General features: G+C 31.9%; 5 protein-coding genes, 1 non-coding gene and 1 pseudogene across 12 annotated transcripts; 6 read left to right on the top strand and 1 right to left on the bottom strand.

Moving 5' to 3' along the window:
* The first annotated feature begins 16067 nt into the window (after window positions 1-16067).
* Window positions 16068-27367, top strand: LOC111402440. 6 transcript variants are annotated; one of them, XR_002704253.1, is made up of 10 exons: window positions 16068-16206; window positions 16296-16443; window positions 16530-16648; window positions 16783-16856; window positions 17442-17934; window positions 18690-18842; window positions 18908-19012; window positions 19215-21144; window positions 21229-21321; window positions 21507-21996. XR_002704253.1 is itself a non-coding variant. In XM_023030735.1 (8 exons), exons 6-8 carry the CDS (start codon window positions 18765-18767, stop codon window positions 27329-27331), a joined length of 459 nt encoding a protein of 152 aa, XP_022886503.1. In that variant the 5' UTR covers window positions 16068-16206; window positions 16296-16443; window positions 16530-16648; window positions 16783-16856; window positions 17442-17934; window positions 18690-18764; the 3' UTR covers window positions 27332-27367. The 6 variants fall into 6 exon arrangements, 2 of the variants coding, with proteins under 2 accessions (XP_022886503.1, XP_022886504.1); XR_002704256.1 differs by lacking the exon at window positions 18908-19012 and having other exon boundaries at window positions 21130-21144; XR_002704254.1 differs by lacking the exon at window positions 18908-19012 and having other exon boundaries at window positions 20852-21144.
* A 25456-nt stretch (window positions 27368-52823) lies between these two features.
* LOC111402437 lies at window positions 52824-54611 on the top strand (annotated as a pseudogene).
* A 177-nt stretch (window positions 54612-54788) lies between these two features.
* LOC111402438 (probable xyloglucan endotransglucosylase/hydrolase protein 8) lies at window positions 54789-56695 on the bottom strand. Its single transcript, XM_023030732.1, has 4 exons — window positions 56192-56695; window positions 56009-56109; window positions 55730-55932; window positions 54789-55383 (listed from the first exon to the last, which is right to left on the bottom strand). Exons 1-4 carry the CDS (start codon window positions 56379-56381, stop codon window positions 54981-54983), a joined length of 897 nt encoding a protein of 298 aa, XP_022886500.1. The 5' UTR covers window positions 56382-56695; the 3' UTR covers window positions 54789-54980.
* A 1025-nt stretch (window positions 56696-57720) lies between these two features.
* Window positions 57721-57800, top strand: TRNAL-UAG. Its single transcript has one exon. It is a non-coding gene; the product is annotated as a tRNA-Leu (tRNA).
* Window positions 57801-59081: 1281 nt separating this feature from the next.
* LOC111402439 lies at window positions 59082-61959 on the top strand. 2 transcript variants are annotated; one of them, XM_023030734.1, is made up of 5 exons: window positions 59082-59420; window positions 60087-60216; window positions 60308-60436; window positions 60523-60610; window positions 61620-61959. In XM_023030734.1, exons 1-5 carry the CDS (start codon window positions 59338-59340, stop codon window positions 61787-61789), a joined length of 600 nt encoding a protein of 199 aa, XP_022886502.1. In that variant the 5' UTR covers window positions 59082-59337; the 3' UTR covers window positions 61790-61959. The 2 variants fall into 2 exon arrangements, with proteins under 2 accessions (XP_022886502.1, XP_022886501.1); XM_023030733.1 differs by having other exon boundaries at window positions 60520-60610.
* Window positions 61960-62589: 630 nt separating this feature from the next.
* Window positions 62590-65287, top strand: LOC111402436 (pentatricopeptide repeat-containing protein At4g21170). The gene is made up of 2 exons (XM_023030731.1): window positions 62590-64563; window positions 64707-65287. Exon 1 carries the CDS (start codon window positions 62651-62653, stop codon window positions 64391-64393), a length of 1743 nt encoding a protein of 580 aa, XP_022886499.1. The 5' UTR covers window positions 62590-62650; the 3' UTR covers window positions 64394-64563; window positions 64707-65287.
* A 2865-nt stretch (window positions 65288-68152) lies between these two features.
* Window positions 68153-70791, top strand: LOC111402435 (CRIB domain-containing protein RIC10-like). Its single transcript, XM_023030729.1, has 5 exons — window positions 68153-68443; window positions 68733-68866; window positions 69029-69126; window positions 69248-69332; window positions 70440-70791. Exons 2-5 carry the CDS (start codon window positions 68806-68808, stop codon window positions 70655-70657), a joined length of 462 nt encoding a protein of 153 aa, XP_022886497.1. The 5' UTR covers window positions 68153-68443; window positions 68733-68805; the 3' UTR covers window positions 70658-70791.
* The last annotated feature ends 1298 nt before the right edge of the window (window positions 70792-72089 follow it).

Genomic DNA, 72089 nt, shown 5'->3' with positions numbered 1-72089 from the left:
ACGAAAAGTTTTTAAGGGTTGAGAAGAGAAAATAAAGGTAAGGAAAAACAAATATTGTTTTCGTCATAAAAAAAGCCGTCATTTAGAAGCTTATCCAAAGGACAAGTACAACATAATTAAAGATTGGATATTGCATAATCTGTTAGGGTTATAAAATTTAACTCTACTGCATTAGCTTAAATACTTTTTTTATTCAGTGGATAATAAATTATATTATCTAATATTAATTTATATATTTTTATATAGTACGTTTTGGAAGGACATCGACAATTACATTGGAAGGAACATGTTGAAAATTTTGTTGGATGTAGGAAAAAAATGTAACTACCACGGTGAGTGAAGTTTAGTAATTACAATTAATTTAATTTTATGTTTGATATTAATAAATTAAATTTACATGTATTTACTCTATTGGTGTATTGAGCTGGAATTGAAGTTACTAAGGTGACTTATTAGGGATGATTCTACCCTAATTTCTAAAGACTATGCAATAATGAATTTAAAATTTGAAGACAAGTGTTCTAGCATTTTCAATTGGCTAATAGAAGAGAAAAACAAAACCACTAAGGGAGAAGTGGACTTCACTCCGTTAAAAGAATATGCAAATAGTGTTTCGCCTATAAATGGTCGTAAATGGATGGCATGTAAGCATCTACTAATTTCATACTCATTTCCTAACAATTGTTGGTATCTTTTTGTAGTGAATATTCTTGAATGAAAATTCCAAATATATGACTGTAGCAATGGTATACTTATACCAGATCAAGTCATGATACATGCAAAAGGAACACATGGTACAATCCAAGCATTCATTCTGAATTATGAGCTTTCTACCAGAACGGATATAAGGAAACATAGAAGTAAAACAATGCAAGTGGAGATGATACCTTATCTATCATGTGCAGGCAATGGGTGAGCATTTAAATAACTATTTATTTATTATAATATTTAATTTTTTTCTTTATATTAATGTAGTCTAACGTAAAATTGTTTCTTCTACAAGCCAAACCGTGAAATGTTCATACTAAAATATATAGAATCTTTGTCCTAGAGCAGCCAATAGAATTAGTTTAACGTGATAGGATGTCAATTTATAGATGGAAAATGGTAGTGGATATTTGTAAAAATGAATATTTTCTTCATCCTTGTCCTTAGTTATCTAGTCAGAACAAAGTTCGTAACAATGAATATTTTCTTCATCCTTCTCCTTAGTTATTTGGTCATGTAATGAGAATAAATGCTATGTAATAAGTTTTTTTGTGTTTTTTTTTCGTTTTCTATTTTGTCATATTGTTGGTATATATATAGAAAAAAATTTAAACTGTGGTGAAATCGTGATAAACCTAAACAAATTGACAATGTTTTAGTTTCAGTATGAATCAACATTATAATATCACAATTTTACATGGTTTCTTTCCTCGTAAATTTTTTGATTGTTAAATATTCATATTTATCCTTTAAATAAGAAAGACGATGAAAAAAAATTAAGCATGTTAGCAAACAAAAGATAATTATAATTAAAAAGACAAATGAAAATAACTAACCTTATATATTCTTCTGTTGAAACATGATGTATAAATCTTCACTTTGGCAACAATTGAATGATAAATTAATTGTTGGACAATTTAGAATTCTAGACTTGTTAAATAGAATGTATTAAATTCAAAATTTTCAAATACACCACATTTTTTATGCAACAAATATGTGATTTATTTTCATCTGCTGGCTTAATCAAAATTTTTATATTTTGTCTTGTTTTTGCTTTAGACAACGCAATGTATAGCTGATCGTGTGAAAATATAGGTTCAGGAAGATATAAATCTACAAAATCTAATGTTTAACCTTGGTCTTGTTAATAGTCATAGCAAAACAAGGACGAACGGGAAATTAAGTTCCTTTAAAGGGTACTGAATGTTTATTTCCATCAAATGGAATTATAGTTAAAAATACTTGTTTTCCACGATATTCACCAAATCCAATTTCAGTTAAAATAATATTTTGTTTAAATTCACGACAAATAAGTCTAGTTCCATTGCACAAACCTTCTGAAAGATTAATATTTCTGAGCAACATAACAAGACAATTTTTTTTAGAGCAAGTTCATGTGAAAGTATACCATTTGGAGTTAAACTATTCAAAAAACCTTCATGAATAAATCCTTCCGTTTTTTCAATCACTTCATCAAAACTGAAATATGTAAATGTATCTTCTGAAATTTGTTTAACTAACATATTGTTTATCATATCTATATATTCATTTTTTGGAGTTAAAATAATTATATTCATCATAATATTTAAATTGTCACTATAAATGCGAAAATTTGGAAACATGATGCTAATCAACTTTTTCAATGATTTATTTTCATCTTCAAAATCTATGACAATATCTTAAGGAAGTTTAATCATGCGACATATATGCTTGTTTTCAATTCTATTTCCAATTTTGATTAAATATTCACAACAGGAAGGATCCAATCTAGTTCTCATACTTTAAGTTATTGGTAGTTGTCTAAAGTATTGCCTCAAATATGAAAATACTATACTTACTTTCATAATATCATCTTTTGTTCCTCTCAGTACCACTGACAAAACTTAACGAAAATCTTCTCCACACACAATGATATTTCCACCAGATGACAATTCACATTCAATAATATCTTTTAATATTTTATCCAAAGTTTCAAAAGCATATTTATTAACCATTGGTGTTTCATCCCACACAATTAGTTTCGTCATTTTTAAAAGTTGACCAAGTGCAAATTGTTTACTTACCGAACATCGCATATCAGGACTTGTTTGAAGAGGAATTTTAAAACGCAAATGACTAGTTTTTCCACAGGTAATAAAGAAGCAGCTACTCCAGATGATGTTATTGTCAATACAATGAGTTATCTATATCGTACTGTAGTAAGTAATGTTTTACACAAATAAGTTTTACCAGTACCTCTTGAACCATCAATAAAAAAAAAGTTCATTTCTATAGATGAAAACACAATCTAAAATAGTATCATAAGCAAATTGTTGTTCTTTATTTAAACTCTTTGTAAAATACATGTCAGACTCAACACTAACATTTGCACTTTCTTCTAAAATCATATTTGCTAACATGTCGGCGTCATTTATAGTAATATCGAAATCTGTGAAGCAAAAATCATTTACATTTTTACCAACAACTTCTAAGAATGAATTTATACACCGTAGAGCTCTAATCTTATCATCATACTTCGTTTGACTTGTATGTAAAAAATCTTCTATTATGTAAGCTTTAAATTTAATTCATAAATTTCTAGGATTTGTAGGGGCACAAAAAATCGCACATTAGCAAAAGTCGACGGAGTGATATAGGCATTTGATAAGAAAATGCCTCAGTTAAACACATGCCACAATAATTATTTCCACTTATTAGACCATGTAAGAATGCAACCTAGCGATAGGTAGGTGCTACAACAATATTAACTATTTTTAAATTTTCAAAAGATTTTGATCATTTAATATGATTTAGTAACACTCTTAAAAAATATCTCTCACCCTCAGATGGATTAGCAGTAACTATTCTACCAATAACATTTTGCTTTTTTCTAGTATTTTAAACTCGCAAATATGTATTCCATAAAAAGTATGTAGAAAAATCTTTATAAAGTAAAGTCCGAGCATTTTCATCAGAAATATTCATCCGAAAAAATTCAGTTAACATTGTTCGTTGGATAAAGTCTTTATTTATAACTTCTGATAAATCATCAGTTTCATTGTAGGTAACTAATTGAGAATTTTCAACATGTAACTGCAAAGAAATTACAGAAGGAGATATGTCAAATAAATCAAAACTAAAAATTCTCCAAACAGCTTTAGGCGCAGATATCTATTTAGCAATTTGGTAATTTGAAATTTCATCAATATAATATTTATTAGTTTCTTTATTCACAACAAAATTAACACGATCATGTCATTTGTATACATATTTATATAAATATTTCACAGCTTTAACAGAAGAATATATTTCTACATTAATATGACAATCATAGTTAGTTAAAATATACGGATTGTATGGTACAACTCATCTATTGTCTAGTATGCATCCTCTGACTCTAACAGTGACACCATCGTTACGACATCTGTAAAGCGGGTAAGAATCATTACTTAATGAAGTATATAAAATATATTATTTTGGATATTTATTTTTACAAGTATGATTGTTTTTCATGCAAACATTTGTAGGATTTAATTGTCTACAAGGATCATGTGTCATATGTTTGATCACAGTAGCATGTATGTAAGGATTTTTCTTTTCATCTAGTATTTCACACGAAACAATTTCATCAACTTGCATAGAATTAATACTCTTAAAATTTGGTTTAACTATAAGAAGAAAATGAACGTGGGGCAGAATTCAATCACATAAACATAAGCAATTACAGACCCTAGAATTTTCCTCTTTAATAAATCTATTTTTAGTTTCTCAAGTTTAGTTCGAAATATTCGCGTTGACAAGTCTGGCCTATTTTGTATTTTATCATTATGTCTCAATTATTGTTTAATTTCATGCCAATTTGGATTGCATGTCATTGTTAAAAATATATTGGATTTTCCATATCTTTGAACTAAAGACATTGCGTCCATATATCTTTTAGTTCACACCTAAGCACAATATGACATGAACCAAAATTAGAAACTTCACTTAATGATCGAAAAAAATGACAATATGGATTCATCTTTAAGACATCTATCAATTTTCTCAAGCCGTTTCACATAAATTGTCAGAATTTTTTAGTCTATTAGTAATTTTATTATCAGTATCATAGAAGTATAACTATAAATATAGGATTCCCATCGGTTGGTAACAATGGATTTATAAAATGGTACACTTGTCCTTGAACTTTAAATGTATATATACCTTTATTATTTCTACACAAATTTTTATCATATTTAACACCAAAAGAAGTGAAAGCAAAATGATTGTTATAACTACAAACAACTTTTTTAAAAGCATTAGCCTCGCATGAAGTAGAAGTAAATAGCTCAAACACTTCAGGATGAACACTATTTAACTGTAATCTAACTTTTCCATCACAACAACAAAAGTCCTTACTTTTTTTATGAAATTTTTTTTGCAGCACAAGATTTACAAATTGTACATGATGGAAGAATATAAGGTTTAGCCGGAATATCTCATAGATTTATTCGTTTGGAATCAACTCTTTTAGAATCAGGTAAAATAGTAGGAATCTCTGATGTTTCATTTTCATTTTCAAAGTCTTTTTCAAAACAAATACTTTCATCCTTGTATTACTCAATACAATCAGCAATACAACTTAAAAACATAAAAATAAGATTGATGAAAGATAACATAAACCATTCTAAAAAAAAAGAGGGAAAAACACAAGTAAACGAACATAAAAAAAAATCCAAATATGTTTCAAAGTCATGACATCTAATTCACCTTTCTGGTGCATAACTTGTAGTAACTTTAGAATACCAAATATGTATATTGAAATTATGTAGAAAAGGGAATGAAAAAATCAACAAAAAATCATATTTCAACAAATAATTATACCTAAAACCCTTTTACGTAATTTGTCTTTTTCTACCATTGGCTGAAGTTGAGAATCTTGTATTTGTGTGGATGGCGTTCTTGAATAAGCACGTTTATTTTTAAACCAATTATAAACATTCTAATCACAAATTTGACCATATAACGATAACTCAGAGACTATCTGTGCAATTTTCAATTTTTTTGGAGTTGTGTTGCCTAGATGAAATATAGATTCAAGAATTTGGAGTTGGGGAAATGTAGGTGTCCATCTACCCATTATGACTATAAAAGCAAGTAAGTTATGGCAGTAAGCAAGTCAACTACGAGATATGCAAAGTCTAAAACTTAAAACAGAAAAATTAATAAAATATGCTATACTGACGAGGAAAATAAATAAATAAAATTATTATTATTATGCTAACTCCGAGAAATATAGACTATCCATAGCTATGTATAGATAAGCAATCATGCTTCAAATATTTATCAAAGTGTGTATAGACATCATATTTCAATTATTTATTTAAACTAACATGCCTAATGAATAAACATAAATATAATAGGGGAAAATCTAAACAAAATTTGGGAGGAAGAGTTACATTATGTGTTTTTTTCACGTTATATAACATGTATATATTAGCAAGAAATCATCTAAATTTTTTTGACGAGATTAGGTAATTTGAGATAGATGTTTTAGTTTTATTTGATTAGTTGAGGTTTATGCATGAATTTGATAACTAGATTCTTGTTCTTGCACTATGTTCTCTCAAATTAATAATTGATTAGTGGGAAGTATTGCTTTGTTATCAGAATTGAAACAATCTCAAAACTCAGATTACTTTTGCTTGGCTACTTAGACCTTTATCTTTTTATTATTTCCAAAAACACGTTAAAAGGAAAAAAATGCAGCCTCCGTGCATGGGGGTAATATCCTCCAGAGCCCTAGACCTCCGTGCATGGAGGCGACATTTTTATTAAAATATTTTTGGGAATAATAAGAAAGTATTTTCAGTAAAAATTTGTCTATTCTAACAACTGTGAATCTCTTGTCAAATCTAATTCAAAAGGCACAGTACACTTTTTTTTAACTTAACTACCTCTATTTTTCACCATATTTTTTTCATTCAACTCATCCATACTTCTAATATTCCACATAACAAACAATAAATTTCTCGTAAAATGGATGTCTCATGTAGTTTCTTCAGAATGATCACCCCTTTCCTTAATCACAATATTCGGCTGGTTGGTGTTTCTTTGACATTTTAATATATATTTTATCACCAGATTATGTTTTTATTATTTTTATATGTATATTTAATATAGATGCTTCCTACATCTTTCATCAGTGAATGGAGGCAACAACTTAGTGATACAATACAAGTCACTGCATATGATGGCATAATTATCACCATCAAATTAGAAAGAGTCAATGGAAAAATATACCGAGCAGATGGATGGGAACAATTTTTCAACCATCATAATTTACAGGATGATTATGTTCTTGTATTCGAATATAACGGTAATTCCACACTACTATATATATATATATATGACCATTTTACATAATTTTTGAGTTGAAATTTTTTCATCACTGTAGTATATACCAGGAAATTTTGCCCAACAGCACTTTCCAAGATTTGTGCGCAACATTCAGATCCATGATTCTCTGCATCACAATTGGGACATTACCACAAATTTAAGACCAAGCGGCGTAATAAGATGTCTCACAATAGGTTGGGCTGATTTTGTTATGGTAAAACAACTACAAATGGACGATAGATGCGTCTTTCAACTAATTAACAACGAAAGACCAATGTTTATGGTCTACAAAAAAGGCCACACTGGAAGTTTGACACATCTATAAAACTTTTAACTTGTTGTAACTTTTGCTTCTGCTAATCTACTTTACGTTGACATGCATTATATATATCCACGACAATTAATATAAAATCAATTCTATCAATTTCAAAGTTGGAAACTTCCAAACCTCAACAAATTCATCAACAATCTACGCGTAGAAAAAATACACAAATAATAAAAGCATGAGAAAAAATACGAGTGAATTTATACACAAACAAAAAGAACAAAATGGGTAATAAAAAAAGAAGAATAACACGTTAAACTCCACATATAAAAATAAAAAGAGATATGAAAAGAGAAAATTGAAGAAGAAACATTTTTGTGAAAATATATAATAAAAACAATATAAGAGAAAGTTATGAAAATTAAATAAAGAATAGTGTATATAAATACAATCTAGTTAAGAATGGAAACAAAATCTACATCTCCAAGAAGGCAAAGAGCTTATATATTTTTTTCCCTCCGTTTTTTTTAAGCTAATATTTAAGTAAGCACAACAATTTATTCATATAACTTTTTTTTCCTCTTTATCTTATTATTATTATTATATAGTAGGCAGGCAAATATAAAATGAAACCAAAAACAATTATTATAAAGTTTTTAAATTAAATTGAAATAATTAAAAATAAAAATAAATATTATTTAATTAAAATTGAAAAAATCGCGTTTAAAATGAAAAAAATAAAAAAATTTAAATCGAAAAAATAAATTTTCAAACAATTTTCAAACAAAATTTAATAAAAACGAAATAAAAGAAAGTTATGAAAATTAAATAAAAAATATATAAATATTATTTAGTTAAAATTGAAAAAGTAAGTTTTAAATTTTAGATTAAAAAAATTAAAAATTAAAAAGACAAAGTCTCCGTGCACGCAGACTTTGAGTCTTCGTGCACGAAGAGTTAGAGAGAAAATAATTTTTTTAAATTTTTTTAAAGCTAATATATTTTTTTTAATTTTTACATATAATAACTAACTACAGTCATTATTATTTTTTTTTAACTTAAAAACTTTAAACAAATTTTTAGTTATAACTATCTGTTTACATTTTAGATATATATTGAGCTAATATTTTTTTATTTAGGACGGAGTGAAGAAATAAGATTGATGGCATGAAAAGTTGCGTGTCGCAGTAAATTTGGAGGTATTGTATAATAAAATATATACTAAAACAACCGACATTGTTTTTGCTCACCCACTTAAAAAAAAATTAAAAATGCTACAGTTGTTGTAAATGGAAAGTCCATTAAAGTTTATTGGTGAATGACACTTGTACCCATGTAACCCTAGAAATTATTACCATTGTATCCCCGATTCTTACCTATAGATATAGGACTTTGATTTTCAATAATACACACAAAACACTTATTGAGTTTTCTCTATTCTCTTTTCCTCTCATTTTATAACACGTTATCAGCACGAAACTTTTAGAAGGTAATAATTTTTTTTTCATAATCATCTATCACGTATATTAAAATTAATTTGATAATACGTGAATTTTACATATACATATGTTGAATCTGCAATACGTGATCTCATCTTTCTCGATCATTATGTTTTCTTTGTACCTCTCTTTGAATTAATTAATATTTTTTTTCCTTTACATCAATCCACGTGCATTTTTATGGAAATATATTTATGTTAAATTAATTGATATGCATTAATTCATGTTCCTATACCCTCCTTATATTTAGATTAGCCCTTTACGTTCTACAAATGCTTATAATTTTTTTTTTGTTTAATTGATCAATGTTCTTTGTAAGCAAGTTTCAATTCCAGATCTCTATTTTGGCTGATTTCATATATATATATAATATACAATTAACAAATAACTGTACCCAACTCATCTTTTCTCTCAAATTCATTGGTTTCTGCAAATTTCATACCTTAATTGGTTAATACTAATTCAATTCTTTTAATTGCACATAATTAAAATTTCGTGCCATAATATGTGAATAGGTTTCTACATGTCACCAATTTTTTTTTGTGTTTCACTCGACTCACGTTATTAATTTAAAATAATATTTTACATGTATTTGTATATTAATTAATGGTGAGCAATTGGATGTATTATCATTTTTTTATGTTTAGTTATGAAATATTACATTAAATTTATTTTTAATTGTTGAAGCTCCTGAAGTAGCACAACATTATAATTAATATTTCAGAAGAATATTAATCATAGATCTATTCATTGTTGCTCCAGAAGTAGCACAACATTATAAGAATATTATTTGCTCCTGAAGAGTATAAATTATAACTCTCAATATTCTAGAAGAATATTGACATATTGCACTTGAAGAAATAATAGCAAAATATAATGTGCTCCAGAAGTAGCATATGTTTCGAAGAATATATTATTTCAAATTAGTGTTTATCCCTAGAGGAAAACACGTAACTTAAAGTCATGTTGATATTGACTATTTGATTAACATGTGATGATTAATCATATTTTTCGAAACTAATTGTATTTTTTTATTGTGTAGTTAAACAAATGGCAAATATTACGAAACTTGAGTTTGCTGCACTTGACGTATCTGGTTAAAATTATCTGTCATGGATACTGGATGCTGATATCTATCTCGTCTCAAACGGTCTGGGAGAGACAATAAAAGAAGGAAACAATGAATCCCTGCAGGATCGTGCAAAAACACTCATTTTCCTCCGTCACCATCTTCACGATGGATTAAAAATTGAATATCTCACCGAGAAAGATCCACAAGTTTTTTGGAAAAAGTTAACTGAAAGATTTGATCATCAGAGGACTATAATCCTCCCCAAAGCCCATTTTGAATGGATGCACCTTCGTTTACAAGACTTTAAAACGGTTAGTGAGTACAATTCTGAATTGTTCAAAATATGTTCAAAGTTGATTTTGTGTGGAGAAAAAATCACTGATGAAGATATGTTGGGAAAAACTTTCTCCAACTTTCATGCCTCGAATGTGCTCCTGCAACAGCAATATCGTGAGCGTAGCTTCAAAAAGTACTCAAAACTTATATCTTGCCTACTAGTTGATGAACAAAATAATGAATCGTTGATAAAAAATCATGAATTACGTCCAACTGGTTCTGTACCATTACCTGAAGCAAATGGTACTACATTGTTTGAAGCAAATACAATATCAAGACAAGGACATGGACATGGACGCGGACGTCGACGTCGACGTGGACACGGACACGGATGTGTACGTGGAATAAATCATGGAAGAAATAATCAATAAAGTTATCAATAACAAGGCAATAAATTCAAAAGGCACAAAGCAAACGAGAGTGGCAAATCTAAAAAGGAGTATGAAGAAAGTTGCTTCAGATGTGGAATGAAAGGGCATTGGGCACGTACGTGTCGTACCTTAAAACATCTTGTGGATCTCTACCAGAGATCAATCAAGGAAAAAGAAAAATTGAAGACTAATTTTACTGATTATGATGGTCCAATTGATGTGATTCATTTGGATGTCTCCGATTTCTTTACTGATCCAAATAGAAATATTGACCATTTAATTGGGGGTGGTGTGATAGAAGATATAGATTAATTTACTAGTATTTCTTTCGTTTTAAAAATTCAGTCTGAAATATGTTTTTACTTTTTCGCACAAAAATAAAAAAAAATAAGACTCTATTTTTCACCGTTCATTTCATGATATTAAGTAATGTTTACTTCTTTAAATCTAAATTCAAGTTTTTTTTAAAAGAATTTTGTTTATTTTGTTATATTTATATATTCATGATGGATAATCAAGATAGCTGCTTAATTGATAGTGCAATTACACATACTATTCTTCAAGACAAAAAATACTTTTTGGACTTAATATTAGTTGAAAATAATGTTAACATGATATCGGGTGCGTTGAATATCGTTAAAGGCTCCGAAAGAGCTTGTATTATTTTACTAAATAATACAAAATTATATATTGACGATACACTTTATTCTAACAAATCCAGAAGAAATTTGCTTAGTTTTAAAGATATTCGCTGCAATGAATATCACATTGAGACGATGCAAGAAAATAATGTTGAATATCTTTGCATCACTTCTTTTGTATCTGGCAAGAAGCAGATAAAAGAAAAATTTCATGCACTCCCGTCTAGTATGTATTTTATATTTATAAAAATGGTCGAATCAAAAAATGTTACGAACTAGAAGTTCGTTGATTCAAAAAGTTTTATACTTTGGCATGATCGACTTGGATATCCAGGAGCCATAATGATGCGTCGAATAATAAACAATTCACATGGACATCCTTTAAAGAATTAGAAGATTCTTTTATCTAATGATTATTCATGTGTAGCTTGTTCGCAAGGCAAATTAGTTATTAGACCTTCAACTACAAAGGTCCATATTGAATCTCCAACTTTCTAGAAAAGAATACATGGAGATATATATGGGCCAATACACCCACCATGTGGACTATTTCGTTACTTTATGGTATTAATTGATTCTTCTACAAGATGGTCACATGTTTGCCTACTTTCAACTAGGAATGTAGCATTTGCTAGACTACTTGCTTAAATCATAAAATCACAATTCCCCGATTACTCAATCAAGACTATTTGTTTTGACAATGCTGGTGAATTTAGATCACAAGCATTTGATGATTATTATATGTCAATTAGGATTGAAATTGAACATTCAGTTGCACATGTTTCATATACAAAATGGTTTAGTGGAATCGTTTATTAAACGTCTACAACTTATTGTTAGACCATTACTTATGAAAACAAAACTCCCAACTTCTATTTGGGGTCATGCCATATTACATGCTGCATCATTGGTTCGTATAAGACCAACTGCCTATCTCAATATTCACCTTTGCAACTTGCATTTGGTCATGAACCTGATATTTCTCACCTACGGATTTTTGGTTGTGCTGTCCAAGTTCCTATTTCACCCCCACGATGTACTAAAATGGGTCCCCAACGAAAACTTGAGATTTATGTGGATTTTGATTCACCATCTATTATTAGATATCTTGAACCTTTAACGGGTGACTTATTTACTGTACATTTTGCAGATCGTCATTTTGATGAAATGACTTTCTCAACTTTGGGAGGAGAAAAATTACATCCTGAAAAACAAGATAGAATTTCTTGGAATGAGACAACTCTATCTCACTTTGATCCCCGCAGCAATCAATGTGAACAAGAGGTTGAAAAAATCATTCATTTGCAAAGAGTTGCAATTCAACTACCTGATGTATTTGTTGACACGAGAAAAGTGACAAAGTCATATATTCCAACAAAAATTAATGTCCCTATAGGATAATCTGTTGTGGCAAATGAATCTCAAATACGCCAGAAGCGTGGTCGACTAGTTGGTTCAAAAGACTCTGTACCTCGAAAAAGAAGAGCATGGGAGAAAGACCAACCAAAAACTTCAGAAGAAATCACATTAGAAAAGATTGATCAATCAAATATTGAATGTACGATTCCTGAAGAACCAGAAGTGCCCGAAAACAATGGGATCTCAATAAATTATATGATATCTCATAAATTATGGAAACGAAATAATATTGTTATAGACAATATTTTCGCCTTTAACATGGCTTTTGATATTATGCAAAATGAGGATCCTGAACCACAGTCTGTTAATGACTGTCGAAATAGAAATGCTTGACCAAAATGGAAAGAAGCCATACAGGCAGAATTGAATTTTTTGGAGAAACGAAAAGTGTTTGGACTAGTAGTTCGAACACCTGAAATGTAACCCCTGTTGGATACAAATGAGTTTTTGTACGAAAGAGAAATGAGAATAATGAAATTACAAGATACAAAGCCCGACTAGTGGCTCAAGGTTTCTCCCAAAGACCGGGAATTGATTATGAGGAAACATATTCCCCCGTAATGGATACCATCACTTTTAGGCTCTTAATTAGTTTGACCGCGTCACAAGGGCTCGATATGCGCCTTATGAATGTAGTAACTGCTTACCTATATGGTTCACTTGACAGTGACATATATATATGAAAGTCCCTGAAGGATTTAAGGCGCCAGGAATAAATGATACATGTCCAACAACTATGTTCTCAATTAAATTGCAAAAATTATTATATGGATTGAAACAATCCGGACGCATGTGGTATAATCGCCTTAGCGAATATTTGTTGAAAGAGGGTTATAAAAATGACGATATCTGCCTATATGTTTTCATAAAGAAAACAAATATTGGATTTGTAATTGTGACAGTTTATGTTGATGATTTAAATTTAATTGGAACTCCTGAAGAGCTCAACAAAACTGCAGATTATCTGAGAAATGAATTTGAGATGAAAGATTTGGGGAAAACCAAATTTTGTCTTGAATTACAAATTGAACATTTTCCGGAGGAATTATTTGTTCATCAATCTACTTATACAGAAAAAGTTTTGAAACGCTTTTTTATAGATAATGCACATCCATTGTCATCACTTATGGTTGTTCGACACTTGACGTGAAAAAAGATCCATTTCGTCCACTTGAAGATGGAGAAAAGATTCTTGGTCCTGAAGTACCATACCTTGGTACAATTGGAGCATTATCTTATCTTGCAAATTGCACTCGACCTGACATAACTTTTTCTCTAAACCTCCTTGCAAGATATAGCTCTACACCAACTCAAAGGCATTAGAATGGTGTTAAACATATTTTTCGTTACCTAAAAGGTACTATTGATATGGGACTGTTTTATTCTCAAAAGTTAGAATTTGCTTTAGTAGGATATGCAGATGCAGGTTATCTCTCCGATCCACATAAAGCTAAATCACAAACGGGATATGTGTTTACACGTGGAGGAACAGCTATATCATGGAGATCTGTGAAGCAATCCTTAACAGCAACATCCTCAAATCATTCTGAGATTATTGCAATCCATGAAGTAGGGCAAGAATGTGTATGGTTGAGAAATATGACCCATCATATCCAATCATCATGTGGATTGACTTCAACAAAAGATAGTCCAACAATTTTGTTTGAAGATAATGCAGCTTGTATTGCACAACTCAAGGGATGCTATATCAAAGGCGACAGGACGAAGCATATTTCTCCAAAATTCTTTCATACACATGAATTTCAGAAGAATGGTGACATTGATATTCAACAAATTCGCTCAAGTGACAATGTGGCTGATATATTCACAAAAGTGCTGTCAACATCTACATTCAAGAAATTAGTTCATGAAATTGGAATGCGTCGACTCAAAGATTTTCAGTGATCAACATCAGGGAGAGTAGCTGTACTATTTTTCCTTCGCTTAGGTTTTGCCCCATTGAGTTTTCCTAGCAAGGTTTTAATGAGGCAACATTTAATTTTAATACTCCAAAATAACTGTACTCTTTTTCCTTCGTTTGATTTTTTTTCCATTAGGTTTTTATCAAACAAGATTTTAGCGAGACATATATTTTGTAATATATCATTCAAGGGGGAGTGTTGTAAATGGAAAGTCCATTAAAGTTTATTGGTGAATGACATTTGTACCCCTGTAACCCTAAAAATTATTACCATTGTATCCCTGATTCTTACCTATAAATATAGGGCTTTAGTTTTCAATAATACACACAAAAGTTTATTGAGTTTTCTCTATTTTCTTTTCCTCTCATTTTATAACAACAGTAACACAAAATAGATTAAGTCACTGATCATTTCTACAGTAACTTCACATTCTCCTTTTTATATGTAGGGAAATGAGCTTTATATGTGGAAATCGCACTGATTGTTGTGAATGATTTAATTTCAATTCAACTCCTTAATTTGTTTTAATAATTTTTTTTTTCAAATTGTTGTTTCTTGATGGTAATCTTCCTCTACAAATACAGCAATGATCTTTTCGACAAAATTATCTTGAATTTTGATGCGGTTGTTTATGGTTTTCTCCTTGCTTTTAATAACAGGCTGTGACCTCAGGTGGCTCCATCCCTGCTGCAGACCCAACAACAATTAGATTTGGAATTCCGTCATTTGATAATTTTTCTGGCGTGGGCCGTGTGGCAATTGTGATCCATCCATTCCATTGGCAGAGCACGTATGTTTTGAAAATTAGGCTGGAGCGGCCAGTTCTACTAGAAAAATCAAGAATCGGCCTCAAATCCAATCCGATACTAATTAATTAATAGGAAATGAAAAAATTGGTACATAACCGATCGAACCGGCCATTTTAGCTGAAAATCGGAAAGCTGATCACGGTTTTTACCGATTTTTTTAAAAATATTAATAAAATTATAATTTATTACTTTGATAAATGGGCTAAAGTATTGGCAAGTCTAATTTTACCCTCCTTCCAATACAAATGTTGTTTTTAAAAGGGAAGAGACATGCAATGTTTTCCTCAACTTTCAATGTAGGATAAGTTGTAAAATCCTTTGCAATTTGTATATTTAATAATTGTTCACTTTTTTCTTTTTATTAAACAAATTTTGGCCCCAAAAATACAAATAATTTTAATTTTAACAAAGCAAATTATTTTAGATATAAAAATTGTTAGTCTTTGATGTTTTAAAATAAATTATAGGATAATAAATTATTAAATTTAATTGACAAATATTATTTATATTTACTTTAAATTAGTAATACTACAATTTAAAAATTTGTTATTGTTATAATATTTTAGGGTCTGTAGGAGTATTTATTTATTTAATTTTGATACGAGTAGACACTGATTCGACCATTTGACCTTTGAGGGTTTTTTTTTTTTTTTTTTTTTTTTGGGGTCGATGATGGAGTCGGTTTTTAAAACATTGCTTTCTGCACCTCTTACTCTCTCTGTCTCTCTACAGGCAGCCATGGTGTCGCAATACGGAATCAAACTCGCCGCCTATTTGATTTCATCTTCCTATAGCGACTTTTGCTCTGTAATACTCATTTTATGCAATCTATGACTAATTATATCACCACTCTTTTCTCTGTATATTTATTTACTTATGTTTTTTTTGTGTTGCAGAAAGTATGTGAGTGTTTGCTCAGCTCAGGAACCCTAACTCTCGTTCAAATAATTCGTTTCACAGAGCTCAGCAGAGAAAATGTCATAAACTGATTACGCGTTTTGATTCACCAAAATTGTGTCCAAGCCTTCTCCATTCGGCAAGAAGGTATGTCATTGGCCTCAGAATTTGATTCGGTGGGATTTGTTGTTTGAACGCTGGTTAATTTTTAGTTTTTGTGACTTGAAATTTAGTTGCATTTGGCGAGGCGTCAAAAATTGTTACGAAGTATACGGCGCTATTTGACAACATGATTCACAAAATGAGGTTCCCAAAATTCATGCAAATTGTTTCTGAAGAGCTTGGGGAAGATGTGAGGTTTTTGTTCTTAGTTTATTGGTTACTTAATCGTGTTTGTGATACTTGCAGTTGAAATTGATTTTGATATATTTGTCGGTAATGTTTTTATTGGGCTATTCTTGATGAAGTATGAATTGGTACATGCAGTGCCTAGGATTTTTGAGGGATTGCTTCAACATGGAAGGCTTTCACTTAATCAGATAGGAATAAGCAGACACCAGGTCGAGATACTTCTCTTATCATACTTTGTTGTGCTTGAGCATAATATTGTTTAGTTTCATTGGTTTTTGGCATAGAAGTTTTTTTCATATTATTTTGTATTTATGCTTCGCAAAATGTAAAATTAAGCCTCTTGACCTCTTTATTGCAAGCTGTTCATGAGTATCTGGATAATAAGTTGAAGAGCTAGTAATAGTATATAAAATTTCAATTTTGAATAGATGTTTAACAAATCATAGTTTTGAGTCCTAATTTCGTAGTGGCAGATACTACCATACTTTCTTGCTAAAAAAATAGTTCCTGTGGATGACATCAGTTTCTTGTGTTAATGCCTAAAGTAATAGTCAGTCTTTCAACTCAACAATTTCATTCCTTTTTCTCCTGAGGCCATATCAAAAGCTATATATCTTCGACTGAAGAGAAGAAATCAAGTCCTTTCTTCTGGTCTTTATGATATCCACAGAACTTGTTTGCATTGGCATTTTCAATTTGATTACATATATATGCATGCATTTGTTAACTTTTCAGTTCGAAGTTCTTCATTGATGTGATAAGGTGACTGAGATGGAATTTATCTTTTGTTGCAGCTGGCACCTTAAAAAAAAACCTTCTCAGCCCATATATTTCCTTTACCATCTATGTTCTCCTCTGCCACCCCTCCCCACCCAAAAATAAATAAAAAAAATAGAAGAGAAGATTCCTTTTGCATCATGAAACTGCCTCATCTTTTGTGCTGTAAAGCATTCTTAATCTTAATGACATGATTTTCTAGAGTTAAAATATATTTTCTTTCTCCTCTCATTATCTTGGAACTGCCTCATCTCTTTGCCATGTTATTCTTCGACGGAGTGGGTATATGGAGGTCGGGGGAATTGGATCGCTCTGATATGCATTAAACAACTTTATTACACTGAAGGTTCAAATTATTTGCAAAGATAATTCTGATGTACATGCTGTGCGAGAAAGCTTTAGTAGACTTCTGAACACCCGTTTTGTTGAACGCTGTCCTGCCTCTGAGCCATTTCTTGTGCCTCATGAAGAAGAAACTCCAACAAAGAAAGGGGAACCAAATCGGCTAAGGTAGTTGCTTTTGGAATGAGCGTACGGTACTGTTGTTTACTATGGTTTCTGTACTGAAAAGAAATTTTTTTTTACCATGTAAAGTAGATATATGCACTGTCAATCTGTAATTGTTGTGATAATTTTATTTTATTTTCTCACTTATCCATAATTTCAAACTGTAATGCGATGAACTTCCTTAGACTTGTGGGATTTAACTGGTCTTATTACCCTGTGAAAATTCTTTCATCAATACTTCCTGTATGAATGTGTTGGTCATATGTGTCTTTATGCTTTTCTTAGCCTATGTTTGGCTTGTGTTTATAAAAGCTCAAGCCACTTTTTATCCACACGTTTCAAGGGATCCACAAGTACTACGTACTTCCCCACTACTCATTTTTATCTATTAATATTTTAAATTGTTTATACACACTTCCAAACATGCTCTCACTGACTATTGAGAAATTTCATGTAGGATGAGGCATAATTTTTCAGTAGCTACATTCATATCTAGATGCTTTCATTGAGAACGATGATATTGATATCTGGGGAAAAAGGTCACTGGATTTAATGATATACTAACTCCCCATCTTTGGTGGTACTCGAGACAGTTGTTGTAACCATGGGGGTGGGGTAGGAGGTCAGAATTGCAACTGGATGTCAGTCAACTTATTTCTTCTGTTTGTTTGGCTTCTTGATTTCATTTTTCTATTTAATTATTTTCACTGACTAGTTAACATAATTTCATTCTAATCGCACTCTGGACATGATAACAGATTGTTGAAGCACCAAAGACCATAGAACAGCCGGCCTTGGCAGCGGATGCTCCATTGGAGTCAATAAGATTCTTGATGGAAATTGACAGCTTGACTGGTGCCTCTGAGGAGAAGGGTATGGAAAGTCACAATATTGCAAAGCTTGATGAGAAGGTTGGTGTATTTTTTCTGTTTAATGTTTCCTTTTCAAAAGCATCTATTTTCTTTGGGTTAAATAGTGGAAGCAAGAATTCTCAGAAGCAGAATTGTCAGCTTCTGGTAAAAAGAAAGAAATTGTCTCGCCTGTAAATTTCGAAGAATTCGTGCGTCGTCTGAGGCATAAGGTTCGTTGTTGTCAATAGTATTTAGAACATTTTCAGTGGATAGGGCCTCAGGTTGACAACTTTTCTTGCCAATTTTGATATACTTGAATTATGATTCTGTAATTGATATAAAAACAAATGCTTTCTTTTGGTAAGATAGAGACCACAATGAAGTATTAAACACAGTTTTGTTGGAAGTTTTAATTAATTACATGTGATGTAGGCTTGCATAGAATATGTTAGAATACGACTCCAAGATCAGTCTGGCATTGTTCTAAGTGCAATTCTGGAGTTGACTAGAAGTTCAGAGACTAGACTAAAAACTGATAAATCAGTTAACTTCCTTATTTCCATGAAATTGCTTGATTTTAGATTTTTTGCTGTCCTATTTATTTTCAGTATGGTGTTTACTGAAAACTTCACCATCATATTGTTCAAAATTTGATCAGTGGTTAGAAATAACAAAATGTAATTAGGAAATATAGAAATATCTTATGTAAGGGGGTAATGGAATATCTAACTAATTACCAATAATCTCCCATTAGTTTAATGCAAGATATATTGATTGTTTGGTTACATTATAATCACCTTATAATTTAAAGGTCAAAGTCAAACGTTAATATAGCCACACATTTCGGATGACCCACAGGCCACAACTACTACTCGATTATCCAACACACGTCTATCAATTGATAATTTCAGTAACTTGTAATTTCTCCCAAACAAACACTTGTTAAGTTGATTAACAAGTTTGAAGGTTATGTTTAGTTAGATGGATGGAGACCCAAGTGTTTAGTTTAGAGTATGAATTAGCTTATTGTTGATGCTGATAAGTTATTTTGTTACGACTTTGAATTCCATCTTAAAATGTCAACTTGTTAAGAGGAGTAACCCAAGAATTTATAAGTTGGTCTATGGGATTTTATTTCTTAACATGCCTTCACAAATTGGTGGCTCATTTGAGCGGACCAATTTTGAAAAATGTATTATCAATTTTTTAGTCTTAATTAGATTGAATTGCTCGTTAGAGCTTAATAAGCTCTGATACCATGTTAAGATTTGGGGTTCCATTTAAAAGTTCAACCTTGTTAAGAGGAGTAGCTTAAGAACTTATAAGTTGGTCTATATTTTCATCTTTATTCGATGTGGGATTTTATCCCTTAACATATATAAATCTTCATTCCTCATCATGTTTTCATGAAAGCAACCAGACAAAATTATTATGTTATGAGTTGATTATCTTCACACTGGCAAAGAATAAAAAAGGTAATGTGAACCCCGAATGATTTCAATGAGCATGTAGTTAATTGCAATCATAACAACAAACTGAAGAAGCTGAGAAAAGAAAGGATACTATTTATTTCCCAATTCTCATGGTCATTAACTGACAGTGCTGTTGGGTTTAGTTTGCATCATGTTTTCCTGTTGTGCTTAACTGGTTTGAAAAAGAAGTAATTTTATTGCAATTGAAACCAAGGGTGTATATATATCATTTTTGTCCATTCCACCTGTCTCCCACGAAGTTTCTTGCAAATTTTGAGGTTTAAAATATTGAACTAAAAATTGTTTGTTCCATGTGGTATTACGCATGCTTTTTTGTAGCATCCAATATCACAGAGTGCTAGTGGGCCTGACGTTAGCTCATCCTTACCACCACGGGTTCCATAATGTCCTGATGCTTTCGACTTCCTACTTATGTGTGTTGTCATGCACTAGGAGGTTATAATGTGGAATTATCACGAGTGAAAGACTGATAGTGCCCTGTCCTCTGAAATTTTTCCATTTTCCATATATTTTTTCATCTGGAAATACTTCAGCGCGTACCACTTTCTCATCTAACTTATAAAGAAAAATTTTCAGCTTCCCTGTAATAAATGATATTTACGATGAGGTGATGAAGAAGGATGATGGTCTTGGCATGGATTTAGAACGTATCAGAGCTTCTCTCGTCCAGCTTGGTTGTCAAATCCCCACAACTGGGATAGATGAAACATATAGTATTGATACTCATACTTTATAGTAGAGAGCTAAATTGTGGCTGTGGAATGTTTTAAATATTTCTGAGAATAATGTGTACCATTTCTCTCTCATGTTTGATGCTTTTGTTTCCCTACTGATTTAAAGAACATTATGAACAGGCTCAACATTAAGAGGTTCGTTTTTTCCCTTCATTCTTCTTTAGTTTTTGTTCAAAAGGTTATATTTTGATGTGTCTGATTTTAATGTTGTAATTGCAGGAGGAATCTGTTGTATTGGAAAGATATGAAAGGGAAGCCAATAGGATTTTCAGGTACTTTTCGAAGCCTGGCCATCATCTTCAGACTGATAAGGTATTATTTTTTGAATATTTTCCTTTAGCGTATTAACAGGCTTTCAGAATTTATCTACTATTTAACTGATTTTGCTGATCCGCATATGTTTTGAATTTTACTTCTTTCCTTAAAATGGATAGCTGTAGTAGCAAACCTTTTTGCGCATGCATCAACTTTTGATAAATTCTTCTTATTTGTCTCAGAAAGAATTGATGCTCATTCTACCTGAAAGCTAGTTAAGTTTCACTTCAGATTTCATCGAATATAACAGAGAAGATCTCCATGACACTCCTAAACGAAGCTATTTCAAAGAATGTTTTTCTGCCAAAGGATGCGTGCAAACAACAGCTTAAAACTTGAATTTAAGTCTCCAACACGGACAAATCTCTCATCAAAACCATTTTCAACTATACAATATAACTTGTTTGAATAGACATCTATAACATGCAAGCATCTACCTCTTCATACATCTGAAATGTCTCTATAGAACGAATCTGCATTTAGTGATTGTCGGCTACCAATTTTGAGCCCAGGTTAGAGGGTTAGTTGTCTTTGGCTCATTCTTAATATTTGCATTGAAACTGCAGTACAAACTGGTATGGGAATTTTTGCAGCATTTTGTGATGTGTGCAAAATTACAAATCATGTATAGAAATATATGGACTTTATTTTAATCCAATCGTGTTCTAATTTTGTGGATATGTATCTATATACACACACACACACTCAAGATCAGATGAAATATGATCAATTCACCGTTCATATTACCTCAAGGTTCTTTGAAAGACTTGAGTAAATATATAAATAAATAATGCTTGAAAAACATGAAATATTAGTTGATTTGCCAAATTTTACGGTGGATTTTGTTCAATTTGATTAAGGACTCCATCTTCAATCTATAAATCCATTCACACTTGAATTTCAGTAATTTAACCAAATCATAGTCCATTTGTTCGTGAAACTTTCTTGCACTTCCCTTAATTTCACCTAATCATCCAGGTAATTCTCCTACAAAGTTTTGGCATAACCTAGCATCGATTTTTTTACACATTTTCATATAAAGATTTCTTCTGGGTGGCATGACTTCAAAATCTTTTCTCATGTAACATAGCATCACTCATTTTTTTCTCACTCAACCAGCGGCTGCATTTTTATTTATTTATTTTTTCTCCTCTTGTTACTAAAATGTTGGGCTTCATTCTTCAAAGCCCTATATTAGTATCTTTTTCATCTCATTTCGGCACTCAGTCCAGTACCTAACGTAAACCATGACAAACTTGCAATTTGAAATCAATCCTTGAAGCATTCATCTAGCAAGGATTTTGAACATATTAATTGTTCTGATTCGTATTTATTTTTCTTGTTCTTCGGAAAAAATAATAAGCCAGGCTCAGGACACATTTTCTTGCCACAACTCTGGGTACCGTGCTACCCGTTAGGTTAGTACAATACCATCATGGCTTGTTTGATAAGACGTGCTAAAATCTCGTTCATTCTAGAGTTCGCCTCAATATTGCTTGCTAAACATGCAGTTAAATTCTTAAACCCAAACTTAGAAACACACCACATGCACACTTGCGTAGCGTACATCAACCTTAGGAACATAAATAAAAAATAAAAAAATTCAATAGTAATATGAAACATCTTATAATGTAATTTAAATTAATGTCCATGCCAAAAAACCAAAGTTTTGGAGCAAAATTTTTATCTCTAGAATAGAAACAAAAAACAGAGCAAGCCTAAATGAAAATGTATCGACTAGCCACTTACTGTAAGGTTTTTGGCACAAAACAAGAATCCTAAGAAGCATACTTCACTTCTTCTTCTCATGACCACCTCCAGCAGCTCTGCACCAGATAACATAAGCAACTGGCTATTAAAACCTAATCTCTGCCTAGTTGCACTATTGACCAGATTATGATTGTGTAGGAAAACCAAGAAAATCAATTCTATTTGCGATTAAAATTTCAATTCGATGGAGAATGTAAATATAGCACTAGCACGATTATCTTTTAATGACAGGATAAGGGATGCAATGTCATCCACGGAAATTAGGGGTGAACGTGGTTCGGTTTGTGCTATATTTTTTACTCAAATTATTTTATGCGATTTGAAATTTTTTTAAACCAAACCAAATCATAATTATCAATTTAGTTCGGTTTTAATCCACGGTTTACCTTTCGACATTATATAATGTATTTAACATAGTTAAATATAAGTTTAAATGAGAACTAATAATGTTAAATGTTAAATTATATTCAATTTTTACCATGAAACTCATGAATAAATTATTTTCAAAATTGGTTGTTAAAAGATGTAAATAGAAGAAATACATCTCTTCTTCATTTTTATTTATCTTTGCTTGTTTGACAGTCATATTATCATATAGCGGTTGGTAAATGTAGAGCTATATTATATTATTATAGTTTGATTAAAACCCATTTTTGTTTTGCTAATGAGATGTAAAGTAGAAGGTAGTAGTACTAGTTAAGGAATTTTAACATTTTTACACAATCAATATGCTCCGTCCTTTGATCTTTTCAAATCACAAACAAGTTCATTAATCATTTAGACACACAAACAATCATTTTTCTATTCAAATCACAACTCACAAGTGTATAATAAGTTCAAAAAACAAATAAAAGAAAGAACAATGGGAAAATAGCTTGAATAAGAATCTAAGACTTATCGAAAAAGAATAGAGAAAGAGACGATTCAGGTAGAGATTAGTAGACTACTAGGTGAAGGCGACTGACTATTCGTTCAGCAGTGATAGACAAACATCAAATGTTAGGGAAATGAGAGCTTATGTTAGGGTTTCTGAAACTTTGGACGTGGTTTACTGACGTAGTTTTGTTCAATTATGATTTGGATCGTTGAAAATATGTGGTTCTTTTTTTTTTTTTTTTTTTTTTTTTTTTTTTTTTTTTTTTTTTTTTTTTTTTTTTTTTTTGGGGGGGGGAGTAAAAAAAAAAAAATATTTGTTTGACCTGCCGATGTGGGTAGGTGGGTAACATAATTTTTGCCCACCGTGAACAGGGAATAAATTTTAGCATAATGAAATGACATGCTGCAAAATTCCAATGCCGTTACTTTGAATTTTCTCCGTTTTGGGTTTTCATTTGCGGCCGTTGTACTATTAGACAATTCTTAAGTTAGTAAATATACTTTAATTTGTTTTAATTAGGTAACTATACTTCACTGTTGTCTCAATTTTAGTCCTTTGTCTGATTCCGTCACATTGTTTAACGAGGACATTGACGTGGATGTTACATCCTAACGGGTTGTAAAAAATATTAAATTGTGTTGATGGCTACAAATAACGTGGTAATTATATATCAATTTAAACTAAATTTAGAAAAGTAATTGTATGTATTTGCTGGAAAAATTGTAAAGAAAAGAATGATTCTCGTTGAGCAGTGTTTTAGATAAATTTGCTTGGCTTGGCCTTTTGTGGGAAAATCTTACATGGAGTGCATTAGCTCTCTTCGAAGTAAATTGTTTCTCTTATTTATAGTTCTTTCAATTATGGGCTTGTTGTCTTTGTCTTGTCAAGTTACAGTGTTTAACATCAATTTGTGAGTCATTGTCCTTTTTAAAGAGATTTGATTGGCTATTGAGTTCGACCAATCTTGTTGCAGCCCACCATGATTGTTTGTCATCTAGGCAAACATTTTGTTTTTTTTTTTTTTTTTAAGCACGTTTTTCTGACATAAACTAAAAAGACCTTTTCCTTGATTAGCAAATTATATAACACATTTGTCCAAGACTGGCTATTAATGAAATCTAGCAATGAAACCATTTGAGGGGAAATAGATATGTATAAAAGCTAAGTTCAACTGACTATATTTATAGCTTTAAAGCATGTTTTGGAGTTGTTAATATTCAATTAAAGTGTAAATATATAGAAATGAGTGGGATAAGTGGATAGTATGTGTGGGTCCACAAAATATATGGATAAAAATTGGGTTGTTTATAAACCATTTATAAACAATAGACAAACAAGGGCTAAAATTTAATTTGTGTACTCTTTCGATTCACCGTGTTAGTTCATGTATTCTTATTAGTCCTCGTGTGAAGTTGATTTTTTGAGAAGTGAACTTTTTCTTAAAAATTGATTTCTGTGAAAAAGGTGTGGACAAAACGTAGGTAAAAGGTGTGGAAAAATGTGAAAATGAATTTATTTATTTATTTATTTTAATATGGAGCAGAAAATGATTGGAGAAAAAGTGATTTCGGCAAATTCAATTTAAAACACGGGCTTAATTATCAAACAACGGCTATTCAAGTAATTCAAGAGGCAAGAGCTTGCTGTGTTAAAAAATAGTACAAACACTAAACCACAAAATAAAATCAAATTTAAGAGGCAAAAAGTAGGAACTATCAAATTAAACATGCAAAAAAGCAAAGAAAACACTCGTGTAAAAAGTCACAGAACTATCAATTTAAACTGGCAAACAAAAGCATAAAAAAACACTTACGCCTTTCCTAGCGGATGGACGTGGAGCTAATTCCTTGCTAGTGACGATGTGGCCCTTGTTCAACCCCATAAATAAGCCAGTGTTTGTCTGCTTTGGAGCCATTACCTTCTTTCTAACAATGACAAAATCAAATAAGCACGAGTCTTTTTTACACTTCTGGTCTATGATGCATGGAAAGAAAAACTCTTCGGAAACCCTAACAAATGCTTCAGAAGCTTATAGGAAACTATACAAAAACTTAGAAAAAGTGAATAACCAAATAAACCAGAATTATGGGTTTAACCTTTCCATCAAAACAATTAACAGGTAATTGGGATTTTCTTTTCCCAGTCTCATATGAATAATCTCCTCTAAGATGGCGTAAAGCATCAACTTAATTTTTTAATTTGCGTGATTCTATTCTTTCTAATATTTAATCAACGTCCAATTGCATTTCTAAAATTAAATGTTGACATTGTTTAGAAGGGGGATTGATTTAAAAGGCTTGGTCAAACTAAACAATAGTCCAAGAAGACCAAGAACTAAGGTTTTTAGTTAAAATACCTAAAGTTATTAAATATGGAAAATAAAATTTGTAAAAGACTAAAATATCTTTATATATAAAATGATGTTATTGCCCTAATTTTCATTTCAATTTCCTTTCAACCCTAATCTCCTTCCCTCCATTATGAATGACTCAACCACGGTAGGTGCCTCCATACTGATTTTTTTATCATCGTCTTCTTTTCTATTTAATGAAATCACAAAATCTACATTCTCATTTCCTTGAACATTCATTTGGTTGAAGTGACTAATAAAGTCTTGCTATATTTTTGTTGGGCATTTGGAGAAGAAGAGAGGGTATGATAAATTTTCAATATTTGAGTCACTTTCTTTCTCCATTGTTTTGAATCATTTGTTCATATTATTGTATATGTGTTTGTGGTGTTCATTTGTCAATAATGATTTTGAATTCATTTTATGATTAGATTGGAGTTTTAAATGGGTTACTTCCCAATCTTATTCTCATTATCCTATATTTGTATTCCTTAGTACTAATTAAAGTGAAATGTGAAGTGGTGAAGGATGATCGGCTATTTTTCTCATTGTTTTCATGTGAAACATACTTTTGATTTTTTTATTACAGAACGACATACATATCGTTTTATGAAATCGTGAATGACATAGATATCGTTTTCTGAAATCCATGACAACGTACATATCCTTATCAATACTATATGATTTTTGAAATTTGATGAAATTTATAAGTTGAATTACAGGTTATGGACACCATGGATATGGTATGGATATCGGTTTGTTATCCAATTGAATATGAGCAGATAGTTGAAGGTGCATGGAAATGGATGTATTCTAGGAATGACAAAGGGAAAACAATATCTATTCTTGTTGCAAAAATAATTTTTTACATAGAACTATATGATAAAGTTAAAGAGGCATTGAATATCGATACGAGTCTATACAAAATGGATATTTCATCTCTTGTCTCGATAATGTCCAAAGCTCCAACTGCATCAATCATAATTGATTATGACAACAACGTGAAGTGATTTATATCTGCATGTACAGAAACTTTCCTTTGTGTAAGTCTTTTAAATGAAGTTGCTGAGAATCGAAAAGATTTTGGTGATGAAAGATGTTTATTAGTAATAGATGGTAGAGAACAAATTGGAAATATGAACAAGGAGAAGGAACATGATCGAACAGACAACGATGGTAATGATGACAACGGTGATGAAATATTTGTAGATTATAATGGTTTTGACGTAAGTGAAGATAGTCCATGAAGAGTAGATGACGAAGTTAATTCTCTTGTAGTAGACGACAATAATTTTGAATTACACATGCATGAATCCTGTAGTAGGAATATAGTGAATGGTAATGATGTTGAATGTACTCAGATTGTATCTACAAGTGTAAATTCGCTCTGTTACGAGACATTAGTAAAAATTTCGGAACGATTAGATGTGCGAGTCAACCATTTGTTTCAATCGAAATATGACCTAATATCAAAATTGCAGTTGCTAGCTGTAAAGTGCCACTTTGAGTACGAAGTTAAGAAGTCAAATAAGAGTACTTATACAATTGTTTGTATTGATGAAAATTACAAGTGGCGCTTACGAGCAACCAAGATCGTAGGAAGTCCCATTTTCGAAGTTCGAAAGTGCAATGGTCATCATTCTTGCTCCATGAGCGTTTGTCACAGAGATCATAGGCATGCTTTATATATGATTATTGGAAACAACATCACTCCTAAGTATGAAGATGTCAATCGAGTTTACAGACCAAAGGACATTATAAATGACATTCGTCGAGAGTTCGGCATAACCGTAAGCTATACTAAAGTGTACATGGCTAAAAATTTTGCTTGTGGATTGATTCATGGGAAACCCTATGAGAGTTATGCGAAATTGCAAGCATAATGTCATGTTTTGGAGATATAAAATCCTGGTACACTGACACTCATTCATACTAATGATGATCGGCCCTTCAAGTAATTTTTTATGGCATTGGGATCAAGTATACAGGGGTTCCTCAACTCAATGCGATAGGTAATTTCTATAGATGGTGCATTCTTGACATCGAGAATGAAAGGTACTCTACTCATAGCAACTTCTTAGGATGCAAATTTTCAAATATTTCCACTCATATGGGGAGTAGCTAATTTGGAGAATGATGAATCCTGGACTTGGTTCTTTTAAAAGTTGCGATTAATAACAGGTGATACGGATGACCTTGTGATTATATCTGATCATGCAACATGCATAAAAAATGGAGTTAAAAATTATCATGATAATTGTACATATCACTTGCAAAAGAACTTGAAGACAAATTTTTCACGATTGGGCTAGAGCATATTTTATTGGGATACGTTACAATATCATAACTACGAATAATGCGGAATCTATAAATGGTTTGTTAAAGAGTGCTTGAGAACTTCCCATAGTTGGTTTAATTGAATATATTCGTGGGATACTACAAATGTGGTTTTACAAAAGACATGTTGAAGCAGAAAATGCGTGACCCAACTCACGCCAGCATTAGAGGAAAAGATGTGCATAACATATAATGAGTCAAATAGTTTGGAGGTAGATCAGGTTTCTCTGAACATTTATCAAGTTGGTGACAATTTAGAACACCACTTTGTGGATTTGTACGAAATGATACATACGTGTAGAAGATTTGATTTGGACAAGTTTCCATGTGCGCATGCAATTGTTGCCGCAAGGTTTAAAGGAGACGACGGCTATAAATTATGTACCCCCTTTTACACTAATATTTGTTGGAAGCAAGCTTATTTTATATTCGTATATTCTTTGCCGAACGAGGTCGAATGGCAAATTCCTAAGAATGTGATAGCCAGAGAAGTATTTCCACTATTGGTATGAAGACAGGGTGGGCGACCATCAAAAAAGAGGAAAATGTCGGTCGAAGAGACGCGTGCGGCTCGTAAGTGTAGCAGGTGCAAGAAAACTGGTCATGTTCGATCCACTTGTATAAGTCAAGCAGCTAGTAGTAAACCTTAAGTTTGTAATACTATCGTGTCTTGTAACTTTACGACTTCGTACTTATTATGTCAATTGAATGAAATGACTTATTATATTTTGTAGTCATTGCGTTATTAAAATATTTTTGTACCGTTGGAATCAAATTAAAGTAATTTAGGTATTCATGTTCCCTTTTTCCACAGTGAAGGCAAATTACGTTCATGTCGTTACAGTAGATATGAATGTCGTTCCTGTTCGAAAATTGCACAGATTAGCATAACGAGTTCCTGAGATACAAAACGACATGCATATCGTTTCAATGTTAAATACACACTGCTTCTCTGATTTGCGTAACGATGTAGAACTCGTTATGAGAACACATAACAACTTCGAAGTCGTCTCGATTGAAATTGATACGAAAACGAGTTCGAACTTGTTCATGAGATACAAAACGACATGCATATCGTTTCAATGTTAAATAAACACTGATTCTCTGAATTGCGTGACGACGTGAACGACATACATATCGTTTCAATGTTAAATACACACTGTTTCTCTGATTTGCGTAACGACGTAGAACTCGTTATGACCATACATAACGACTTCGAAGTCGTTTCATTTCAAATTGATACTAAAATGATATTGAACCAGTACTTGAAACACAAAACGATGTTTACATTGTTTCAATGTAAAATACACATTGCTTTAGTGCTTAAAGAGGCTTCGGGGCATATCATTTCTTCTCGTTTAGAACGACATTGATATCGTTCTAGTCTAATCGTTCCTGAAATAACATCCATGTCGTTTCATTACAAACCTGACGAGTTTAAAATCGTTTCACTAAAATAATAACTACAACGACATCGTTTCTTCACACTTGAAACGACATTAGTATCATTATGTTTAAAAATGATGTTTCGACCATCCACGGCCACTGACATACGTCCCACCGTACGTATGACGATAAAAACAGGTTATCGAGCCAGTTCAATCTCACTCAAATGACGCTATGGTAACGTTTGTAATTCCATAGTTGTTTTTCACACTCGGGTTGTTTCGATAGAAACAAGGTATTTTCGTTGGCCCTTTCACTATCATTCAAGAGCTACCAGCCCACTTGATACGCTATTTCGATTGTCATACACATTTTGGAGGTATGTCGAGCGGCCGTGGACAGTCGAAACGTCGTTTTTAGGCATAACGATATGAATGTTATTTAAATTGTGAAGAAACAACACCGAAGTCGTAGTTATTATTACAGCTGAAACGATTTCAAATTCGTCAGGTTTGTAATGAAACGATATGAATGACGTTACGTTATTTCACTATTTGGTAAATAACGATATATGTGTCGTTTCATTTAAAATTTTACGACTTCTAACTTGTTTCGGTTCATATAACATCTACAACGACCTCAAAGTTGTTTCTTCGAGAACATAATGACATTAGTATCGTTATACCTAAAAATGGCATTTCGACCGTCCTTGGTCGCTCGACATACCTCAAACATGTGTATGACGATTAAAGAGCGTATCAAGTGGGCTGATAGTTCTCGAATGGCCCTAAAAGGACTAATGAAGATATCCTGTTTCTATTGAAACAAATCGAGTATGAAAGACAACTATAGAATCACAAACGTTACCATAGCGTCGTTCGAGTGAGATTAAACTGCCTCGATGACCTATTTTTATCGTCATACGTGGGACGTGTGTCAGTGGTCTTGGATGGCCAAAACATCATTTTTAAGCATAACGATATTAATGTCATTTCTAGTGTGAAGAAGCAATATCAATGTCGTTGTAGTTATTATTTCAGTTGAAACGATTTCAAACTCGTCAGGTTTTCAATGAAACGACATGGATGTTGTTTTAAGAACGATTAGACTAAAATAATATTAATGTCGTTCTGAATAAGAAGAAACGATATGTGCCCAAACCACTTTAAGCACTGAAGTAGTCTGTATTTAACATTGAAACAATGTAAACGTCGTTTTGTGTCTCAAGAACGGGTTCGATATCATTTTAGTATTAATTTGAAATGAAACGACTTCGAAATTGTTATATATGGTCATAACGAGTTCTACGTCGTTACGCAAATCAGAGAAGCAGTGTGTATTTAATATTGAAATGATATGCATGTCGTTTTATGTCTCAGGAATGAGTTCTAAATCGTTTTAGTATCAATTTTAACTGATACAACTTCGAAGTCGTTATGTATGGTCATAACAAGTTCTACGTCGTTACGCAATTTAGAGAAGCAGTGTTCATTTAACATTAAAACGATATGCATGTTGTTTTGTTTCTCAGAACGAGTTTGAACTTGTTTTCGTATCAATTTCAACTAAGACGATTTCGAAGTCGTTATATATAGTCATAACGAGTTCTACATCGTTACGCAGATCAAAGAAGCGGTGTGTATTTAACATTGAAATGATATGCATGTCATTTTGTGTTTCAGGAACGAGTTATAACTTGTTTTAGTATCAATTTTAACTGAAATGACTTTGAAATCGTTATGTGTGTTTATAATGAGTTTTACATCGTTACGCAATTCAGAGAAGTGCGTATTTAATGTTCAAACGATATTCAATAGCGTTTTCTGTCTCAAGAACGAGTTCGAACTCGCTTTCGTATCAATTTCAACTGAAACGACTTCGAAGTCGTTATGTGTGGTCATAATGAGTTATACATCGTTACGCAAATCAGAAAAGCAGTGCATATTTAACATTGAAACGATATGCATATCATTTTGTGTCTCAAGAATGAGTTCAAACTCGTTTTAGTATCAATTTTAACTGAAATGACTTCGAAGAGGTTATGTCTAGTCATAACGAGTTCTACATCTTTACGAAAATAAGGACAATAGTGTGCATCTTACACCGCAACAATATGACAATGGAAGACAATAGAAAATATATAAGCTTGTACATGTAAAACTCAACAACTTGACATGGACAATATCTAAACTTTAAAGTTATAGAAGACGATGGAAAATATGCATATTGAAATTGTATCCAAACTCTAAAATACCAGCTACTTCCAAACCAAAACAACCAAGTCACTACATAATGTTATGAAAATATAAAAAAATAAGAGCAAAGCACAATTTATGACTCGAAATCACAAGCCAACAACTCTGCATTCAGTTTCTTTCTCCATACTGGTACGTAATATGGTCAAATTGTATTTACGTCTATATTCGCTTTTAGAAATTCTATGTATTTGATAGCGAAAATTTCACAATCGGATCTATAAGAAAGTTGAAAATTTTTTGTATTAATTTTCAATACTAAAGATAATATGGTACTACTAAGTCATTCTTACCCGTTCACTTGCTGGGGAACATTTTTCACGTTAACAAATTTGAAGTTCTCTGTATTATATTTGCTTTCACTGATGACATGAGATTTTATTATCAATGGAATAATCACCTGTAGAGGCAAAAAGTAAGCTTCCAACATTGCCCTGCGAATGTGATCCTTCATACTATCAAACATAAAAATGGCTCGTTCTTCCATGTAGACTTGAACTGCAAACCAATGGTCGCAGGTTCAACATGGAAGATACAAATATTTATAATCCTTCCAAGGGGTAGCCCCTCTCACATAATTAATGAGAGTCTTACTACATTTGAGCTCTTTATTGGTCTGTAACTGGTCATATGCATTGACAACAAATTGATAGAAATGAATGTCCACTATGCAACAGTCTTGACGGACAAACTGGGAAATTTGGAAGCCCTTTCTTGTATCTGGTATAGGGCTTCGTTCATAATCTACAAAAATAAACTAATCAATCCATACAACAAAAAGCGCAAAGGTAAATGGGCTGTGCATACAACAAAATCAACACGAAGTTATATTCAGGTAATACTGTTATTACTTTCACATGTACTTGCAACTATATGTAATAATTTACCACGAAGATTAGTTTCCATCCATTTGCAAAAGGCCCCAACCTTGATGGGATCCAATTCTCGATAAGGATCATGTACATCGATGTCTAACAACTTTCTCCTCTTCGTCGGGTTCGTGTAGGGGGAACACAATAAGCGTACTTTTCTCTTCGGACGATATCCTCGTCCTTTCGGTGGATCGCATCCCGCTTCATTGATTTCTACATTGTCGCCTATATATTGCAAATAACAACAATTAGAAGGGAAAATTTTGTTCCATTTGGATATAAAGATGTAAAACTGAACTTTGAATTAATTTTTACATACTTTGCGTGGATTCATTTGTATCCACATCATACTTCTCAGGCGTCACAAAATCAGCAATACTTTTCTTCACGTCGGGATGTTCTTTCTCTAATAGTATTTCTTTTCCAATACTCTCCTTGACTATTTTTTCATTTTCTTGCTCATCTATATCATTCCCAGATTCAGCTTCATTTTCCAAGTCCTTCACTCCTACATTTTTCCTCTAACCTCCTCCTCTAATTTTGCGTCTTCCACATGCGCTTCGACATTTGTTTTAGCAGTAGGTATATCTTTCACATCATCAAATCCAAGCTCAGTTTTCGACCCCTTCCCTCCTACATTTTTTCCTTTAACCTCCTCCTCTAACTTTGGATCCTCCTCAGGCAGATCTACCTTTCCTTCAGCAACAGGCACATCTGTCACATCATCAAACCTAGCCCCCTTTTCCAACCCACCCTTCGGTTCATATTCTGGTACATAAGTTGTGCTACTAGTGGCACCATCAAATGCACTAGTCACTGGATGGAATCGACCCGCCATAGCCAATTCAACTAACCTGTCAACCTTTTTCTCTACTCGATCAAGTCGAGTCGATATGACTGCTTATAGTCTTCCCTCAAGTTTTTCCATTTCCATTCTCAATAAATCCGCTATGTTGATCTCATTCGATATCGGTGGTGGCTGAGATTCTCTAGAAGAGTGTTGGTGGAATGCATGCTGTGGCTCAGCATCGTCTCCTTCAGAATGATGTGAAACATTCTCATCTTCTTCCATGATTAGTTTCAACTTTTTCCAATAGGCCTGTTCGAATTCAACTTCGGTGGGAATCAATGTGGAATTAACCTCCAACTGCAAATACTAAAAGGTGCAAGTCATTAGTCATTCACGAAGCTAATTCCACAAATTGTTCCCATTAAACTTAAAAAAGACAATTTTACCTCCTTTGAATTCAACACGTTATCAATGGCGACAGACACTAACCTCTTAGGCATTTCCTAGGCGACCATTCTTGATATTACATTCGGATATTTCATACCAAACTTCATTCCCAAAGTTGGGATTGCTTCGAATGCCCAAATCTATTGCAAAACAAACATTTATATTATCACACAACACAAATTTATATATAAAAAAATACGATTCAAGTGTATTGCTTGTTCATACCATTATAGCAGGGAAAGCCGTGCAATAAATATCGACAACGTGATTCGTCTCTGACAACCGAACTTTTCAATTTATCTCACATTTCACGTTTGAATATACTGATCATGTATTCAAATGAAAACTTTCCTTATGGATATGTCTCAAACCTATCTAGATTGTCCATCAAGTCCAGCCACCATAAATCAGTGTATGTATTCTCCTCCGTGACCTACATGACGTACGCCAAGATTACAATCAATCCTAACTTATACTTATTGCTCTTTCTTTTCTTACAACTTACAAAACCATTGTAAGCATCTCCCTTCGTTATCTTTCCCCCACTTTTCTTAAAGTACTCTTTCACGATCCAACACTCTTTCTCCAAGGTCTTATCTACGTCGTTATCATCACCTACATTTAAGCCCATAACTAAAATAAATTCTTCCAACCCAAATTTTGCATTTTTCTCTCATATCTTAAACCAAACTTCTTTTTTGTTGGTCCATATCTTTCGCAATAATAATTGATGTATAACTTGCGAAGCCAACTTTATATCCTTCAACCTAAAGAGAGATCCGAAGCAACTCTCACTAAGCTTGTTTTTGTAATTTGTATCGAGCTTCTCATATACATCTCGCACTATTTACAATCTGCATCTCGTCGTAATCGTAGCATCAACTTGAAGAATGTTCTCCATAGCACTGCAAATTATAAAATATATACTAATATTAGAACTGATGGTAGTAAAGCACATAATAACAAATATAAAAGCTAGAAAAATTAAAATAAGTTACCTAGTTTTTCTAGTTTTTCCTGTGGTAGAAAAAATGTTGCATAATATGAAATTTAATAGCAGGTATTATCATTGCTAACAAGAAAATATATTTTATTTGATATTCACTTATTAGGCTTTCTTACCTGATGTACTTTAGAGAACCTGTAAGTACAATGTATTATAAATTGTGCACGCAGTGGCTTCATAGTTAAATGTCTCACCTTAGTATAGTAATTTGCTTACAAATTGAGCATTTTTCATTTTCTAAATCATTTAAACCTAACACAAAGAAGTCATTTGGTAAACTTTCTAGAAATTCTTCGATCTTTCCTAGAAGAATGAAAAGAACTCAATGCATTTTGAAGGAGAATGAGAAGAGATGGCTTTAGACTTGAAGAAAAAGAGTTAAATGTCGAAGGAATAGCCAATAACCCAAACAAGAATAAGAAATCAAAGAATAATGGAAACAAAATAACCATTAATCCAAAACTAGTAAAAGAGTTCATGGACGATGCTATTAAAGAATCAAGAATGATCTCTTCTACAAGCAGAGACTGGAAACAAATCAAATTTTAAACTATCAAGACAAAATTGAAATTGAGAAGCTCAAACTTTTCATATGCAAGAAAGAAACAATTAGCTTTAGCCTTGCAAATCACAGATATGTAGCAATCATCACCATTAAATTTCTCAAGAAACTACACTATTAGTATGTAGCAAACAAATGTAGAAGTAAATCTACCAATAAGAAATCAAATATGTGAGACTTTTAATTCAATCAGCATATCAATTACAAAGTACTTATTGTCAGGTGCTTAGATGAATCGTAATAACGCAGATGAAAAGAAACATTAAAACAGTGGGAAATAGAGCCATCAATTTTTTTCTTTTGACAAAACATTATGACTTTTCTCTTTCAGAAAAAGAGGAAATCAAAACATAACTTTTACAACCACACCTGAGACCGAATATTGTTAATTTTGTGCCATAAAATTATCATAATGTAAATGAGTCGCTCAAAAGTTTTGGCTATAGGAACTGTAAAGACCCTTCCATATATAATACAGAAAAACTCTTTATATATTATGTGGCTTCCTAAATCTGAGAAGGGGGTGGGGAAACAAACTTCTACTACAAAACCCTAAACGGAAGGGGGTGGAGAAATAAACACAATACAAATTCAACCGCACGAGAGACGTTACCTGAAGGTGGTCCGGTGAGTTTCAAAGTTTAGAAAATGGAGATAGAGAGAGATGGACGGGCGAGCCTTAGAAATGGAAGAAGACGAAGAGTTTTGATTCTTGAGAGCTCTAACTTGGGAACGAATTGGGTCCTTTCTTCTTTAGTTTGGCGAGAAATTGGAAGGTTATAATTGTCTTTTCAAATATTTAAATATTTATATTTTATATTATTATCAAAAATCTGGTCAAAGGCGTTTTGAACAAAAACCAATTGAAAGGCAGTCTTTCCAACTCATTTCCCCTATTTAGAAAGTGATATCGATTACAATGCTGATTTAAAATAAAAAAAAAAAAAAAAAAGCTTCACTCCCTACTAATTTTTGAAAAATTTTCTCTTCGTTTCCTTTTTCATACAACCTAGCTTTACATGAAAATTGCACCGATGAATTCATACAAATTCCTATTCCAAGTGAATCAACGTAAATAGCAGGGTATATTTATACTGCAAATAAGCAAAAACGTATTCCCTTGAGTAGCAAAGATTTTGAATTAAAAAAAAACACAAAATTGATCATCAAAGTTTTTTTAATCATTTTCAATAATAGAGAGATTAAATACAGTATATAAGAACACGTATATACATCTATTGATCTAAATATCAAGCATGTAAGTTGCAGTCTAACATTTTCTTCGATATGCAAAAATCTGAGATGGAGTACAGGAGAGGAGAGGAGAGTAACTAGGGTGTGGAGCGTTTGATCTCGAAGACGGGATTTTGAAGGAAGGATTATCGGACACATCATGTGGAGTTTCATCATTCAACCCTGCTTTTGAGCTTGGCTCTATGGCTTTTTTGTTCATCATTTGTCTCGCTGAGAAATATTTTTAAAAAGTCCCCAATCTTTAGATAATAGAACATTTAGGTCTGCAATTTCTTACATTGTTACATTTAGATCATTATTAGGCATGAATTTAGGTCCCTGAGTGAACTATAGGATGGCAAAATGACAGCTCTACACATCGCTAGGACTGGGCAAAAATCAATCCAAATCGCTCGACCAGACCAATCCAAAACAAATAGATCAGTTTGGGTCGATTTTTTAAGTTTAATTGGGTTGGGTTGGATTAGGTCTCGGGTTATGAATTAAAACCCAACCCAACCCAACTCAACGACTTAAAAATTAATAACTAAGATAAAAAAAAATTAAATAGACATAATAGTAAAAATAAGAGAATGGCTTGTAGGGGTTGTTTGAAACCCATTTTTCTCCAAAAAAAAAAAAAATGCATGTTAAAAGTGTTATGATGGAAAATGTGTTGTTAAAAAATAAATAAAAGTTTTGAATTTGCGCGTAATATTATTTTATTGAAAAAATGTGGTTAAAATGATGTCAAATTACTGTTGAAAAATATATTTTGATGGAAAAAATGGGGCTCAAACAATGGCATAACTTATAAATGTCCATTTTCTTCAAATAGATTGATTCACATGAACACTATGTACAAATGCAATGTTATTTGACGATAAAGTAAAAATTAAGGACATGATAATAAAATGAGTTAATCCAAAAAATTGTAAAAACGAAAATGGTTTATAAATTTTAAACTAATTTATACATTATTTTTAGAAATAGTTCCTTATATGTGTTTAAAAAAAGGAGGTTTTCAAGTAATTTTCAACTTTATGAAATTATCCAAATTTAACAAATAAATTGGATCCAACTTTAATTGGGATGAAACCCAAACCGACCAACTTGGATCGGTTTGGATTGGATTGAGTCTAAATCAATAATTAGGTTGGGTTAAGTTGATTTTCGATCAAACCGACCATATTAAGTTGAGTTTGTGTTGGAAAATAAAACCAACCCAATCCAACCCGCGCCAACTCCTATACATCGCCCTTTATATCAAGGATTTTTAAAACAAGAGACGAGATTAAGTCACTGTTTGATAGAGATTAAAATCAAATTTTTAATAAATTTTGATAAAGTTGATGAAATATGTGATTTAAAAATTATGAGACCCATAAAATATGTGATTGAAATGAATTATTGACTTTGATTTAGATTAAAATTGATTAAATTTTAATCGGTACAAAACAGGGGTTAAATATTCTAATTTTTCACCTGTTTATACTTTATAGTCTTCTTTTAAATAATAATTTATTTATACTAGTCTTTGTCCGTGCAGTGCATGAGATCGATTTTTTTGAAGGTAATATTAACGTTTTAAATGTATTGAATTCTCGTAAATTACATCCTCAAATGATTTTTGTTTCCTGCATTGGGATGGATTTTTCCTAATTGAGAGCGCAGGTAATTTGTAATTTGAAACGCATTCATTCTTTCCTAGAATGAGAAAGCCTATGTGATGCTGATTAATCATATAGCTACAAATGGTTAACATCAACTTTGTAACTAAATCAAAACATAAACAACGAAAGTGTAAAACATAAATAATGTACACAGTTTAGGAAGTTTTTGTATATGAAAAGTCCATAACAATTTTATCGGTTAAGCTTAACAAATTTACTTATAACTAAATAACTTCTTTAACTTAGAAGTAAGAAAAAATAACATATCTAAGCATGTTTGACAAAACTGAATAATAAGAAAATATTTATATCAATATTATCATTCACATATGTACCACAATTACAAAAAGTAAATAAATAAATATGAGAAGGTAACCAACATGGAGAAAAAATTGCCATCAATGTTTATTTTATAATGCCTACTTGCTCTAATAATTATTGCATGCGCTTAGCGGGATGTACCAAATCAACATTTGCAGTTTCCCAAAATGAAATGATTGTTTCACTTCCTGTTAGAGCAAAGGAATAAAAATGTAAACTAGAAAATTTTTCAAAGATCATAATAAAAGTGCAAGGCAGAAAGTGACTCCTATACTGGACTCCGACTGCATCCTTTACAATTTTATCCGTTTCTTAAAAACAAAAGCAAACCTGACTGAGTGACCCAAATAACCCAATAAGCCATTCAAGCCCTAGCACAACACACCACCACTATTTTCTCCCAACTCCCAAAACAAGCAGTGTACCTACAATAATTAACATCATCAAAAGCTCCACCACCTTTAACCCGTCAATTCCACCTACATCCCAACTCCATATCACTGTCATCTGTTTTCTTTGCTACTCAATGCTTTGTACCTTCCATAACACCAATACATTCATCCTCAAATAGCTAGGGACACCTATTACATTTACGTCTCATTTCGAGCATATATATTATCTCCATTTCCCAGCTTTCAACTATATTTTGATAATTAAAGATTAGTTGAAGCCTTTTCCCACACCTCAACAAAGCTAGATTACAATAGAAGGCAGCCATCTCTCTCTCCGAAATAGAAATGCAAAATGAGGAAACTAAATGTCATACATAGGTGGGATGAAAAATCAATAAACTGCAGCATCAGAGATAAGTATGCAAACCTTTTTTTTTTTTTTTTATCTTTCATACATCTCTTCTGTTGGAAGAATTATTGATTTTTTTTTTTAGCCCTTCAAGTTCATCTGGTATCAAAGCAAAACTTCAAGACCATAGGATCAGAAACACGTAGGAAAGAGAACAACAAAGAATCCATTTATCCATAAGTCAAATTAATACTCAATTGGGTTCAGTTCCTTGGTACCTATGATCAATGAAAGAATATTGAGCAAAATAAATAGATAATCATTTGACATGTTAAGGAATTTGGCAAATGCATAAAAAGACAGGCACCAAAGGTTATTCCACAGTGTAAATAAAATAACCAAAATGGTTGATGAAATCTTATTACTCAAGTGATCGAACAATATTCCCCGGGAAGCATGTTTAAACAAACTAACCCCTTCAATCATTGTGGATCAGGTATGGATATATTGTTGCAAGATATAAAACGTAAAACATATTTAATGAACGGAAAATTTTGTGAATTGCAGGATGATTTTCTTCATGTGAAACTACAATAGTAAACTAAGAGAGCTTTCATATCTAGTAAAATCATGGTTCCCAAATTATTATGTGATATAAGTCTTTGCTTTTCACAAATATATAGGAATAAATGTAAAATAATTCATAAATTGTGTCTTAATTCCATATTATTACACTATGGAACATTTAACTAAAATAAGAAGAAAAAATTATGAAGTCAAGAAGAAAACCAATAGGGTTGTCTAGTGGTGGATTTTGGAGTCAAAGAAGAAAAACATGTACAAAAAACAAGGAATAAATAAAATACTAAAAAATTCTAGTCGACAAAATCTGGAGAAAGAACATTTCAAGAAGCAAATATGGCATTCCATGAGTATTTACCTTCTCACCACCACTTAGGAAGGAAACTTTACCATATACTTATATATATGAGAAAACATAAACCGAACTAAGAAATTGCCAGGCGATTAAAAAAAAAAATAGATTGCATTTAAACTATAAACAATGTTTTCAAGTTTGTGTTGCTAATGTTTCCAGTAAAATTACACACGAATCAATTCTCTTATGTATATTTTTAGCTCTTACCACAATGGTTTCCTTGAAAGTTGGAGCTCACAAGACATCTTTATCATTCTTCACTTGAAAGTATACATCTGATAAAAATACAAAATCAGATAAAAGTTCCAGTAAACTCACACCTATTAAGAACACAATTGCAAATATCTTACTTAAATATTCATTAGTTACATAAGATAAATCTAGCCTAAATATGTTATTGTGTATCCAATTTCATCTTTCTTGTCCAAAAATCCAGCGTTCTCTCCAAATTCTAGCTTTTTCTCCCACAAGAAAGGATAAAAACTATCGAGTCTTTTACTGTCTTTTGCTTTTACCTTCAACCTAATTCCCATTTTGTCTATTAATCATCGGAATGAAAACCACCTAATTTTTAGCATTTATCTTAGGGTATGTTCTCATTTTTTTTTGTCAAATATAAAAATAATGATTTTGTACTCTCACCTATGACATATATGAATCCCAGTAAATTTTCGTATCTGAAATTAAAAAATTCAAAAAATTAGAATCACAAAAAAAGGAAAAATTAATTCAAAAAATGTGGACAAATTGGATTATCTGTTTCCTAAGTTAAAACAAAAGACAATTGTCTTCATTAGCTAGGATTTTTTCTACAATTGGAACTATATGCACATACACATAATTACTTTATTGACTTTTGAAGATTTAAGATCTGTTATAAATGCTGCTTAAATCTAATTGAGATTGTGATAAGCTGAATAAGAGGTTCCAGGTGTTGAGTTCATATGTGAAATAGATAAATTCAACAGAATATGTTTCTTTATCTAGGTACGATCTATAAAGCCACCAATGAAGCACCTTTAAATTGTACAAATTTTAGTAAGAAGCTTAAATGGTGAAATGGAATGAGCCACCAATGATAACCAAGTTCGATACTGAATTTAGAGTTTAAGAATTGCAAAGAACTTTTATTGCTGTACCATCTGTACATTTCGAGGATACAAGATAGATAAAACAAATGTGCTCTCTGTATCTAAATAAAACTGCAAAATTCTTCTACAGCTTGTGTTTCAATGACAGTTAAGGAGCATGATCATATATATCTTCCTGTTGATAGCTCTTTATAAGAGAATGGAATGTAAATTAATGTACCTTGTGTTGCAATAATTAACATTAGTCAAACATGGCAAAAGAATCAAGAGGGTTAAACATTCACGTTGAAGAACTAACTAGAAAATTTGGGACAGATCCATAGTTTTTCAATTCTGCTAAATCATAACTTGTAATAGCCTTTTCTTCCTTTTCATGTCCTCCTACATGATTTTACACTTAAAAATTAAAAGTTAGATCAAATTTAATAAAAGAATAGTACTATCATTTTAAATGGGAAAATATGTAAATAATTGAAAATTAAAGAAATAAAATGGGTTTGATTACCAAAATAAATTGTGAGATTGAGTCAACTCCATCATATACATTCGAAAAACAGAGACAAAGAAACGAGAATTAAAACCAAGAATCTCGTCATAGCATAAGTAGAAAAAAAATTAAATAATTAATGGCGAACACTTTATTCAATACCTTGCCTTCCTTTTTCTCATGGTCTATCCCCCTATCTTTTACAACTATTATTGAATAAATGTGCCTCATATCTGTCAGTCCATCTTTGCTTGCAGAAACCCAATCCAAATCAGCTCTATAATGCAAAACACTGCTAGAAAACATTGATGAAAGTAAGTTTTAAAAATATTTAGGAAATAAAATGAAAATAATCTTGTGACACCACGGTAAATTGACTTGAGGTGACGCATTGCCATGAGAGCAGCTATTATAAAAGTCTCATCTCCAATCTAAAAGCAAAACCACCATTAGACAATATTCAAGGAAAAATCGATGAAAGCTCCCAACAAACTGAATTAATTATCTACCGAAAGAAATTCTGATTTCATAAGCCAAAATATGTACTCAAAATTTAAAGTGAGATCCAAATTAGTAAAACAAGCAGAGTCTGTATCTCGTCGAAATATATTCAACATCTTGGAGAATACCATGAACCATCAAAAGCAAAGCATTAGAAAACCCCATTAACAATGCTCAACAAGAGAAGTTTAGCAGTATATGGTACTAAAGAAATGCATTCACTAACCTCACTGACAAGAATCGTGGAAAAACTTGCAAAGAAAGCATCAAATACCCCAAGACCGGAGTCCAACTCAACACCAAGATTAATAGAATCAGGTCATTCTCATCTATTGTAATACTTGTCTTGATTTTATCTGCTCAAATCTGTTCAGTAAAATAAAAAAAACAATTATCATCGATAAATCCGTAGATATTGATTAACCATCAATCTTTTTTATTTTTCAACGAACGTCTCAGTTTAATTTTACTCCTAAACTACATTTGTACAAAGAGTATTTTGTATGTCAGTATATTATTCACACACAAACCGTCGATTTCACAAACTCAAATTTAGAATTGTACACATAAAAGGATGAAGAAATCACAGTTAGATGAAAAAATCCATTGGAAATCGCAACAAGACGAATTGAAGAAAGTTAGAACACAACCCACTATACATGTCGATTAGAAATCACAAGAAGATGAAGAAAGTCAATGCAAATCACAGCAGGATGAAGAAATTGCGAAATAGTTGTCTCTTTGGCCTTTTTTTTACTATTTTGAGAAAGGAAATGAAAAAGCAAAGTAAAGAACGTAGATGAAAATGAGAAAGCAAATGTAATTTTTCCATCACATAGAGTATCCCACTTCCCAACACACAGTGGGCCCTACACGTAGAAAAATTGAATGCAATTGCGTGTGTGATATGAAAATCCTCTGACATGAATGAATTGAAAATTGGGAAGACATTTATGTCAATGGTGCGTGAACTGGCCAATCGAAACAAATGTTGCGGGACGTCAAAATAGGCATTTTCAAACTATTATTTCGAGAATTTCGATAACAAGCTAACTTTAAAAATTTATCGACGATTGTACGGTAGTCGAATCAATAAATCTTCTATATTCTCTTGAAACTCATTTCGAGAATATTATCATAGACACATTGAATTATCTAAATGAATATCAAAAATAATTAAACGAACATCAAAATGCGTATAACGTGTGTATTTATTAATGTTTATTATTTTTTCGCGATAATTTTCTCAATATAATTTACATCATTTTGTTAAAAAAATTTATGTGGTATGACGTAAATTTTACCACATAAATTTTTTTTACAATGTAAAAAGTTACTTATAAAAAAAAATCACTTCAAGTTATTTCAAAATAATAAAAAAATTTATAATTGTAAAAGCTACTTATAGGTAAAAAAAATTAACCACTCCTCTTATAATTGTAAAAGCTATTTATAAGTAAAAAAATATTAACTTAAAATTTTTTAAGTATAAATATTTAGATATATTTAGTTTTTTAAATTAGATATTAATAAAAAGATTACACTATCTAAAATGTAAAAAGTTACTTATAAGTAAAAAAAATCATTTCAACTTATTTAAAATAAATAAAAAAATTGATAATTGTAAAAGCTACTTCTAGGTAAAAAAAAAAATATAAATCCCTTATACTCTTATAATTGTAAAAGCTATTTATAAGTAAAAAAAATATAGTAATTTATAGTAAATAAAAATATTTTTTATTTTATTTATAGTAATTTTTGTAAATATAATATCTCTTATCATTGTAAAAGCTACTTATAAGTAAAAAAATATAAACTTAATTTTTATAAGTATAAATATTTAGATATATTTAGTTTTTAAAACTAAATATTAATAAAAAGATTACACTATCTAGAATGTAAAAAAGTTAATTATAAGTAAAAAAAATTCACTTCAAGTTATTTAAAAGTAATAAAAAAATTTATAATTATAAAAGTTACTTATAGATAAAAAAATATTAATCCCTCATTCTCTTATAATTGCAAAATCTACTTATAAGTAAAAATATTAACTTTAAATTTTTTAAGTATAAATATTTAGATATATTTAGTTTTTAAAATTAAATATTAATAAAAAATTATACTATTTAGAACGTAAAAAGTTACTTATAAGTAAAAAATCACTTTAAATTATTTAAAAGTAATAAAAAAACTTATAATTGTAAAAGCTATTTATAGGTAAAAAAAAATATTAACTTCAACATTTTAAAATAAATATTTAAATATATTTAATTTTTTAAATTAAATATTAAAAAAATTACTTTAATTAAAATTTAAAAAAAAACAATATGTGGAGTGAAAACACTCTGTCCACGGAGTGGAAATTCTCACTCCGTGCATAAAAGTGAGAAACACTGCACGGAGTGTTTCTCACTCCACATATTTTTTTCATTTTTTTATACATAAAAGTGATTTCTTATTTATAAAATATAAAAAGTTACTTATAACTAAAAAAATTGCTTCAAATTATTTAAAAGTAAAACGAACTTATAATTGTAAAAACTACTTATAAGTAAAAAAATATTAACTTAAATTTTTTAAAGTATAAATATTTAAATCTATTCAGTTTTTTAAAATTAAATATTAATAAAAAGATTACATTGTCTAGAATATAAATAGCTACTTATAAGTAAAAAAATCACTTCAACTTATTTAAAAATAATAAAAAAAATTTATAATTGTAAAAGCTACTTATACGTAAAAAAAAATATTAATCACTCATTCTCTTATAATTGTAAAAGCTACTTATAAGTAAAAAAATATTAACTTAAAATATTTTAAATATAAATATTTAGATATATTTAATTTTTTAAATTAAAAATTAATAAAAAGATTACACTATCTAGAATTTAAAAAGTTACTTATAAGTAAAAAAATCACTTCAAGTTATTTAAAAGTAATGAAAAAACTTATAATTGTAAAAGCTACTTATATGTAAGAAAAAATATTAACTTCAACATTTTTAATTAAATATTTAGATATATGTAATTTTTTTAAATTAAATATTAGTAAGAAAAATTTACTATAAATAAAAGTTAAGAAAAAAAATGTGCATTGCTCCATGCACGGAGCAATGTTAGCTCCGTACACAATTCGATGTTTGCTTCGTACACGGAGCATTGTTAGCTCCGTACACGGAGCAAACAAGTTTCATGCACGGAGCATTGCTCAATGTTTTTTTTACTTATGTTTTTGTTTTTATTTTCAGGTTCATTACGACATATCAAATGAAATTGAAATATTATATTCTTGATATTTTATTTTGAAGTACTCACGGCATAATATTATACATCGTTAATGGTAAGCGAAACGACCAATCGTAAAAAATGTTACAGGGCGTCAAAATAGGCATTTCCAAACTATTATTTCGAGAATTTCGATAACAATCTAATTTTAAAAATTTATCAACGATTGTACGGTAGTCGAATCAATAAATCTTCTATACTATCTAAAAGCTCATTTTGAGAATTATTTCATAGACACATTGAATGATTTAAATGAATATCGAAAATAATTCAACGTACATCAAACGTGTGTGTTAAAAAATGCGCATCACTCCTCTTTTTTCTTAAAAAAATCAATTATTTTATTAATATTTATTATTTATTCTCGATAATTTTCTCAAAAAATTACTTCAAGTTATTTAAAAGTAAAAACATTTATAATTATAAAAGTTACTTTTAAGTAAAAAAATATTAAATTAAATTTTAAGTAGATATGTAGATATATTTAATTTTTAAAATATATTTTACGCTAACACATTTATCTAAATGAAATTTGCTTAAAAAAAAGATCTGTCTCTCCAAAACATTGTTCCGTGCACCAAAATCGCTCCGTACAAAGAGCCAAACCTGCTCCGTTCACGGAACCACGTTTGGCTCCGTGCACGAAGCAAATACTCTCAAATAATTATTATTTTTACTTATTTTTTGTTTTCTTTTTTGGGTTCATTACGGGATATTAAACGAAGTCGAAATATTACATTCTTAATATCATTTTGAAGTACTCATGGCATAATTGCACGTCGTCAACGGTGCGCAAAACGACCAATCGTAGAAAATGTTACGGGGCGTCAAAATAAGCATTTCCAAACTATTATTTCGAGAATTTCAATAACAAGTTAACTTTAAAAATTCATCGACAATTGTACGGTAGTTGAATCAATAAATTTTCTATATTCTCTCCAAATTCATTTCGAGAACTATATCATAGACACATCGAATGATTTAAATGAATATCGAAAATAGTTAAACGTACATCAAACGTGTGTGTTAAAAAATACGCATAACTCGTCTTTTTCTTAAAAAAATCAATTATTTTATCAATGTTTATTATTTTTTCTCAATAATTTTCTCAAAAAATTACTTCAAGTTATTTAAAAGTAAAAAAAAAAACTTATAATTATAAAAGCTACTTATAAGTAAAAAATATTAACTTAAATTTTTAAGTAGATATGTAGATATATTTAATTTTTAAAATATATTTAACACTAACAGATTTATCAAAATGAAATTTGCAAAAAAAAATAAAAAAATCAATCTCTTTGTGCACGAAGACATTTTAATATTTTTTTTGGGAATAGGCAGACAGTTCTTTCTACTGCAACACGCAACTTTTCATACCTCCCACTAACTCTCATCTCTTCACTCCGTGCTGAACTACTTTTATTATATAAGTAAAAAATCACTTTTATGTAAAAAATTATTAAAAAATAAACATACTAATAATAAGACAAGAATTATTTCTAAAATGTAAAAATTACTTATATAAGCAAAAAAATTCGTTTAAAGTTATTTAAAAATAAAAAAGGTTATAATCGTAAAAGCTACTTCTAAGTAAAAAAATATTAACTCAAATGTTTAAGTAGATATTTAAAAATAAATGAATCACTTTTATGTAAAAATTTATTTCAAAAAATATTATTACTAATAAAATTATAAGATACTATTGATAGTTGATCAGATTCAAAACAATGGAGAAAATTACTTTAAAAAAAATGTTATTGCTAATAAAATTATAGGATAATGTTGATAGTTGATAGCATGAGAAATGGAGAAAGGATGTCAGATTCAAAGCAATGGAGAAATATTGTAGTGGAAGTGACATAGCAGTGAAATGGCGTATGAAAAAATTGTCACAGTGTATTTGAATGAAATAATTTACTATTGCCAAACCCATTTCAAACCGATTTAATGTGAAAACTAGTATGACAAAAATGAATAGTAAACATCAAATTCTCTCTTTTAAGGTAATGAGGGAAATAAAAGTTATGATGGGTTTGAACGAAATTATATTCATCGTCTTCATCTAGATTTTGAGCCATGGGGATATTATGTAATAATAATGATATTATAGTCAATAATTATAGTAATCGAAAGCAATATTATTAAAATAAAGAAAAATAAATCGATTTTCTAGCAAGCAACCCTGATTGATACATTGCTTATAAGACAAGATGATAATGATTGCCTTAAGACGATACTGGACTTAGGAGGACTAAGATTAAGCCCTGTTTGATCCCCATTAAATCCAATTACATTACATTCTATATTTATCTATCCTATTTTCAACCAAACAATCTTCCATAAAATAATATTACACGTAAATCAAAAAAATTTCCTTCTTTTTCAACCACTCATTTTTCTAAAAAATATTATTCCCCCCATTTTCATTTTCAGATAATGAGGGTTATGTTGGGAATCTACTTATACATGCACAGCGGAATTTAAAATAATTTTCGATTCCCACCAAAAATCGCTTTGTATTTAAATAGAAATTGTGATAAGATTGTACCTTTTCAGATCTGCAATCTTTTTGCTTTTCCTTTCGTTCCATCAACCTTGATTCGTCACCACAATTGTCCAATTATCCAGTCTCCAACGGTGATCCACACAGAGAATAAGGTTGCAACTTCTAAGGTTTTTTCTTATGTCAACAAGAATAATGAAAACCCATATGGACCTCAAACCCTAGTTATATATTTATATAAACCCAAACAGACTCGGCCCGGTCCGATCCAATAATTAATTAATCCAATTAATTAAACCCGATCCGTAAATTAATTAATCCAATTAATTAATTCGAAAATATAAATAACAAATCCAATTAATTAATTTATCCAACGATTGTTAAATTAACCAATTGGCAATTTGCAATCTTCCAATTCTCTTTTGTGTGACCCATTAGGTTTCCGACCACGATACCTAACGACGTGAAATATTATTTTGATCTAATCAAAATTGATAAATTAAAACACCCTTTTAATTTATCGTCAATTCACATTTGCCGTCCCTGATTGACATCTAGCAATGTGTCAGGGCAATACATGTGACGGGAAATGTCATGTGGTATGACAAAACCAAATTTGTTCGTTTACCATGAAATTATAATCCCTTCGTCAATATGATCCGATCAATTACGAGATATGGAGTTGTGTCAATCTCGATTATCGATCATATCTTTCACTCCACTATTAAGTCAATATAAGTCGAAAACTCCTTTTCGACTTATGAGTACACCTTGGCCAAGGATTTCATCATCGACTTAATTGAATGAAACGCAGATCATAATCTCCTACTATCTAAGAGTGACGAATCCTTTATTGATCAATCACAACCTTCATACGATTCTTGACGTACCCGAACGATATCGTATTAGCGGCCCTTTTCAGAGCAACATCTAACACCGTCAAAGTATGACTGTCCTCATATAAGGTACTATGACGACCTCAAGTCAAAGGACCAATTCCACTACCAAACGTTAGAGATTAACCACTGACACTCAGATAGTTATCCATGTGGAATCTCTCGACGGGTCTCCAATGTTTTGTTCTATAACAAAAACATCTACGTGTTCATTTAAGTGTCACCACATTTTAGTTTGTGAGATCAACTACTTACTTCACAAGTAAGAAATGCTACACGTGATGGTCTATCCGTAATAACGATATCCGTATCTCGTTATTACTTTCGACCATGGACGATTTAAGATTCAATCAGATGTAATTTGTATCTCACAATCACAACTCCTTGTGATTAACAAATACAAATATTTGAATCTATGGACTCTATTATTTATTTAATTGTCTATTAATTAAATAATAGATCTGCCATTTAATTGCATTAATTATATATAAAAGTATTTATGTTCAAAATTGATTGGACCTAGGACATAATACTTACAGGTTAAACGGGGTTTAAGCTTGTTGTAGGCATAACCTACCCGTTTCCTCATGAAATCTTGAGAAAGAAGCTGGAAGGGGTGCTAATGTGGCATGTTATGTGCCATAATTTTAACTATTTAAAAAGAAATAACTTTGAAGGCCTATTTGTTCTCCTTTAATTTCAAAAAGTGCATTATGGAATAGTGATTGATATTGAAATGTGTGGTTAAAAAAAAAAGAAAAGTTTTTAATTTATGTGTAATATTATTTAAAGAATGTGTGATTAAAAATGAATAATATATATATAATAATGTTATAGAATGTGGTGGGATAGATTGATAAAGGGTAATTGGCACAAAACGACCATACCTTTAAGGTTTATTGTGGAAAACGTCACCACCTCTCATTTTTTGACATTTTTGCCCTTATTTTCACATTTCTTTGTAGAAAATATCATTTTTACCATTTTTAGTGTAAAATGACCAAAATACCCTCATATTTAAATAAAACCCAAAAAATAAAGAAAAAAATAAAGAATAAATTACAATCTTACTCCTAAAATGATTTAAAAAGTGTAAGTGAGTTCAAATAATTATTAAAAGGGCTAATAGCACAAAATGTCCATACGTTTGGTCTATAGTATGAAAAACATCCCTACGTTTCAAATTGACGAAAGAGATATTTTCCGCAATGAAACATCGAAGTAGGGATGAAAACGCAAAAAAATTGAAAAATTGAGACGCTTTTCTGCAAAAAGTGTCAAACGTAGAGATATTTTTTGCTATTAGCGCTTACTAAAATTTTGAAAATAACAAAAACTATATTTTTCCCCCCTCTCTCCTTTATTCTTCTCCAAATAGGTCAATCACCTTAGAAGCCAAAAAACTCTAGCAAATCACCATCCAAACTGTTGGACTACTATACCACTGAAAAGTCCTCACTTCCTTCTACACATACTATCCAACATCCAATCTTGAAACCTTCATTTCAATAGATTTATTAGGAATTGCAAGCCAAAATACCCAACTCGCGAATGTAAATACTGACGGCATCACCTATTTCGGAGAGACCCATGTTATTTCTAACACACCAATTGACTATACTCACTAGGGTGCCTCTTTTCATGGTCTTAAAATATCAACAGATAGTTCAGCGGTATGGAGGTTCAACGGTTTGGGCGATGATTAGTCGAAGTGTTTTCACTTCTAATGTGGCAGTCCCATTTGGAGAAAAAGAGAAGAGAGATATATATATTTTTTAAATATTTTAATAAGACCTAATGACAAAAAAAATAAAAATTCATACATTTGAAACTTCTTGCGAAAAATGTGCCTGCGTTTCAATTTTTTTTTGCATTTCCATCCCTATTTTCACGTTTCATTGCGGAAAATGTCTCTTTCATCAATTTTAAACGCATGGACGTTTTGTGCTATTAAGCATTTTAATAATTATTTGGACTTACTTGCACTTTTTAAAACATTAAGAGTAAGATTGTAATTTATTCTTTACTTTTTTTTTTGAGTTTTATTTAAATGGGAGGGTATTTTAGTCATTTTACATTAAAAATGGTGAAAATGACGTTTTCCGCAAAGAAAGGTGAAAATAAAGACAAAAATGTCAAAAAATGAAAAGTGTGAACGTTTTTTACAATAAATCTTAAAGGTGTGAACGTTTTGTGCCAATTACCCGATTGATAAACAAAGGTTGAATAATATATTGCCCTTGTTTGAGCTCTATTTTAAGGGGAAAAATGAATTTTTGAATTGTGTATTAATGAAAAATGTGTAGTTAAAAAATAATGAAAAATTTTGAATTTGCATATGTGATTGAAATAATCTCAAAATACTGTAGAAAAATTTAATTTTTTCAAAGAAGATGATTAGCGGTTGATGACTATGAATAGTTCTACTCATTTTGCAGTCTCTCCTTTTATTTGTTTATTATTATTTTTGAGCTAACAACTTTTGACCCTTTTTCCACTTCGCCGTCTAGTCTACGCCACCAAAATTACACGTGTCAGAAACCCATTGCACCTCATCAAATATCTCTTATCTTCACATAAATGAATAATCTTTTCTTTGCAAGTTAATTGTTTCAATGGTCACTAAACTTAAGCTTATGTTTTTAATTAGTCACTGAAGTTTAAAATATCGAATTTTGATTATTAAACTTAGGTCTATGTCTTCGATTGCTCACTGAATTTAGGTTCATGTTTTAGATTACTCACTAAAGTTTAAAATGTGGAGTTTTGGCCACCGAACTTTGAAACATATCGTACGTTACTCACTATTATAACTGTTGAATTTTAAAAAGTATTGAATTTACAGTAAGTGATGTATATCATTTTTCAAAGTTCAGTGAGTAATGTACAATTCAGTTGTCAAAACTCGACATTTTAAATTTCAGTGGGTAATCGAAGATATAAACTTAAATTAGTGATCAAAACTCAATATTTTAAACTCCAATGATCAATCAAAGACATGACCTAAGTCTAGTGACTATTGGAACAATTAACTCTTCCTTTGCCGTGAACAAATGAGCTACTTCCCCTACAAATACCTTTCCCCAACCCTTCTCCTTGCACTGCAATCTCCTTGCACTGCAATCTCAATTTTCAAACTAGTTTTCGTAAGTCATCCAAATTAATTATCAAGGTAAGTTTCTTATGTTCGTCTTAAATTATTGCGGTTCAAAATCATTTTTTTTATTGAATTTGTAAACATATAGGGTTGTTCCTTGGTGGTGGACATTTTTCTCTTTTTGATTATGTTCTTTGAAATCCCTTCATTCCATGTTGAAAGTAAATTATTTGTGTAAGAATCTTGTAATTTATTTTATGATTATAGCTTTTTTTGTGCTAATATAAGATCTTGATTTGTATTTTTGATACCCTTGTGAAAGTAAATTATTTGTGTTAGAATCTAGTCATTAATGTTTTGATTATATCTTTTTTGGTTAGTATAAGATCTTGAATTGTATTCTTGAAAGTTTCTTTTTTGTTAGCTTACGACCTTGAATTACATTCTTGAAAGCCCTTTATTCCGTGGTGAAAGGTAAATATTTCTGTAATCTTGAATCAATTTCATGAGTATGGCTTTGTTTCTTTCAAGTACATTTTACCCCAATTAATGGGTGCTGGAAATTTATTTTGTAACTGAGATCTAGAATTATAACTTAACCCAATGGTGAAATGAATTGTTTGTTTTAGAATTTCATTATAACTATATGATTATGGCTCTGTTTTGCCAAAAAAATAAAAATTAAAAAATTAAAAATTAAATTAAATTAAAGAAAAATCTTACCCCAGTTAGTGGTTGCTAGAAATTTTAGTTCTGTAATCTAAGATCTCGAATGATACAGATGCAGATCTTTGTTAAGACCCTTACAGGCAAGACCATAACTCTTGAGGTCGAGAGTTCAGACACAATTGATAATGTTAAAGCTAAGATTCAGGATAAGGAAGGAATCCCTCCGGACCAACAACGTTTGATCTTCGCTGGTAAACAACTCGAGGACGGCCGGACACTAGCGGATTACAACATCCAAAAGGAGTCCACCCTCCACCTGGTTCTCCGCCTCCGTGGTGGCATGCAAATTTTTGTCAAGACCTTGACAGGAAAAACAATAACCTTGTAGGTTGAGAGTTCTGATACGATCGACAATGTTAAAGCTAAGATTCAAGATAAGGAAGGCATCCCTCCGGATCAACAACGTTTGATCTTTGCTGGAAAACAGCTGGAGGATGGCCGGACTCTGGCAGACTACAACATCCAAAAAGAGTCTACCCTCCACCTGGTCCTCCGCCTTCGTGGTTTCATGCAAATCTTTGTCAAAACCTTAACAGGAAAAACAATAACCTTGGAAGTTGAGAGTTCAGACACAATTGATAATGTTAAGGCGAAAATTCAAGATAAAGAAGGAATCCCTCCGGACCAACAAAGGCTTATATTTGCAGGCAAACAACTTGAAGATGGGAGGACCCTTGCGGATTATAATATCCAGAAGGAGTCGACCCTTCACCTTGTGTTGAGGCTGAGAGGCGGCATGCAAATTTTCGTCAAGACATTAACGGGGAAAACTATTACTTTGGAGGTTGAAAGTTCGGACACAATTGATAATGTTAAGGCAAAAATTCAAGATAAGGAAGGAATTCCACCAGACCAGCAGAGGTTAATCTTTGCTGGGAAACAGCTCGAGGACGGGAGGACTCTTGCCGATTATAATATCCAAAAGGAATCGACTCTTCACCTTGTGTTGAGGCTCAGGGGTGGTTTTTGAGCTTGGGTGTGAAAGATCAGGCGTCTTAAGAAATCAAGATTATAAATGTTTGTGCTGGTATATTACAAGACTGCTGCTTTTCTTGTTTTTGTTCCTTCAATGACTGGTTTGTGAACATGTGAATAAATTGTGTTGCGTTCAGATTGAATAAAATCAAGTGTTTTTTGTCTAAGATGCTGTCATGATTTTAGCACAATACTTTGTGGATTGCTGCATGTGCTTCTGGGAATAGCCTTGTTGCATTGAAACTCCATCTACCGTATGCAGATATCGTTCATCAGTAGAGGATTAATTGAATTTGAGATTTCTTTTGCCTAGTGTTCAGTGCCATAACACGAAATACGTGTAATGTTGAAAATGTTATATTGCATAAATAGTTCAAATTTAATGAATGCAATAACTCAGTACAAATGGTAACGCAGTACAGCATATAGAAGCCAGTGAAAACTTGTAACCTAAGCAACAAAGAATTTATCTGCTATGACTTAACGCAATCTCGAGATATTATTACTGTGACGAACAAAAATCCCAAAACTCCGAATCAGTCCCATGGACTTAACCAACATTCCTCAGGCAAAGTTGGGTATCTTTCAGTATCCTTGCAATAATCATATATTACAAGGTTCCTTTGTACCCAAGCAAAATCCTTTTTATTGCCCTCTGAAAGGTGCCAGGCATTGTACTGATCCCACCAGTTATCAGTGGTGGTGGATACACAGGCAGGGAAAGGGTCTTCCCACTGACAACCGTCTGCAGTGAAGTCCTTATAAGATGACACAAATGGTGCCTTTTCCCAGTCTGTCCTCTCGAGGCCGCCTCTCGTTGCCCAGTCATCTGCGTTCCAGATGCTTGAGAATAAGTACATTGGCTTCTCGTTTGGGAAGAAGTTGTTCGTGTAGTTTGCATTTTTGTATACTCTTATCGGAACTCTATCCACGAAAAACCTGTCTTGGAAAGTAATTAGAGGTAAGTTTTCGTCAAGAAAATAATCAGAAGTCTCTTTATCAAGGATCAATCCCATCTGCAGTGTTACAAGCATTATTGAATGAGTGATACTAAATCTATGTCATGTGTGTTAAGATTAAACTAGGATGATCTAATACAAAAACATGAATACCCAATATCTCGATGCACATTCCACGAGGTAATTGAACATATGATTAAGCTTCACACAGTCCAAAATTTCACTTCGATCTCAGGATTCGATTATTGATGCAGCATTACCTTTCACTTTTGCAACTAGTCAAGTACTAAGAAAAGGCTAACACAATGAATAAAACAGATAATTACACTATCTGATGATTGTTCCATAGAATGGAATAGGAGTGGAAATCTTCAGTAGGATCAAACCACAAACTGTGCCTCATCTCACGCCCACCAGTTCCATTCTTGTACACATTTGTTTGTAATAGATAAGGTTGCCCACTTCTATTCCCCAAGAACTCAAAATCCAGTTCATCTCTCTCTGGCCCTGCTGCATTTTCAGTACACATCTGCATCAAACACAATTTTCCACTAGAATCATAAACTGTTCGCTCATTCATGTTGAGTACTGCGTGCTCGACTTACATAATAAGCTGTTACGACTCCAGCTGAGTCGCCTCCCACCAGTTTCAGCTTCATGCTAAACCACCCAAATCTGTATCTTTGCTTGGTTATAAAACCACAACCTATGAACAAATACAAGAACCCTTCTAAAAAAAAAATTATTATGACGAAGATCAAATGATTATGTCATAAATATATAAATACCTGCTTGTTTGTCCAAGGAGAGGGACCAGGTTGATCCATCATCAGAAGTCTCGAAATTGTTGTCTGGACAGCTTTTACTAAAATTATCTTCGAATGAATTTGAATCTGCTGCTTTAGATAATTTACCAAATAAAGTAAAAAGAATTGCAATGAAGAAAAGATTGAAACATGAACAAGCCCTTCTCTCCATTTTCTGTAGAAGTTTGAAGAATGAGGCTTCTCAGCAAGATCTTGAAAAGATTATGAACAATAAATAGTATTTTTTATGCACTATTTGACAAACATAATATTGCTAATAGTAATATATATACAACTTGCTTCATTTCATATTATAAAAGCAGCCTTAACTATCGGTTCAACTAAAAAAACTGAGAATCGATCGAAAAGGGTTCGATTATATATTAATATAGAGTACTACATAAAGACACCGACAGGATTTAGAAAAAGATGGCCAGATGAGTTTGAGGAGAAGCCAGGCTGCCTACATATGTTTCCAAATTGTTGCTTGTAAGAACGTGATTGCATTTGATTGGTCTTATAATGATAAAAGGTTGCCAACTGGAAATGGTGCTCGTAAGAACAGTTTGATAGTATAGCATTCATGTTGTTCAATAGTGGTCAAGTCAACTGATTAAGTTAATTGAAAGAGATTAAAGTTTGTAATTGTAATTTGACTATCTTGTTTGGACTTAACTTTGGTTTGATTAAAATATGTTTTTTCGCCAAAAGCAGTGAAATTCTGCTGGGGAAAAGGGATGCTGTTAGAATTGTGTGGCCAACAAGATAAGGACTGGAAAGCTGAAGAAGATTAGTCACCTGGTAGAAATTAAAATTCAGATTTAAATCTATGTCAAAGTTAATAATTAATTTTAATCACACATTTCATAATGTTTATAAATTTCTAAACATGTATTTCATCAAATTTTATCAAAATCTACTAAAATTCTGATTTTTAATCCCTAACAAGCAGTAGTTAACTTTTTACTTAAATAATTTCTTACTTTTTAATTGAGGGAACACAATTAAAAGGGCTTGTTAGGATGGTTTTTCCAAGTGAAAAATGACATTTTTTTAAGAATATGTAGTTAAAATGTAGTGAAAAGTTATGAGTCTCGTAGAATTTGTAGTTGAAAATGATTTTTAAAACGAAAATTCCAAAAGCCATAAGGATTAAGGCTAATAATTATTCGGTAATCCTATTGATGAGAAGGCTTTAAAGTGAACATGTTGGATTAAAATAATTATTAAACCGTGACACACTGTTACCGGTTATTATGGGATGAGAGAGTTTATGTGTACAGAAAATGGGTTTGCAGAACTTTTGCAGAATACACACAACATGGGCGTGGATGATTTTTTTGGACAATATTTTAAACATTTGGAGCCCACCCCATGTGAGCATATGTAACAATTCTGTAAATCTATTCACGGTACAAATGGTTTAAGGCTTGTGGGATAATTTCCCTTTGCAATAGCGATATCTTGACGTTGGCTTCTAATAAATGAATTTGACTCCCCTTGGGTCTTGCGACAGTTTGGCCGAGTGGTCTAAGGCGCCAGATTTAGGCTCTGGTCCGAAAGGGCGTGGGTTCAAATCCCACAGCTGTCAAAATTTCTCTTTTTTCATTTCTTATGCATTTATCTTATTTTTCCCAAGTAAACACTTCGATGCAAATTTATTTGTTTATTTTTTAATTCAGAAGTATACATGTCACCTAGGCTGTCTAATGTTATTGTAGAATTTTACCTCATGAACCAAAAGCATATGTTCATGTACTCAACTTTGTATAAAAATCATAAATGAACTTACAATTCTATATTATACGTGAATTAATTTATTAATAAAAAATAATAGAAACATCGACATGACAAACACAGTCCCTACTTGGTGGAGACGTGACAATACATTTAACAAGTTAATTACGCTAATGGTTCATAATTTTATCCTTTGTATCAAAATTATACGTGAACTCACAAATTTGTATACCGCAACATACTCGAAATTGACTTCCAATAAACTTCAAATAGTTGGATTCAAAAACTAAAACATTTGCATTCCAAATGTTTCATTTCAACGAGAAAGTCATTTCAAGCACGCACTGCTTACTAATTTACGTGAATGTTTTAATAAGATAATTTTGGTGTGGATGGAGAAATCAATTTTGAAAATGTTTTTTAGCATTCAATTGAAGCTCATGAAAACAATCCAACAAAAACAGAGTTTGAACAATTATGAAAGCACCATGTGTCCTAAAATTGCTAAGAAGCTAGAGAACAAGAGGCATGCATCATCCCTTTCCACTTCTCAATAGCATGAGGTAAGTGACAATAGAACAAGTCTCGTTTGGAACATTTGGAAGACAAATATTTTAGTTTTTGAATTCAACTGTTTAGAGTTTATTGAATATTCTAAATTTAATGTCATAAATAACATAATTAAAAGGAATGAAAAAAAAAATCATATATTTTATAGAACACTGTTTGTCATGTGAATCATTCTGTTATTTTCGAAGAACAGATATTAATTCATGTATGGAAGAGATACAATTTCGTAAAATTCATTTATGATTTTGATACAAAGCTATGTTTGTGTATGAGTTCATGTAAGATTCATATAATTAATTTTTCAAGTATCTTTCATGTTATTGTTACATAGACACTTCGTTTGCTAGGTAAACTGTTCCGTTAATTTTAATTGATGAAAATCATTTCATGTATAAATAATATAACGTAAATTTGTGAATTCGTGTATAATTTTAGTATAAAATTAAGTTCAGATAAATAGAATATAGTTCATTTACCATTGGTGCTTTTAACCATTAATCATACTTTAAAAAAATATTAGCTGAGTAAATATTTAATTTTAATTTTTTAAAAAAAATTGAGAAAACAAAAGGAAGGAACAAAAATAGCAAAATCCGAACCGTCCCGAGCAGCGTACCAGCTTCGCCGCCGCGTCATCCACCGGAGTCCCCTATTTCCGCAGCAATTCCCCACCCCCTTCCCCCAGTCCCAGTCCCAGTCCCAGTCCGGCTCCGGCTCCGGCTCCGGCTCCGGCTCCGGCTCCGCCTCTTCACAATTTATCAGAATCAGATGTTTTCTCTACATTAAATTTCAGATCGGGGCAGATATTTGAAGTTTCGAACATGCAAAATTCATGGCTGCTGTACTTTTGCCTGCTGGTCTTCATTATAATACTCACTTTTCCAGTATTCGCTCATGGAAATGCGTGAGTATTATATTCACCATTTCTTTTCAAGATTTAAACTTATTTCTAGATTTGGGTAAAATTCCGCTTAGGTCTGGCATTATTTTGGTTGAATTAAGCACCAAATTGGTTTCATTTTTTGCTGAATTCTGCCATTTTTTTTATGAAGTTTAGCTTTTGAGATTGATTTTGTCACTGAGGAAATATAATTTTAAAAATCCACTCGACAATTTTTTGTTCCTTTTCTTTTTCGTTCTGTTCTATCTGCATAAGCATGTACGCTTCAAAATAAGTACAAGAAAGTAAACTCTTTTATTTCTGAACATGTTTGGATGTACCGTGTTGGAATTACTTGATTGGGGGTAAACTTGATTTCGAGCTAGCTCCCAATCATGCCTTCCCAGATAAAGATTCATTCAGTCTCTACAACACTTACCTTTACTCATAAAAAAGTTGTTTATTGAAAGTAGCTCCTTTTTACCACCAACTTAAGTAATTTATTTTCAATTTTAGATTACTAAAGAATTACTTTTTTGAAATTTACTCGTTTATGATTAATTATTTTACTTTAGGCAAACAAGTATGAGCCTCAGTCGTTACTAGTTGATTTAACAACAATTGACATGTAGAGTGTTTACTTCTTTTGCATATTTGGAAGCCTTACACTATAATTCACATGATTGACAGTAAAGTTTTGCCTGTGGGCGAGGAACTATTGAAGGAAACTTTACCATTACAAATGGGTTCACGCCTTTACGAATTGAAAGGGCTAAAGCCGCATACTTGGTATGAAGTGAAGATATCATATCCGGCTTCTGTATGTATGTTGAATTTGTATCTTTTTATTTTTCCTTTTAAAATATTAGAGCCATTAAAGACTTGCACCAATGTGATTAAATGAATGACAGATACCCTCTAGTTTCTCTTTACAATTAAAGAGAGGTAGTTCGGACTTGGGATTGAATATGGGAAGAAAATTGCTGAATACGGAAAAGTTGATTTTCAAGACTGATGGAATAGATTCATTCAGTGACCAGGTTTGATAATGCATCGCTGTCTTATGGATATTATCCTATTCTCTTCTGAGGTTTTGAATTTTGGAGTCCTTTTCTTTTTTCAGCAGGGATTGCATGTAATGGTAAATGTTGAGCCTGAAGGGGTGGTTGCAATACCAGGGAAACAGGAGAGGAAATTTGTAATATTTAATATAGGTAACCTAAAGTTCTGATTTGGTTCGTAGCATATTGCATAGCTTCATTTCATGCTTGTTCGAGTAATAGCAATGATTTTACCCAATATAATGCTAAGGATAGCTAGTATATCTTGAAGAAGATTCCTTTTGTTTGATGAGAAATAAAATGAAATATTGAGGATTCAAATACTGAGCCGGCTATTTTTAAACTAACAAAAAGAAAACTAACGTTGTGGTATACCAAAATCTTAAAGGAGAGAATTAGCTATATATTGGAGAATATTGTGCTCTCGCAGTTACAAATTGCTATTCCTATTTGAAGTTATTCTTATCTTTGTTAAGTGTATAATTTTTGGTTGGGTACTCTTAAGCTTCATGACATTGTTGTCTACCTTAATCATTGAGCTAGTAGTCACTTTATGAATATTAGGTTGCTTTGGATGAATCTAGGCGATTGTGTCATCCATTGTGGCATTGTTGTCTACCTTAATCATTGAGCTCGTAGTCACTTAATTAATATTAGGTTTCTTTGGATGAATCTAGGCGATTGTATCATCCATTGTGTGACATTGTTGTCTACTTTAATCATTGAGCTAATAGTCGCTTGATTAATATTTGGTTTCTTTGGATGAATCTGCTCGAAGCATGGTTCAAGATGTTAGTGCTTTGTTAAACAATCCTTGAATGTATTCATTTTATGTTGACTTCATCAATCATAAATGGATCCAACGGCTCTAATGACTGTAAAGGAAATAAGTCATGTTAAAAAGAAATGATCAATTGTACTACGATTTCTTTTCTTTGTGGTAGATTGTTAATTGATTTTGTCTTGCTGATATATTCTAAGTTGCTGGGAAGCGATGGGTATGCATACAAATGTAGTTTTTTCCGCTTATCATCTGCCTTGTATGTATTCTATTGTATATATCGCATGCACTTCCAAGTTCCATGCATTTGGCCCTGCCCATTAGTCTTCTCATTATATCGTATGTGATCTATGACAAATTCTAACATTATATATACTGCAGTTTGTGATGAGTTGTTTCTTGGCATTCCTTATGAAGCCTGGTACGTTGTATTTTTGGTATTGCTCTGCTTGGGCTTAGCTGTTGTCGTCCCGAGTTTTCTTCCGCAGTTTCTGCTACCGAGGAACAGAAGTCCATCTTTAACTGATACGGATGCTACAAAGGATTCATAACTTGATAGAATATTTTTACTTAGTTTAGGTGTTCTGTTTTTATATATTTGTCTGAGCAGTGGATTTTACTGCAAGTACTACAGTTTTGTGAACAGTGAGAGATTTTTAACATCCTATATTAGGTATTGAAATATTATTATTCAATATATTGAAACATATTTTCATTGAAATTTTGTGGCCATTACTTTATAAACAATTGCGATGTCCTTTTGTTGAGTCACTTGACAATTTAACTCTATGTATAAGCTTAACGTATCGTATACATTCAAAAATATGCAAGTAAACTTACGTGAAGGTTTTCGTCAATTACCTAAGGCATCCACAGAAATGGAGCTAAAATTGGAGTTGACAAAAAAAGTACTAAAAATTCGTTCATTGCCATATACAGTACTATTTTTTGTTAAATTCGAGATTTCCAATATTTTTGGTTGTATAGTGCACTATCATAAGAGCACCTTCAATGGTGATATAAAATTTAGTGTAAATTATTTTTATATACCGGTAAATTTAAATTTTGTTCCAATGATTCATTTTTTACCTTTCGTGGATGTTTTATATTCTGTCAAAAAATGCAATTTGTATTTTTTTTGCATCTCTTCATTGGAGAGGTTTTCAATTACTTTAAAGATCTAAAATATAATTTAAATTTATTTTACACCATGATTGGAGATGCTCTAAAGGACCGAACAAATTCGTCGTAAAAACATTTCCTCATTTATGTACTCCATGTGAGTAAGCAGAAACCCCGACTTTAGTTTAAGCTGGAGAAAACTAGTATGAGTCACACCGTAGAGAAGCCGCCTCGTTCTTCCAACATGATGCTTCTCTTTGCAGCAGGAAAAAGAGCGACATTGCGTCCAAATGCTGTTTGTTCGCAAACCCCAAAATTTCTCCATCAAAATCTTTTTCTCAACTTCAATATCAAAATCAAAATCAAAATCAACTCCCAATTGGAGAAGTCAAATCAAAGAAACCCAACTAATCTCCCAAGTTTCTAAAATCTTGTTACAAAGGCACACCAAATTTTGGAACCCACTTCTCAAGTCCCTCAAATTTTCATCCAGTTTTAGTCCACCGCTCTTCCTCCAAATCCTCAAGCAAATCCAAACCCACCCTGATGTGTCCCTTAATTTCTTCAAATGGGCCAAGAAAAATCTCAATTTTGAACCGGACCTCCGAGCATTGTGCAAGATGACCCGGATACTTTTCGGGTTCGGGCTGTCCAAACCCGCTAGACCCCTATTGGATAAATTGGTTCGAGACTATCCTCCAAACCTATTTGTGTCTTCATTGATTAAAGGTTCTGACTTTCACCTTATATCCTTTACTCTAAGTGCTCTTCTTGAATGTTTTTGCCATAAGTGTATGTATTTGCAAGCTTTGGAGGTTTATAATAGGGGAAAAGATTATGGAGTTATAGTTACTATAGATAGTTGTAATGCATTGCTGAAGTTGTTAAGTGATGAAAATGAGATAAGATTGGCTTGGTGCTTTTATGGTTCAATGATTAGAAATGGGGTTTTTGAGAATCAGTGTACGTGGTCTTTGATTGCCAAAATTTTATATACAGATGGAAAATTTGAGAGAATCGCCTGGGTTTTAGACTTGGGAATTTATACTCCCGTGATGTATAATTTGTTAATTGAGTGTTATAGTAAAAAAGGAGAGTTCAGAGCTGCTTTTGGTTATCTAGATGAGATGTGCAGTAAAAAAATTGAGCCGAGTTTTAGTACTTATAGCTCCATTCTTGACGGGGCTTGTAAGTATCAAGATGCAGGAGTGAGTGATAAAGTACTAAATTCTATGATGGAGCTGGGTTATCTCCCAGAATATCTTGTTTCTGAGTATGATTTTATTATTCAGAAACTTTCTGGTTTGGGAAATACACATGCTGCAGATTTCTTCTTCAAGAGATCTTTTGATGAGAAGATCCAACTACAACATAATACCTATGGATGTATGCTTGAATCATTATCCAAGGAAGGCAGAGTGAAGGATGCAATTGCGCTGCATCACATTATGCTGGGAAGGAAAATTGTGGTTAATGAGAGTTGTTATAGTGCATTTACAAGTGCTCTTTGCGAAGAAAATCCGTCAGAGGAAGTTAGCAAATTGTTAGTTGATGTGATAAGAAGAGGTTTCAGTCCTGCAGCAGAACTTTCTAAATATATTAATAGACAATGTGCTGAAGGTCGATGGAGAGAGGTAGAAGAGCTCTTGAACGAAATGCTTGATAGAGGGTGTTTTCTAGATTCTATTTCGTGTGGTTCATTGGTGAAACATTACTGCTTAAGCAAAAAAATCAATTCAGCAATAGCGTTGCATAATAAATTGAAGGGATTGGAAGGTACTTTGGATGCAAGAGCATATAATGTACTTCTCACCGGGCTCTTCGAAGAGAGAAGGGTTGAAGAAGCACTCGGGGTGTTTGAATACATGAGAACGCATAAAATGCTGAGCAGTGAAAGTTTTTCACTTGTGATAAGAGGTCTCTGTCAGGTCAAGGAATTGAGGATAGCCATGAAATTACACAATGAAATGTTAGAGTTAGGACTTAAGCCTGATGGAAGAATGTATAAACGACTAATTTCTGGTTTTGGATGATTCCAATCCTCTGAGCGGATCATATTCATTTCTGATCTCTCATTGTTGCTGGCTGGAGATCAACGTATAAATACTGCTTGACATGCCCTTTTGTCTGCTCATTCTTCTGTGTATGATCAAATAATTTGACACCAGAGAGAGACAAATTAATCTAGGAAATATCGACACAGGTAATTATTTTCCGTTCTCTCAAATCTTTACTGAAAACTCGGTCCAATCCTTTCAGTAAAGCATTGAGCTGTAAATAGTTCAGATAGCTGTTTTCTCCATTTCTCATGATTGCTAATTCTTGTTAAGACGGTATTTGTTCTAGGCCCAAATTCAAGACATGGATGATAATGACAATGAATCTTTTTCCGCTCACTCTAAATGTGAATGCTTGAGACAAAAGAGGTAAAAAAAAAAAAAAGAAGCTTTTGGTGATGCTATCATTGATGGTGTGATCCATAGTTCATTGTCAAGACAATGGATAGAATGGAGAATATAACCCAACAAATATTTGGAGCTCGTAACAACAATTGTGAGTTCGAATAGAGCCTCTCACTAGGATTGAGTATTAAGGATGAGCTTCTAGCTTTTCAGATATTTGAATACTTTTAAGGATGTAAACTGAATTTGTTTTTAGAATTATGTTAAGTGTATGGTGTATATCTTTGTGTACATTCCATTGTATTTCCAAAAATGTTAGGCGGGAGGTGTGTTTTTTTTTATAAAAAAAATTGTCCAATCATGTATCGTCACATGACACAAAATAAAAAATGATGTGCATGTAGATGATTGTTGATCTTACGCTTTTAAGAGAACATAGTAGTGGTTGCACAGAATTGTGTTGAATGTTCACTTATTTTGGAGAATGTTGAGAACTTTGAAAACTTGTTTTAAATTGTGTCGTCTTCCTATTATTGTAGTTCATTTTTTTAATGGAATGGAGTTTGCTTGTTCTTTACAAAGTTGGAGTTATTGTTTTATCATAGTAATGTTCCATTGTGTTTTATTTCAAGAATTTAACATGTTTATTATGATTTATACAGATTGATAGAGACGAGGATGCAATAACTACTTTTGTTTTTTTAATTATGTTGATGTGTTGTGAATTTTATATTTTATTTCTAAATAGTTTGACATTTATCTTTATTTATTTATTCTGGAGGTGTGTCTACTAAACTAAACAAGATTAATAACATTGTCAAAAATATTATTTTTAATACTATTTTTATATTAATACAATACAACTTAATCCACCTTAATTAATTATCTCTCTCTCGACCCGTTTCCCTTATTCAAATACGGCTTAACAATCTTTTTATTTGTTGAAGCTCATAAACCTTCCTGGAAACTTCGTGTGTTCGATAACCATAAAACCCGTCTTTCCCCAAATGCTGAATGTGTCATTAGTGTTTTGGAGCGAGACTTGGGAAGGGGAGACTGCGTTTGAATTGATACGATACTATGGCTTCAACGTGCTAGACATGAAAGTAATAATCTGTATAGAACTACGTGTTTTTTAAGTTTAGATGATAGCTCTTACACCTCGCATGAGTATGTAAATAGAACAACGCTTTGAAAGTACTTAACCTTAAAGACGTGATTGTGGTATCTTATTTTGAATGCTTAATTCTCATCCTCATCTTTGGATTGAGATTTTGATGCATTGAGGGACATACGAACAATGAATGACCCGATCAAATAATCATTGATTGTAAAATATTGAGAATTTGATAGGCAATAGAGCGACGTGTCAAATCAATATCATTCAATCAACTGAAAAATAAGAAACTCTAGTCATGGTATCTTAATCAAAACCTTAAAAGCCTATTATATGAGAAATCACACTCCTTAAAATTAAAGTAGGACCAAATGACAAAATAAGAAAAAGGAATTATTTTTCTCACCACCCTCAATTCATTACTACATTTTCTATAAAAATTCAACACAATTAGATCATTAACGATCACAACTCTCTCTAAGACATGAATTTTTGACGTTCTTGATCATGCTACATGTCATCGGTAGCATTCACTATCCAAAAACACCCATAATATTTTGAGGAATATTTCAAGATCCAATCTGAAATTACGGAAAGCAGCTGTCTGAATGTGACCAACACACTTCCATATCAATAAATACCAAATTCTATGCATATCAAACGTGGCTCCAACAATTGAACAAACTTGCTTATAAAATAATACAACACACAACTGTAATCGTTAATAAGGTTGTTGAGTTTTAATATTTGTGTTCTTTGATAATTATTCTGAAAGAAGATGGGAAATAAATCTAATCACAAAAAATCCCATTTGCATTAAAATAGTAAACACGATTCTGGGAAATGGCCATCAAGAATAAAGAATGAAATGTTTTTGAACACTTGGGGTCCTAAAGTTATATTGCTTTATATTATTAACTAAGACCAAGTTTGGTAGGTATGTTTAAATAGGATTAGGCATTCAGAAAATATGATTTTAATTTATTTCTCTTACATAATGTTGTGTAGGACTCGATTGTTCACTTTACCAACAAAATATATAAGTAGATAAGCATTAGGTTACTATCTACTTATATAAGTAGATAAGCATTAGGTTGCCCTCCGAGGTATAGCCCAGTGGTGCAAAAGATAAGAGTGAGGTTATTTCACGCTTTGCTGGCAGCCGCAGTGTAGGGGTTCGATTCTTGAAACATGAAATTGGACTCCTTGTAAACGCAGTGTACATGCAGCTCTTGTTCTCTAACCTATTAGGTCACATTCCGCAATTTACCTCCCTCACAAAACTCGAGGGGCAGGGTGGGGCGGGGGCCCTCAAAGTTGGGGTTCAACCTTTTTTTTTTTTAGATAAGCATTATGTTTTGACTTGTAATTTTCTTTTTGTCCAATTTCCAATAATTATCACTGAATGCTATCTCACAAATGCTTTAGTAGAAGATAAATATATCGAATCATGGATTTAAGATTTTTTATCTAGTGCGGTTTTATATTGAACGATTACTTGAGCTAAAATGACGAGATAATTAATTCCCCAATATCTTTTTTTTTAGGTATTAAATTAAAATCTATGGTACGATATTTGATAATTATTCTGAAAGCTGATGAGAAATAAAGACAATAAAAAAAAAATCCCTATTGAATTGAAAATGTAATAATAAAAGATTTGGGGAAATGGATGTATGATCATCAAGAATAAAGAATGAAATGTTTTTGATAGTTGGGATCCTAAAGATATAATAAGGGCAAGTTCGTTACGATGTTCTTGGATAGGACTTAATTGTAAAGTAGACACGATTATTATTATTATTATCTCTTCTAATGTAGTTCAATTTTCAATGGTCGAATTTATCAACAAATAATAAGGGTATTAGGGTTTTGACATTTATTTTAAGCAAATGTATTCGGTTTTAGCTTGTTATTAATTTTTTTTTTGTACAATTTTCTATAATAATCATTAAATACTATCTCATGAAACTTATTATTAAGTTGAAAATAAAATTATTTGTAGTAATATTTTCAGCATTGTGCTCTCATATATAAGTCGGATTTTATGTCATCTCAAATGCACGGCAAGTAAAATTTCCATAATTTATGAGGCGTCAAAACTTGAATCAAAGTTTTTCGTCCACCGTAATTCTACATTGAATGATTACTTAAGCTAAAATAGCGACTTAATTTATTCAATAATGTTAAACAAAGAATTAGTTCATTGAATTATAATTGACAAAAGATCAATGAATAAAATTAGAGAATTTCTTATTTAGTTGAAAGTTTGTCTTGAAATCCACCACTCACCCTTGTTTTGGGAGTTTTAGTGGTTGTCGAAAACTCCATTTTCTCTCTCCTCTTTCTTCTCCCTCTCTCTCTCTCTTCTTCAGTTACACCCTAATTATTAATTTTTTTGCTTCTTTCTTGATTAATCTAAGAACCCTTTATCCAATTTTTGTTTTGCATGTATTCTTATGTAACTATGCATATACGTACCAAAAGCATTTGAATGAATTCTGGAAATGTAGCCGGAGCGGGAGGAGAAGCAGCTTCTGTATCGTATATCCTTCTCTGAAAAGGTAAGATTCTATGTGCTGTATTGAAAATAAATCATTAAAAAAGTATTATATTACTAGGTGTTTATGTATTCCGTTGTAAATATACTTAGATACCAAAAAGTTCATACAGTTGCATCGAAAAAATACCATTCTCGTAAGGTAGGTTGTCTCTTTCTAAAAAATCAATCCTTCGTGCACCTGATTTGATGCTGAAATTCCTTTCTTTCTGCTTTTTCATATTCATTATTTTCATGGAAAAAGGTTGAAAGTATTTGTTTTTGATCATTTAATGCGTTTGCTTTTGAAATAGGCAAAGGAACACTTCTCTTGCATTTCGATTTGGCTGTTCTTTCCTCTGATTGTGGCTCATATCCTTCTCTTCAATGGGGACAAAAATCAAAGGGATCTACAAAGGCTTCAAATATACTTTATCTCAAATCTTTGGTAATTTCCTCACATCTGTACATACCTTTGTTATATATATATTTGGTTTCACGTCCTACTGTTAACCTACCTCAAAATTCCTAGTCGGATTAGGGGCCGGTTCACGAGTTTTTGGTGATTTTTGGGGGCCGGGCTAAGTTGAAAACTTGTTTTTTCTTGTAGTTGTGAAGGAGCGTGAAATGGAGATTGGCTTCCCAACAGACGTCAAGCATGTGGCACACATTGGGTGGGATGGCCCCTCCGGTAGTGCACCCAGTTGGGTACGTGCGGTCCATATTTTTTTTCTTTCAAAATTTCAATTAGATTTACTTCGCACATTCAAGAATTTATTCTCCTATTCAATGAATATTGACCATTTTTTATTTATTTTTTGATATGTAGATGAATGAATTCAAGACAGGGCCTGATTATGCGGCAACTTCAATTGGTAATTCTGGTTCTGCACTTTCTCCATGGTCATCTCTAGGTTGGTTCTTGAAATCTCCTTTCCCAACCTTTTCTTCTCTCCGTATTTATCCTTTAGATTTATATTATAAATAATTCATCTGCTTGTTAGCGAGATGGAGTGTAATTGGAGTAGTTATATTGCATCCCTCATTTCAAAACCGACATCTAAGGTGAATCACGAAATCGATCTTTTCTTAAAATTAGTCCCCATTAAGTCGCTCCTATTTGAAATGTAAGTCATCCAAAAAAGTTTATCTGCTCTGCTACCAATTTTTATAGGTTTGACAGAAAACTAACACGCACGAGAGAGTGCCCAGTGTACTTATAAGCTCGTAAGTTAAATCTTGACTTGACACGAGACATAGTTAGATTCAATTACAAAAAACTTTTTGACACTTGCAAAGGGCATTGTCAAGAATTCAAGAAAGGACTATCATGTGCAATGTCCCAAATCAGATAAGTGCAAAAATTTATCACGGGGTGACAAATTTGATTGAGAAATTATATATGTATGTCCTGTATATTGTTGTATTTTAGACCTAAATTTTGAGAGATTTGGTATTGTTCCCAAGATTCTTTGCCTCAAAACTGGGGAAATTTTGGCTCATCTGTCACGAGATGTTTTACATTGTACCATCTATCTAGAAATGGCCCATGGAAAAAGACAGATTTTCTGGCATATAATCCTTATGTTGCTCCTAGAGCATATTTTAGTGGTGTAAAGGAAAATGGTGAGATATAGTCAATCTTGTTGATAGTCACAGTGTGAGGGTTCGATTCCTGAAACATGGATTGAGACTTTTTGTGGGTACCAGTGTACAGACAGCTCTTGTTCCTTGGCATTTTGGGGCACATCCCGCGATTAACCTCTCTTACAATGCTCTAGGGAAGGGAAGGGACGGGACGGGGCGGGCTGGGCGGTGGGGGACCCTTAAGGTTGGGATTCAACATTTTTTTTTTTTAATCCTTATGTTACGTGTAAACTGATAGATTAACATTAGTGCCTTAACTGTACAACATCTGAAGACAGACATACTAGTATAATAAATAAGATTTTAATATTTTTTTCTTTAATACTGTCTAGCACTGTTAAGTTGACTTGATTGTGTTTATATGTCTGAAATAGACTTTGGAGAATCTAGGCGGCTGCAATCAGGATCGGATATGTTCAGTGACATACCCTCAACAGAGCTTCCTAACATCCCTAAGAAGCCGAAAAGGAAGAAGTCCAAATCAACTTCTTCTCCTAAGTCGAGTTCGTCGTCAAGATCATCAAGGGCAGCAAAATCGAAAGCCAAATTGGTCGAAGGCAATCCCAATCCGACAAATATCGAAGTGGCATAATACATTTACAGATTTTGATCATATGAAATCATAAAGAGAAATTTTTTCCACTCTTGTAATGTTGGATAAAGTTTGCATATGTTTAGGGGGTGCATTGCATATGAGATTGAGATCAGAATCAGGAGGGGGGGACTAGAAAAAAGAAAAATTATATTTATCAAATATTCAAACCTGAGATTTATTTTGAGAAATTAAATTTTCTTGGTCTGTTTTTTTTTTTTTTTTTCCTTCATATTTTGGTCCGTCCTTTGAAGCAAGATGAGGAAGGGGCATGTAAAAAGTTAGAGAATTATTTAAATTGCCTTGAAAGTTGAAACTATCTCCATTTTTGCTTTTCGTTCTCCTCTTTCAATTCGAACTTCTGATTATCCTCAGTATCACTCGACATTTTCAGTACCATTGTCTAAAGAAAAAATTTATCGGGCTGTGCAGAGTTCTCGGCGGCCTCAAAATATGCCTTATCGTCACTGCAAATTCTCTGTGGTGCTGCTCGTCCGGCCCCTCACCAAACTCAAGCCAAAACAGCCAAAATCGTCACCCAATCCTTCACTTCAGAATACATAAAATAAATGTTGGGGATATTACACCGATTAATATACATACATCATATTCATAAAACTTATCATTCATATGTGTGAAATCGAAACATAATTCGACTTACCAATATTGGATTTGAGAAGATGAAATGATAACTACTGAAGCTACAACGTGACGACGGATTTAATCTTTTCATTCTTCAACGAAAAACTTTCTTCATATAAACCTTTCATAATTATCAAAAGAAAGTTAGCATTTTGTCTAGCTAATCGAAACAAAAGTTAAAAGAAATCAGAAAATAAAATAGGAAACGCCAGTGTTTGGATTGGTCGAGACAAGTGTTTGACACTTTCTCTTTAAGATGAATTTGTCCCTCATCGGTCCTAATGGTTTTCGACAATCATCTTCCAAGATGCAACTACCACGTCTCACTATAGGAGCACTCCAAATTACGTAGACAAATGAATGAACTCTTAATAGAATTCTCTCTCTCCTGAATCATGATTTTATGCAAGAAAAGGCCACTTCTACAAAGTGTTTTTATGCAATGTAAACAAAAGAAATAATATGGAATTATGAAAATGAATGGATACTGTTACGCCCCTAGCTGAACCACCTCAGAATATCCACCACAAGGCACTCCGATCTGCTAGACACCCACCCGAAGTGGTTCCGAAGTAATCTCTCCAATGTCACAACCTGCTATCACACTGTGCGCCACAGACAATTCTGCCGAACTGACCGAAGCGCCCTCGCCCATGATGTCGAGGCGAAGTGCACTCCGAGGACCTCTGTTAGAAGATACGTCGCCAATTTCAGAAGGAAATCTTTGTCAAGATCTTTTCTGCCCCTAAGGTTTAAATTGATTTGACGTCTTCATGAGACTAGTTGATGT

The sequence above is a fragment of the Olea europaea genome, chromosome 10 (assembly GCF_002742605.1).
Source record: "Olea europaea var. sylvestris chromosome 10, O_europaea_v1, whole genome shotgun sequence".
Lineage (NCBI taxonomy): Eukaryota > Viridiplantae > Streptophyta > Magnoliopsida > Lamiales > Oleaceae > Olea > Olea europaea.
This window is presented reverse-complemented; position numbering and strand designations above follow the sequence as displayed.

Bases quoted from the DNA above. Each gene is read 5' to 3' on its own strand.
- LOC111402440 (XM_023030735.1), top strand. From the start codon at position 18,765: ATGGAAATTGACAGCTTGACTGGTGCCTCTGAGGAGAAGGGTATGGAA. The intron at 18,843-21,228 runs GTTGGTGTATTT...TTGTAATTGCAG, and splicing joins TTGCAAAGCTTGATGAGAAG to GAGGAATCTGTTGTATTGGA. The intron at 21,322-27,043 runs GTATTATTTTTT...GTTGAATTACAG, and splicing joins ATCATCTTCAGACTGATAAG to GTTATGGACACCATGGATAT.
- LOC111402438 (XM_023030732.1), bottom strand. From the start codon at position 56,381: ATGGAGAGAAGGGCTTGTTCATGTTTCAATCTTTTCTTCATTGCAATT. The intron at 55,933-56,008 runs GTAAGTCGAGCA...TGTTTGATGCAG, and splicing joins GAGTCGTAACAGCTTATTAT to ATGTGTACTGAAAATGCAGC. The intron at 55,384-55,729 runs GTAATTATCTGT...TTTCCAAGACAG, and splicing joins TGGAACAATCATCAGATAGT to GTTTTTCGTGGATAGAGTTC.
- LOC111402439 (XM_023030733.1), top strand. From the start codon at position 59,338: ATGCAAAATTCATGGCTGCTGTACTTTTGCCTGCTGGTCTTCATTATA. The intron at 59,421-60,086 runs GTGAGTATTATA...CATGATTGACAG, and splicing joins GTATTCGCTCATGGAAATGC to TAAAGTTTTGCCTGTGGGCG. The intron at 60,437-60,519 runs GTTTGATAATGC...TTCTTTTTTCAG, and splicing joins TAGATTCATTCAGTGACCAG to CAGGGATTGCATGTAATGGT.
- LOC111402436 (XM_023030731.1), top strand. From the start codon at position 62,651: ATGCTGTTTGTTCGCAAACCCCAAAATTTCTCCATCAAAATCTTTTTC.
- LOC111402435 (XM_023030729.1), top strand. From the start codon at position 68,806: ATGGGGACAAAAATCAAAGGGATCTACAAAGGCTTCAAATATACTTTA. The intron at 68,867-69,028 runs GTAATTTCCTCA...TTTTTCTTGTAG, and splicing joins TACTTTATCTCAAATCTTTG to TTGTGAAGGAGCGTGAAATG. The intron at 69,333-70,439 runs GTTGGTTCTTGA...TGTCTGAAATAG, and splicing joins TTCTCCATGGTCATCTCTAG to ACTTTGGAGAATCTAGGCGG.